The sequence below is a fragment of the Elgaria multicarinata genome, chromosome 9 (assembly GCF_023053635.1).
Source record: "Elgaria multicarinata webbii isolate HBS135686 ecotype San Diego chromosome 9, rElgMul1.1.pri, whole genome shotgun sequence".
In the NCBI taxonomy this organism is placed as follows: Eukaryota; Metazoa; Chordata; class Lepidosauria; order Squamata; family Anguidae; genus Elgaria; species Elgaria multicarinata.
The window spans coordinates 31,882,945-31,955,033 of NC_086179.1; the positions used below are offsets into that span (position 1 = coordinate 31,882,945).

General features: G+C 43.4%; 1 protein-coding gene across 1 annotated transcript; it reads left to right on the top strand.

The window, feature by feature from the left end:
• Nucleotides 1-4,933: 4,933 nt before the first annotated feature.
• Nucleotides 4,934-29,722, top strand: ISX (intestine specific homeobox). The gene is made up of 4 exons (XM_063134542.1): nt 4,934-5,141; nt 21,608-21,759; nt 26,340-26,456; nt 29,492-29,722. Exons 1-4 carry the CDS (start codon nt 4,934-4,936, stop codon nt 29,720-29,722), a joined length of 708 nt encoding a protein of 235 aa, XP_062990612.1.
• The last annotated feature ends 42,367 nt before the right edge of the window (nt 29,723-72,089 follow it).

Below are 72,089 nucleotides of genomic sequence, written 5' to 3' on the forward strand. Positions count from 1 at the left end.
CCTAAATTCCATAGAACTCAGTGGGATTTATTCCTAAAGAAACATGTGCATCAGGTGGTGGGGAACCAATGGCCCACCAGATGTCCTTGAATTCCAGCTCCCATCAGCTCCAGCCAGCATGGCCAACAGTCAAAGATGATAACTGATGTACAGGATGAGGCTGCAGGGCTTCTTCTACTCCTACTTCTAGTAAGTTTGACAGAAACAGAATAATATTCACACCCAACTCATTTAGCACATGGTCACTGCTAGTAAATGTTCAGTCTATGCTAGAAACATGTGGAATCATTCTTATTCTTATTCTTATTATTATTATTATTATTTATATAGCACCATCAATGTACATGGTGCTGTACAGAGTAAAACAGTAAATAGCAAGACTCTGCCGCATAGGCTTACAATCTAATAAAATCATAGTAAAACAATAAGGAGGGGAAGAGAATGCAAACAGGCACAGGGTAGGGTAAGCAGGCACAGGGTATTCTGAGAACATACTTTAACCTTGACAAAATCCCCACAATTTTCTTAAAAATGCTTTAGTTTCTTTTGTAGGAAGCCTCCCCACCCCATATAAAAATTCTTCGAATATGTCTTGAGGTGAACATTTCAGTGGCAAGCCTAGCCCATGTTGAATTATAGTTCCAGCAGCTGCACCCAGAAGGAGGGATATGAATTGAGGCTAAGTCTGCAATGCTAACCATTTTCAGCTTCCTATAGCTGGAGATGAGTTCCCTTGTTTCCCAAAGGACTGAGATAAAGGCAGCATGGTAGACATCAAACGAGTCACCGACACACATCAACAAAGGGGCTTAAGCTGCGTAGTCATTATCCTTGGCCTTTTGCAACAGGTCAAGAAACAGAGAGAGAGAGAGAGATGGAGAGAGGGAGGGAGGGAGGGAGAGAAAATAGGTACTACAAAGGAGAGTAAACCCAGATTACAGACCTGGGGAAGGAGGGAATATCTTCCCCATCTGTCCATACACTGAGTCTCTTCCCAGGGAAGATACAGGGGGGAGTGAGTTTAGAGAGCCTCAATTAAACAGAGAGCTGACAGTCATAAAAAGTTTGACCCTGTCAGCATTACCAGTTCCTGCACAGAAGAAGGAGACCTTTAGTCAGGACGTGAACCTACAGCTAATCCTCAACCTGAAGCTGTGTGAGGTTGCCTTGCCATTATGGTGGCCACTTAGGCCACCTTGAAAAAGAGGAAATGCATCATACACACACACATACACACACACACACACAGAGAGAGAGAGAGAGAGAGAGAGAGAGAGAGAGAGAGAGAGAGAGAGAGGGGACAAAGATTTGCATAAAATGTGCATACACTAACCCATATATCTAGATGCAAATTTACAAAGAATTACTATAATTTAAATAGAAAGGCTACCCATCACACTTGACCTTGGGGGAGCTAGGGGTGGCGACAGCCGACAACAAGCTCTGGCATGGGCTGGTCCATGAAGTCACGAAGAGTCGGAAACGACTGAACGAATAAACAACAACAACACCCATCACACCATAGTGGGGCAGGCTATGACCAGGTGACCTGTGTAACTGCTCAGTCTAACTCTCCAGGTGTTAACTACTATAGGGCAATTTCAAGATCCCTGTTGGCTCTGCCTCCTTACAAACTTTTTTTCTTGAAATTGGACTTGGGTTGAGCAATCCTTCCAATACAGGTCTGTAATCTGCAAAGTAAGACATCCTAATAGTCATTGACTAGAGATGTGTCTTGTTCAAAGACAGTAATGGCCACAGAGATGCTTCTGGAGAATTATCAGGCTGGACGTTAACACCCAGAATCTCAAGGCAGCAGCTGAGACACCAGCCTCTTCAGAGGGCCCACCACTATTGACACCTGCCCTGGGCTACCCATGCTAGGCAGCTACAAGCTACCATTTTAAATTTCCCCCAGAGCACTCAACATAGTGATGCTCTAGGACACTGTGGGAAATTTCAAATGTTGACTTCCCAGCAGTGCCATCTCCAGGCTTTGAGGCCCCTTGGGCAAGACACTTTCAAAGGCCCACCTCCCTCAGAGTACCTACCTTCTCACCACCATTGTCACTAGCTGCTGCTGCTCCTCCTCCTCTTCCACCTCCTCATTGCTAGCACTTCTCTTTCTCATTAATACCATTGGCTAGGCCAGTGAGAGGCAGGCAACCAAGCAAGTTGCAAAAGTGAAGAAGTGACACAAGTCCCCTACATTCGGAACATTGTTGGGGGCTGAGAGGGCTTTGGACCCATATCTTCTCCTTCGTGCCATCTGCTACACCCCCGAAGTGCCTCTCATTCCCCCCCTCCATGAGGCTGAGGTTCCTGGGAGGGGCCAGCCACTGTCTAGACAGGCGCTTTCCCCATGGTAGCTTCGGAGTGGCGGCAGGTGATCTCCATGATGCAGCTGCCACTCCAAAGTGATCCAGGGGCAAAGCCCCAAAGCTCCACTCTAAAAAAAGTTGGGCACTTTCCCCGACTTTTTTAGCTCGGAGTGAGGCTCTGCGCCTCTGCGGACCCTTATTTAAAAAAAATTAAGGGGGGATTGGATATTCTGTGAGGGAGAGAGAACCCCCCCTTGTTCCCCCCCATTTAGCTGTAAATGCAATCCTTCACATTTACAACTTTAAAAAAAAGAAAAAGGGGGGGAACATGTACCCAGACCATAGGATTGTTCTCTACCATTGTTGTCCCTATTGGTTTTTACCATTTATTTATGAGTTGTTTTCATTCTTTGCTTGCTTGGTTATGTTTTAATTTACTGTATTTACAATTATTTATAAGTGCCCTGGGGTTAAAATCATCATCATTATTAAATATAGTTTGTCAAGGGGCTCCCAGGAATTTTAGGCTGCAATACTATATCCGGGAGTCATTCCCAAGTAACTCCCACTGAACTCGATGGGACTTACTTTGAGTCAACATGCCTAGGCTTAAGCTGTTAATGTCACAAGGCTTTGAAGATTAGCTAAACCATAAATTTCCAAATGAAATTATCTTCAAAAGCACTGATAAGCTCTACTATGCTTATCAGTTTGAAAGATGGCCTGTCTTGCCTCCCAGGGAAGAAATTTGATAGTACGTTCAAAGTGTACCTTGGGTACATGTTTATGCAGAAGTAATGTTCCTGTGTTCAATGGGGCTTCATCTCTGGAAAGATGTGTAGATGACTGCAGCCTTCTGGGGAAAGGGCTGTAGCTCAGTGTTAAAGCACCTGCTTTACCTACCAAAGGTTTTCGGGACTATCTCCAAGTTTATCTGGGAAAGACCCCTGCTTAAAACCCCAAAGAGCTGCTGCCCACCAGTGTAGACAATACTGAGCTAGATAGGCCACTGGTCTGACTCAGTATAAGGCAGCTTCCTATTTTCCTATAAGCCAGGGGTGGGGAACCTGTGGCCGTCCAGTTGTTGTTGGACTCCAATTCCCATCAGCCCCAGCCAGCATGATTAGGGGTGATGGGGTCTGTAGTCCAGCAACATCTATAGGGCCACAGGGTCTCCACCACTTGTAGAAATAAACATGGATAGGTTGGTACTATTAGGTTACAATCTTGTGCACACCTATGGAAAGCCCTACTGTACATAGCGAGAATTACCTCTGAGAAAACATACATAGGACTGTACAGTTAGATAATTACAAACACCCTGATATGCCTACTGTAATATGTTGAAGCTCCACCAACTTTTCATTCCCAGAACAGCTGCTTCACCAGTCCTTGGAAAAAGCCAAGCATCTTTCAGCTTATCAGGTGCGTTTTATTGCCATCTGGTTACACAGTAATTTCAGCCTGAGCTTTTCAAAGGATCATATGATGGTATATCAGCTTAACAATTGTCAGGTAATTGGACAAATACGGAACAGTCTGTGAGTACAACTGCAGGATAAAGGTAGCAAAAGGCACCGAAGTGGGGAAATAAGCCAAAAAATTCAATCAGGAAGGTAACATTGAAAAAGGAAGTGAAAACTTAGGAGAATTTATAGATTTTTTTAACATATTCTTTTTACAGTGCAGTATTTATTAAGTTTAAATTAAGTATCAACAGAAATCAAAAGGAGAGAGAGAAAAAGATGGATCCCTGACATTCTTCTTGGTGGAGCCGACATGGTGCAGAAGACCTAATAGTTGGGATGTTTATCAACCGGATCTGTTCTATTACTGAAAAGAGGATTGAGAAAACAGAAATGTGTTTCTTGATTTCTTTTTCTTTTTGTAATTTCCATTTTGTCAAATGCTGGTTGTAATGCAACAATCTGGGAGCTTTTCACTGCATTCTAAAATTTACAGAAGATAAAATCCTTAAATAGTTGCAGAAAAGATAACTATGGTGGCTCCAAGAAGTTTATTATTATTATTATTTATGCTCAAGTCTCTCAAATATTTTCCAAATAACCATAAAGAATAGAATTTAGCCAGATTTTCTCCTTCAAAGTCCTGGAGCTCCTATTGATCCAACAAGAAAATGCTGGTGGTTGTATGCTGATCTCTTGGGAAAGACAACAAAGGAAAGTATTGATTGGGATTTCCTTTCCTACCCATATCATATCAAGCTACTCTTTATTGGGCCTTTCTAGCAAGATCTTGGATCTGCTGAGAAGAATACATCTCTTTTGGGGATTGTAATGCGAGTGGATATATGAAGATCCTTAAAACTTCAAACAGCAGTGAGCAGGGGGGTATTGTTTTGGTAGAGATGCTATTTCTGTTTCGTAGTCACACTGTTGCTTACAACACAAGACTTTTTCTAAACCTTGTAGTGGATTTCAGGGATCAGAAAGAGAACATGGGCTTCATTCTTCCTTCTGCCTTTTGAATGAATCTGAGTTGGTGTCAGCAAGGAGAGGAAATCCTACTTGTCTTTCCCTTGCATACAATGAACAGCAGAAAGAGTGTGAAATATACCGCCTATATTTTACTTACCATCATACATACATTTGATGCTGAGTTTCCACCCTCATCATGGAATAAAGATGAGCAGTTCAAAGGAAGCTCAGAACCAGGAGAGGCCCATTTTGTCTTTCTCTGTAGAAGAGATCTTAAAAAAACCATCCACCGAGCCTTGCCTACACAGTACAATGATCTGCAGTAACCAAGCTGGGGCTGTTCAACTCCTCAGCTCGGAGCCACTTTTGGAAATGTCTAAGGGTAAGTACCACATCTTCTAGTTTATGGAACTTATATGAGCCATGATCCTTTTATGCCCCTGATCTGTTAAGATGGCCACCAGTTGCAATTTACATGACTGGTATCTCAATGTGATCCTTAATATTTGAGCATTCAAAGCTACTTTATTTACAGTGCAATCCTATACATGTCTACTCAAAAGTAGACCCCATTCCATTCAAGGGGACTTACTCCCAGGTAAGTGTGTTTTGGATTGCAGACTTACAGTATCAATATTGAATGCTTTGGACAGGGTGGGTCGAGGTGGAATTAAAATGCATTATCCATGCAACAAAGCACTAAAATAAGTTGACCAGGCTAGCTTTTTTTTTTTTTTTTAATAGACACAGATCTTGTACTTTTAAGTGAAGTACAATGGACAGAAGTTTGGCAGGTACATCTTTTTCAACATGCAAATCCATTTATGTCATCCCTTCTATTAATCCTTCATTTTTTAAAAAAAGAGAGACATTGAAACTTGTGATGTTCCACTCACCCTTCTTTTTTGAGGTCAATTTGCAATCCATCATACCTCTTCTATCCTGGATTTACAAATTAAGTTTGTGATGTCTTTTATTTTAAGGGACATACTTTTTCATCAAGGATTGTCCTAGCTCCTTGCATAAATCCACACCCAGAAAGGCGGTCTGCATGCATCAAAAATGACAAAGAATCTTATGGCACCTTTGTTAGGTTTATTGTGGCATAAATCTTTGTGGTCTAGAGACAGCTTCATCAGATACATGGCATTATTATTATTATTATTATTATTATTATTATTATTATTATTATTATTATTATTTATATAGCACCATCAGTGTACATGGTGCTGTACAGAGTAAAACAATAAAATCATCATCTACAGGGGCCCTTCTCTGTGAGCCTTAAGATCATCTACAGGGGCCCTTCTCCGTGAACTCCTGCCAAAGGAAGTGAGGCAGGTGGCTACTAGGAGGAGGGCTTTCTCCGCTGTGGCACCCTGGTTGTGGAATGAGCTCCCCAGAGAGGTCCGCCTGGCGCCTACACTGTACTCCTTTCGTCGCCAGCTGAAGACCTTTTTATTCTCTCAGTATTTTAACACTTAATTTTAACTTAAATTTTACTGTTTTAACTCTGTATTTTAATTTTATATCAATTTTGCTGCGTGGTTCTTATCCTGGTTGTGCTTTTTATACTGTATTTTGTATTTGTGCTTTTAACCTGTTGGTTGTTTTATTATGGTTTTAATTTTTGTGAACTGCCTGGAGAGCTTCGGCTATTGGGCAGTATAAAAATGCAATAAATAAATAAATAAATAAATAAAATAGCAAAATTCTGCCACATAGGCTTATATTCTAATAATGTAAGCCTATACATTAGTATACATTATAATGTATACTAATAATATTATACATTATATAGTATACATTAGTATATATTACAATAGTGTTGTCCAGAATAGAGAGAGAGAGAGAGAGAGAGAGAGAGAGAGAGAGAGAGAGAGAGAGAGAGAGAGAGCAGCCTTCCCTAACCTGCCATGCTCCAGATGTTTTGGAGTATGACAACTATGAGTCCCAGGTAGCAAGACCAATAATCTGGAATGATAGGAGTTCTAGTCAAAAGCATGTGGATTGCACCAGGTTGGAGAATGCTGGTATAGAGGAGGGAAGTGTAAGCATAGGGCAAGGGATGCTCTAGGCATTTGATCTTGCAAATTTCAATACTAAGTGACCTGATGGGCACCTCCGGTATGTACCCATCAGATTTTGCACTTCTCTGAATGTTGCAACACAGTTCATGGCTAAAAAAAGCATCAAGATATATTTTTAAAAATGCATAAGTTGAGAAAAAAAACACATTTAGAAATGTACGGTTTGAGAAAAAAAATGTTTAACCCTTTTATTTAAATATGTATTTAAATATGAGTTTTCCTTTGGATTTTTTTTAAGGTAACAGATTAATGCAGAAATGGGATGGAACACCTTTATGAGTGATCACATGTGAAAATGACATGGAACAGAAATAGAGTCATCTGTTCATCCCTACATAGGGGACCAATGATCATAAAATGCAAGGAGTACAATATAATCTATGCATTTCTGTGTAAAGATTATATAGACAATGAGGACTCTCAACAGCAATGTTAGATTATAACACAAGCTTCCTAGCTTTGCTATAGTAAATTATCATCAGCAGTGTGAGATACAAGATCACAGAACACCATACAAATAACCCTATCATTTTACAGTGCCTTTCATGAAATATTTGATCTTGCAACTGAACAATATGCATACAAATGCTGTACTACTGGGCAGATGGAATGACAAGGTACAGGTAGAAGTGGGGGATCTGACAGCCTATCCCCACACCACAGAATGGAAATGATTTGAAATCTGAAACCATTTCGTGCCATATGGAAAACACAAATGGTCAGTCTAGGAGTTCAAAGAGAAGAGGTGACAGGAACTGAAGGGCTCTATGCTGACACATATTATTTATTTATTTATTTATTTATTACATTTCTATACCGCCCAATAGCCGAAGCTCTCTGGGCGGTTCACATACCAAGAAAAGAAGCTGAATGTTCTTTATAAACTGGAAGGCTTAGGGCGCAACCCTGTGCATGTTCAGTCAGAAAAAAGTGCTACAACTCCCAGCATCCCCCAGCCAGCAATGTGCATGTACTGACCTCCACGTATTACTTAGAACAAGCCCATAGTGGCTTGCACAGGACTCGTACATCATAACTACCATCATAAGAGGTTTAGGATAGACCACAGGCATGCAGAAGTCCTAAGGCTGCAATCTTATACCCACTTACCTGGGAATAAGACACCATGGATTCAATGGCACTTGCTTCTGAGTAGACATATGCAGAACTGCACTGTAGAGGAATCTTTTAAAGTCTCTTTCTCCTACTCTTTCACCGTGCTTTCACCATCTCTAAAAAACCTTCCTTTTTTTTTTTTAAAAAAAAAAAAGGAAATTGAAATGTTAATTGGTTCTGTGTTTATTGGCTATATTTGTATGCCACTTTTCTGTTGAAGTACTCAGGGAGGTTTACCATTTAAAATAATGGCTTGTTCGCTAAGAAACAGGATATAAAAGGGACATGGAGGGAAAAGAAATTAAATCAATTTAAATTTTCTGCGGGGCTATTTTGTTTAACATAATATCCAACCTGTAGAAGAGTACTACAAAACTTGTTGACTATTTTGTAACTTTTGGGTTGGCAGCAGCACTGGCTCTCACAGTGCCTGGGATTAATGTTCTCAATCCTTATGATGCTTTTTCCTTTCTGCCAGCCGTGTCTCTCCCTGGGATAGTAGTTTTGTTTGTTTGTTTTGAGAACATATCAAATAGGGAAACACATTTTCTCTATCTCTCATACTACAGGTAGTATCCAACTTTAGTCCTACATAGAGTAGATCCATTAACTTAAGTTAGTCATGACTGACTTGTGTCCCATTCATTTCAATGGGTCTACTCCACATAAGAGCAATATTGGATTCTATTCCACAAGCCATAGTTTACCTACACAAGCACACTGTTCTAGAAAAGGGCCTGAGTGAGCAACTCGTTCCTCAGGATGTGTCTTGTCCTTCTGGAACACTGCTTCTGATTGACTCCAGAAAATTTCACAAGAACTGGAGAATAGATACATAGATACTGAAAAATAAGTTTCCACAAATATTCTCAAACATGATCTGCCATTTAGCCTTAATTTTCTCTCTTTTGTGGTAATGGGCTTGCAGTTCGGTCTGGGTTCCTTTGGATCTCTGAGCCCCAGATAAATCGACCCTTCTCCCTTGCAATGCTTGACCCTTAAGGGGATGAGACAAATAGCAGTTGGTCCAAGGTGATGGAGGAGGCCTTGCTATGGAATGCTGCCATTGCTTCCATTCAACTTTGAACAGTCATGGGTTGTGACACACCCATTAAAGAGCAGTGGATTAGCCAATCCTGGGTGAGGTGGATCACAGAGACAATACAATTCTAGTAGGCCTGGATAATTTGTGATCCATCAAGCAAGTCCTCCAGCCATAAACTGGAGCTTGCTTGTTGCTTGACATCTCTGTTGCCACCAAATATACATTTAGCTGCAGCCAATCACAGCTCACTGTATGTGTACATGTACAACTTATGCTTGTGGGAGTCACAGTATTAGGTATGCATTCAAAACCTATTGGATGTATAGCTAAAAATGGAATGCATGAAGCAGTCTTTAGATTTCTATCTGGGTTTGTGTCTTGTATCTTCAAACAGTATTCCAATAAATCTGTTATTTTTCTACACTAAGCAGTCCTTACAGCTTCCAATTTTGCATTTGGCTACCACACACTAGTTCTTCAATTTGAACTAATGTTTCCAGAAGTGAGTTCAGCCATTCTATCTACATTTTCCCCCTGATCTTGCTGCAAATGCCGAAGCCAAGGCAATTTGAAACAAACCTCAAAGCCATTTCTCAACTGATTACTAACATTTCTCTCAGCCCGCGCCAGACTAAAATGTCACAATTTCTGGAAGTCAAATGCTACATTTACCAAAGAAAATGTCATCCTGGCTCCAAAGTCCTCCTCTCCCCAATCCATAATTCCTAGCATTCTGTGTTCTGCTGCTCTCCTTTCCCCTTTATAGCAAAGAGAATATTCTATGGCCTGCAACAGAAGTTAACATTTTCTTATTCATGTTTTAAAACTCGTGGGAAAGAAATGGCCACCAAAAAGAAGAAGAAGAGAGACTGAAGAAACTTGTATCTTGGTAATGTCAGGAAAGATGGATGGGAAAAAGTTGGACGTGTTGCAGAAGCTTTGCAGGTTTAATATTGAACTCCAACTTTTTTTCCTGAGTTGTGGGCCTACAGACATGGTCGCACATACGGTGCAATCTTTCCCTGCTTTTGGAGGGGGAAGAATTGCACAAATTAGGTCATCATATATATGTGCCTATTGCATGGAATGCTCGTGTCACACATTGCATTATGCTCAATGTAAAGGGGAGAAAGTGCATCCCACCATGCTCCATGCGAACTGGAGCACTATCCCTATAAATGTCTAAACCAAGCCAGACCCATGAAGAATAATACTGTGATCTTCCTTTAGTTCCTCTTGCCAACCAGCTTCCTCTGTCTCACATTGACAGGTGGAGTCATTGTTATGAATGCAATTAGCATATCTTTTTTGGGTAGCAGAGGAAGAGTCTGAGGCAGCATGCTGTGTCTTACTGTCGTTATGCTACAATAAATGGGACCATTTGATGATGCTTTCAGGTTTATGATCAAGAGGTAAGGAATAGGGCTGCTTGAAGATTTTATTTAGTCCCATTTTGATGCAAATTGATCCAATCCACAGCTCCTAGACTCGTGTGTATCAGAATGCAGTTATCTTTTGGATTGCACATTTCTCCCAATTGTGCAATGCACCTTCAAAATTCACATTAAAGATGCATATTTTGGGGTAAAATACATGTAAGAGTTGGCCCTACAATGCTGGGAGAGCCCGTCAGTACCCTAGCTACAGGATTGCTCTCTGTGGTCCTGAAACCACTCCAAGTTCTGGGCTGGTACTTGTGGTGCTGGCACTAAAATTGCTCCTGATGCAGTCATCTATCCTACATTGTGCCTCCTCACCTGAGCCATCACCCAAAGCAGATGACGGAAACTCATACAGAGCAGGGCATTGCCCACTTGGCTGTTGCTTTAAGTGACAGGAGGCCCATTTAGGTGGACTTTATTTATTTATTGCATTTATATCCCGCCTTTTTTCCTCCAAGAAACCCATGGCAGCATACATAATCCTCCTCCTCCTCTCTATTTTATCCTCACAACAACCCTGTGAGGTAGGTTGGGCTGAGAGTCTGTGACTGGCCCAGAGTCACCCAGTGGATTTCCATAGCTGAGTGGAGACTAGAACCCAGATCTCCTGGCTCCCAGTCCAACACTTTAGCCACTACACCACACCAGCTAAGTCTTGTTGCTGATCCTTTACATGATATTTAATACCATCAGTCTTTATTAATCTAAGAACAGTCTCATTCTTAATTCCTGACTGAGTAGAACATGTTTCCTGCCTCAGCATCCTGGTTGGTGGCAGATCACGGGGCATGAGTGCAATTGCTGCCAACAGTAAAGACACCACTGATTTTTTGATCCCTTTTTTATTTCTACCCCAAATCATCCAAATGCCAGCTCCCCCTATCTACAACTTTGTTGTCTGAGAATGGGGTACATTTCCATTTTTCCTCAGCCATTAGAAAAAAGAATTCTAAATAAATAAAAAAGCATACATTTGTTTATTGATATACATGTTTTATATATATATGTTTCATGGAGCATTGGACTGGGCCAAAAGAGATGCAAAATGGCAAATGCATGATCTTCTTTTGGCATGACACTTGTCATCAGCTTACATAGATGATTAAAAATGAAAATTCCATGATCACTAATGGCTGTCAGAAGGAAAAGACACAATTAGCTTCCCCATCCAAACAAGTGAAACATCAGTCCAGTTAATAACTAACATTACTCTTTCTTTTCCTACTCATTTTGGAGTTAGACTTGGTCCAAGCCTCAAAAGGTCAACACACATGGGTTGTAATCAATTGTGTTAAGAATCTCACGGATTTGTAATCAGGTGAAAGAGTAAAATGTGAACAAAGGTTAATGGCCTTGTGTAATTCCCAAGGTTATTTTCTTTTTACTTGGAATTGCTTTGGATTGCCTGTAAAGTCCAGAGCAGAACTTAAATTACAGGGAGGAAGGCAGAGGGGGCCTGCCCCTTACCATATCAGAGAATCTCTTTGGATGAGCCCATGAGAGCCACCATCTTGTTTTACCTGTACATGGAATGTCATATCCAGGGACTTTCTTCTGGACCCACTTAGAAAGTGTGAGATAGGTTCTATGCTTTCTAGAGTCTTGATGCAGATTTTACCTATACAGAAGGATTCTTTTTAATAGAAGAAATGATGGAGAAAAATCCCTTGGACCACCTCGTAACTGTAGGTTTAGTATGTACAGTGCACACATGAAATTCAGTGTTGTGCCCACCACCACAGGATGTCACCAGTTCTTCCACTTTATCTTTATTGGAAACCAAGGTCTGATGAAAGGGGCAGTGGGGGAGAAAGATTTATGCACAGCCACGAATTGGCCCATGTAATCTAAACTGCAATGTTCCACAGCCACAGAGCAGGCTGACTGCAAAAGTGTATGTATCCGAGCAAATAGTCCCAGCTTCCTATACAGGTTCATTCCTCTTTTCTTACATTTCCTAGGATTTGAGATACACAGGTCACATTTTATAAGGCTGCCAGACAAAGTTATTATCAGGGCTGTGTAAAGCTCCTGATAATAGACCCTGGGTTATGGGGATGTTTTATAAATTAATAACATCGTTGACCATTTCCTCTCTAACATCTTTTGTAGTTTTATTGGCTTTTCCCAAACCGATCGAAGAACTTGTCATTACAGTCTAAGGATTTGATCTCAATCTCTCTCTTTCTCTTCTCTTCCCCTTTATTGTTATTCTTTGACTAAGAATTGGGGTCCTGCCTTTTATCTTTTGTTTTAACAAGAGTTTTATCTTATATCAGTTAGAGAGCAAAGGCCAGGTATACAGAGGTAATGACAAAATTATATTGCAGGAGCGGAACAGGAGCAGGAAGCCTGACTGAGACGGAGCTATTAAAAGGCAACCGCTTCAGTATGATGCATAGAGTTTTGTAGGTACAAATAATAACAGATAACAAGAGACAGTTTGTAAATGGTCTGCTAGAGAAACCCATGAGAAATCGAAGCACCCTCCATAGTTCAAAAACACAAGTATCCCAAAACAAAAGAAGATCCCAACTGCATTGGATCAAAGAAGATCCCAATTGGTCCAACGACCGGTATCCCATATGGGCCAACCAGATGCCTCTTGGAAGTCCACAAGGAAGACATGAGGCTCGAACACAGGAGGAGGGAGTGGATTCTGCCTGGTAGCTGCATTCCTTGGTCACTAGCACACCCATGGGGTTTGGCAGCGGTCTGAAAGGAGCAGGTAGGAGCCTGGGGCACAGAGCTCTTCCAAGAGAGTGAGACTCCTGGACAACCAAAATCTCCACTCATGTGAAGGAGCCCGACACATATACATGTGTACGCCTCATTTCTGACTGCTACCAAATATGCAGATGGATGGGTGGGCATGGCTATCAGAGAAGTGTTCAGCTGGCATGGCTATGAGGCATGCTGGGAGTTGTAGTCCAACACATCTGGAGGGCGCAAGACTAGGGAAGGCAGTGCTGCTTGCTATACCAGTTTGTAAACGCAAATCTCATTCGTGCTTCAATCTGCAGGTTTGTACACTTGAAAGATCTTAAGCATTCACCCAGCAGTGTGATGTGAGAAGAGGACTTGTACCATGAGCACCACATCTATACGGGGTTTCCATAGGACCATGTATGGGAGGGAACAAAACAATGGTTCATCAATTTCTAAAGCTGTTAGCAGAGTTCCAGCGTGACAAAAAGCCACATTCTCCGCCCTGAAAGTGCAGCCTGAGAATACATGGCAGCCAACTATGAAAATACTGCCTTGTTGACCACCCTGTCTACAGATGTAGCCTTACCAGGTTGCTGTAGTTTTGCCAGAAGCCAATAAATCCCCACTTTACCCATTGCCATCAAATGGCCTCCTCTTTTTGGCCTCCTAAGATCTTTCCTTCCACACTGCATTTACTTTTGTGACACAGGCAGCTCAAAAAGGACCGCCTCAAAATATGGTTAGCAGTTAATAGTTTTTCATAAGGAAGTAGTATTTCCTACCTTCAAAACTCTCTCTCTCACACACACACACACACACACTCACACACACACACACACACACACACTCACATACACCAAAAGCCAACCCTTGTTGTTATCCTTGTTGAAATATATTTTTCAACCTCTCTTTAAAAAAAAAAGCATTCATTTTGTTTAAAGCTTTCCCACTCACCATGCCTGGGATCTTCCACTTTCCCTTCATCCCAGACATGCTCTCTAATAATTAAGCAACTGTGATTGGTGAATGAGGCTTTTGTCTGAAAGTTCTGGACTGAGAGAAATGAAATGGAGCCTTTAAACAGCCCAGCGTCCTGCTGCTCTCTTTCTGCAATGCCTCAACAGATAGCAGCAGGATGCTAAATGCTATGCTTCAGTTGCAGAAGGCTCTACCCTGAGCAATTTGTATGTACCCAATTAGAACCATTCTCCCTGACTACGCGAGTCCCTTTTAATAAGGGGTGAGAAGCTCCTCTAATAAAAATTAGCCATGGCACTGTACTCCCACCTCAAAGTCTCTCCACAAGCTTTTTTAAATTGGTAAGCGGGCCCCAGAGTAGACAAGTCTCCTTATGTATACAAGCAAATTTGGTTTGCTTCAATGAAGCATAACAAGCTGACATGCTTGCTTCTTTATTTTCCTTTTCAAACAAACTGGTCGAAGTACACTTTCATGGGAGGGCCAGCCCTTGAGATAGACTTGCCGTATCATTCAGACACCAGTGGGTATGACTTGGAGCACCTGTCCAAGCAAGTAAAAGTGGCCTAATCATCATAATCCCAGTCCACATCTACTAAATGCAATTTCAATTGCCCAAGTACTGCTTCTTATGCAGCTAAAACTGTACCACCCATTCACAGAAGGATGGTATCAGCAGGCTGGGGGAACTCCATGGTCTATAGAGGTTAAAAAGAAAACTTAGGGGAGAAATGCTCTGGAGGAGGGAATGGTCCAAAACAGCCCAATGAGGTTTGAGCATACTCTGTTGCTACAGAACACTTTGGCTTGCATTGGCAGAGGTGAGCATCCTGTGCTTGCCTTCCCATGGCAGCTCCTCCAGCCTGCTGAAAATACTGCTCAGAGAGTCAGGAGACTCTGATGGATGGGGTGTTGTATGGCAGGGGATGGGAGGGAAATCGACCAGAAGGACCTTCTGTGAGTGGAGCCCTTCATCTCGTGAAAGGCAGATCCTGTATCCACACTGAATATCTGTTGGGGAGAAGAATGGAAAACCAGGGGAGATGGGAATGGAATGGCATATCCTGGAAAAAGCCATGGCTGATTGGCTGGGACCTTGAACAGGAGCACTTCAGGCAGCACATTTCTCCTGGACCTCTTGGTGATTATCAGCCATGGCATCCTGCTGGATCAAATTGTGGGTCAGGGGCACAGTGAAATTGTGGTTCCATTCCTATGTGCAAGATCATTTCCAGAAAGTGGCATTGGAAGACTTTGGCTTAACCCCATGGCAATTGTGCAACTGGGTTCCATTCTGCCCTCCATGCTTTTTATTTAATATCTATATGAAATCCCTGGGAGAGACCATCAAGGAATGTGGGGTGAGGCTTCAGCAGTATGCTGATGTTATGCAGCTCTATTTCTCCTTGTCATCTGAGTCAGGGGAGGCTATGCAAGTATTGGATCAGGGCCTTGGGAGCAGTAATGGTTTAAATGACTGCCAATAAACCTAGATTGACTTGAAGAACATGCATGCGTGTTGTTTCTTGGGTCCAGGAACTTGGGAAATGGTCTGATCTAGATGGGGTTGCACTTCCCTTGAAAGAGCAGATGTGTAGCCTAGTTCCAACCTTGGCCCTGGAGGCCTAAATGGCCTGAATGGCATGGAGTGCCTTTCCCCAAGTTCAACAGGTGTTCCAGCTACAACCTTTCCTGGACAGAGATGGCTTAGCCACAGTGAACCATGCTGTGGGCACTTTGCATTTTGATGATTGCAGTGTGCTTTAGGTGGGGCTACCCTCTAAGTTGATATGGAAGTTACAGGTAGTACAGAATGCAACAGCCAGGATGCTACCAGGCAAAGCTGTTAGAAATCATAAACTACTAATCCTGATGGAGCTTCATTAGTTGCCTATCTGTTCCTGGGCTGAATTCAAGGTGCTGGAGTTGACTTACAATGTCCTAAATGAGTTGGAACCAATGTATCTGAAGGAATGCCTCTCCCTGTGCCAAGCTGTCCATAGTCTTAGATTTGTGGGGGAGATCTAAGACAGGTTGGTAATGTGTCTCATTGTTCCACACTGGGAGAAGCCCATCAGGTGTTGACATGAAATAGGGCCTTCTCTGTGATGGTGCCCTGACTTTGGAACACCACCCCGAAGAGGTATGCCTGGCACCAACTTTACTATTACTTTGGCACCAGCCTGCTTGTTCACCCAGGCCATTAAGAGTGGTTCACTCTTACACAGTCTCTTATACAGCTCCTTGATCTAAAACACATGTTCAGAAAGGGGATAATCCTCATTACGATCACTGATAATCCATGTCAACTAAAGGGATTAGCACAGGGTAGAGGTAGCTCAAAAGCCCCATGCGGAGCAATGTGACATATGTGACAATGGTACAGGCTTAAAGATCCCTGGCAGAGCATCCACATCCACAACCACTGCTGTGGCCAGGGCAGGAGATGACACTGAAGGGTAGAAAATAACCACACTAGCACCATGGGTAGTATAGTATTGGGCACTCTTTCTGGGCATGTCACAGAAATGAAGGGACTGTAGATCCTGCAGATCCATACTTAACACTGACACACCCAATTTCCCCCCCAATGCTGGCAGGACTCTAACAGTGGAACCAAGACGCATGCATGTCATCCCACCAGTGGATTTCTCTCTCTCTCTCTCTCTCTCTTTGAGCAAGTGGAGTGATATTTCCAAAGGCCATAGTAATATATGTAGCTGCCATACTGAGCCATTGCTCCATCTAAACCCATTATTGTCAACTGGCAGCAACTTTCCAGGGTTTCAGGCAGGACGTTTTCCAGTCTTACCTGGAGATGCTGGGAACTGAACCTGGGACCTTCTGCGTGCAAAGTGTGCACTCTGCCACTGAGCTATGACCCCTCCTGGGTAGCTTAGAATTGCTCCCATGAAAGGTTCTAAAGGATTTGCTCTTCTGGGGTTGGTCTTCACCTTGGAGAGCTCTTTTAGGGTTCTGGTTGATTATGACTGAAACCCAGAATGCATTTAAAGCCCCTCTGAAATCGGTGCCAACATCCTCCGCTGGGTTCTGCCATAGCATGCTTTCTTCCCATTGCTCTTAAAGATCATGGGATGCTCTCCAATTCCAGAGCCAAAAATCCAACCGCATGATAAAGTTGCTTTTTATTCAATGCATTGAATGGGACTTTTGAAAGAGACCTGCGGTTCACATTTAGGAAAAGGACCTGCACTCTGAAATCACTTAAGCTTTTATTCTGAATGTCTTCCCTGCAGATATATATGTTTTCAAATATCCTGAGCTTTTGCATATGGGGGGAAAATGTAGGCTTATTTCCTCAGGGACCCTGAAGCCAAATTTGTAAATCCAGCATTAGGCGTAACATTTTCTCGCCTTCTATCTTCCTCCCACATCCTTTATTAGACTGTAATTTTGAGTGCTGTTGTTTGCTATGGGGTTGCTTAAGTCGAGGTCCCAAAGGCACTTGCAAATATTCGGAGCTAGAGTCAAAGAATTTTTCACCTTCTGGGGGTGAATGGTAATGAACACTTGCCACTTTTTTTTCTTTCTCACCTCCCACACCCCATCTTGCTCCTTTTTTGGTGGTGGGGGGAACATAAACAGAATAACTGATTAAGTTTAATCAAAAATGCACCATCGCCCTTTCCTACCGGCGAGTTCTTGATTAGCTCACTGTAACTATATCAGCAGCAATTTCACATGGAGCTGAAATCAAAGCCTGGCCACTCCATCTCTCTTGGCCCACAGCTGACCTCAGGTTATTTTATTCTTCTAATTTGATGAGTTCCAGCTTTGAAGAACTGCTCTCAGCAGGACTGGCACTAAAAATAAAAAACACCTCTGTGTTGTTCTTGTTGTTGTTTTCTCCCTCTGCAACACACATTGCAGAAAACCCTTTGCCAGGCTAAATATAAGAAGCAGCAAGTTTGAAGTTACTTTAACATCAAAAATGTTGTTTTAGAAACTGCAGTGGGAAACCACATAGCACAGAGGGCTGACTTGTATTCTCAGATGACAATCCTTCTCCAGACAATAAGTTGAAGGGAGCATTGAACAATTTGATAACTTCCCCCCCCCCTTACACATACACCCACCCCCTCAGGTTCTATAATAAAGTTGTCAGCCCCTAGCTATATAATAAAGTAAAGTTTGTTTGTTTGTAATCTATCTATCTATTCTGCTTTTCTGTGAGCATGCTCAAGGCAGCTAGGGATGTCTGTGGCTGAGAAATCCAGCTCTTTTTTTGGCTTGAGGGAGTTCTGTGGTGTGTATGACTCAGTTTGCATCTGCAAGCCAAGCTGTGGGCTGTTCCCCAATCTCTGGAAACATTTGAACATCTTTTTTAGAATGTTCTCCCATTTGCACTAATTTCTGATCAATTTGTGCAAGTTGTACCCCGCCTTGATCCAGAGGGAGAGGCAGGTAACAAATAAATACATTATTATTATTATTATTATTATTATTACTGCTGATTCGGTGCAAATTACACAAATGCAGCCAAAATTTACATTATTTTCATAGATATAGCCATAATCTGTGCCTGAAATTGGCACAAATTGCAGAACCTTCTCCCCACCCCACCCAAAATGTGCAAAATTACCAGAAAATCCACCCACAGGCCCAACTCACTGCAAATCAATCTGGGCATTGCAGGAGGAACTGAAGTGAATCCAGTGGAATGTGTCAAACTCCACCCCCAAATGGATTTCACCGACATCCCTAAAGGCAGCTAATAAAATACCTGGGCAGCATCCAGACTGGACTCAATATTTATAAGCCAGGAGTGGACCCAAATGGAGAGGTTCTCCTTCTGGTCCACTTCTCAGACTCTGCCCCCTCTGGCTACCTCAGTAACTGATTGGCCTAGGCCATAGGGGACCCACAGCAGGCTAAGGCACACATACAAGGTGCCACCAGCAGCTATGCCCAATGCATTCAGGCGACCACTCCCAACATCTGCCTCCCTCTTGCATTTGGCTCACTTAAAATGCCCAGCCAAGTCAGGGAGTTGGGCGTCCATTATTACGTTCAAGACAACTCATTGAATCAAAGTTGCATACAGCTAAGGCTGGACCTTGGGGCCAAAGTTCAGGTCTTCACATGCACACACCCATGACCACCTAGAGGGTGGTGTAGTGGTTAGAGTGTTGGACTGAGACTTGGGAGATCCAGGTTCTAGTCCCCACTCACTCATGAAGCTCTCTGGGTGAGCTTGGGCTAGTCCACTGAAACTCAGCCTACCTCACAGTGTTGTTGTGATGATAAAATGGAGAGGAAGAAGACTATGTAAGCCACCTTGGGTCCCTTGTAAGAGGAAAGAAAGGTGGGATATAAATATAACAACAACAACAACAACAACAGAATATAGTGGCTGGTGATGAAGGCAGCAGGGCAGAAGAAGCAAACTATTTTCTGTCTCTCATCACAATGGTGCTAAGATTTAAGGATTTTTTAAATACAAAACTGCACATCCTTAGCATATTACTTTTTTAAAAAAACCAGGCTTGGCAAACAGTTTTGTTGTTGTTCTAACATAGCAGGAACGTTGAAGCCATTGTAAAGCGTGGGGTGGCATTTGGCGGCAGGGAGAGAAGAGAAATTTTTGTTGTCTGCTTCACAACTAAAATAATACACAAGCCCCACCACTTACAAAGGTCATTAAGTCCAGGGTCTAAAATGTCTTTGCTGCACCACTGGTTGCGTTAACTACAGCACTACAATTTGAAATTTGAGGGCAGGCCCTTCCTCCTGATGTTGGAAATGGATGATATTGAATGACTGCAGCAGGCAAAGGGAGGCCATTGTCAGACCCACCCTTTGCCTCTGACAGTTGATGTACTCTGTGGTGACAATAGAAATGGCAGATGGAGACAGTTTTTGGCCCCTGCTGCTGATACTGGCAATTTGGCATTCTCTGTACCAGCATGCACTTGGATGCAGTGGAAGCTGGTGGCTCCAATGTTAATGGAGCTGTGAATCCACTCTGGGTTTTGGGCAGAACTCTCAAAGATCTATCCAAGGTGCTGAGATTGGGTGCAACACCTTGGATAGCTCCTTTGGAGTTCTGACTGGTTCTGACTGAAACCTGGAGTGGATTCCCAGCCCCACTGATAGTGGAGTCACCAGCAGCCTCCACTACTGAGATGGCATGAAGCCATTCATTTGAAGTGAAGCAAAGGGACACATGCACTTCCTGACAGATTACCCCTTCAAGGAAGCAGCCCTGCTAAATGGCTAGTTTTAGCTCCTGCCACCCCATTTTGGACTGGGCCCACCTTCATGATGTATATTTGCTACACTAGGATTGTTACTTTTTCTCACAGGGGAGCCTCCTAGCCACTACACATGAATAGTCCCTTCTACTGGGGAAAAAAGTGCTTAAATGGGATTGCAGTTTCCACGACTCCTGCCTTAATGTGCAAAAGAGATTTTGCTCATTTCTGATCACTGCCCTAGTAGTGTCATCAAGACTCAGGCTGACTGACATGCACTCCCTGAGGCTACTGTGAGAGATACAGCTAATGAGTTATACTTTGATGTGCTAGTTAAAGGTCCAAGGGTTTGAGACGAAACTTCCGGGTACCTAAGCTTTACTCATTCAGTCAATCTGACCCTTCCTTCTGAGATCAGCTTCTGATGACAGCATATATCCTGACACAGATGCTCACATTTCTGCCTTAACTAGATCCATTTTAAAACTGTTTTGGGAAGGCTCAGCATCATCAAACATCCTCTGTTCAGCACTGCCAACAATAACTATATGCGGCCTGCTATTATTTTGTAACCAGAGTGATGGACCACTTCCAATACTAGGAAAAGCTGCAAGTAGCTTACCAGCTGCTAGCCTGGTCTCTGCACATTTCAGCCCCACTGCTCTGGAGAGCTAGATAGCAGCCCACCAAAGAACTCAGACTCCTTATCAACCTGCTGACCAACTTGATGACCCATCTGATTCTCAAGTAGATGATCTGCCAGGTTGGTACTTGATCTCCTCCAGACTCCTGTGCCAATGCTAGCATTCAAACCTCTGATCAGTCATCAATGTCACTAGGTGACCCTAGTCACAAATTGCTTCCATGCAGTTGCTATACAGGTGGATGCTAGAGCAAGACCAAGCCTGAGAGCACTACCCACAGTCACTCAAGCACTCAAAGCTGAATGTATGAACAGCTTCCATTGAATAGTATCCTGGAGATCTGAGCATCATCATTCATTCATTCATTCACACACACACCATATCCCCATCTATAACAGTCATGTGTTATCTGCAAAGTATCGGCAGGTATCTGCAAAGGGCATCTATGCATGTACAGTTGCTCATAGTCAGTCAGAGCAATCAGGACTTTTGAGCAAGGGCCCCAACCATATGGGCTGCTTATGTCCATGCATGGACATGTATCCCTTCAAATACTTCACTGTCCTACAGTCGTCCTCTCTTAAAATATGATTTCCCCTCTTTCTACAGATGAGAAGAAAGGGAAGCGGCGGATCAGGACAACGTTCACAGCAGAGCAGCTCCAGGAACTAGAGAGGATCTTCCAAGTTACTCACTACCCAGATGTCAGCATGCGCAATCAACTGGCAGCAAAGATAAATCTTCCAGAAGCCCGGGTCCAGGTAAATTCTGTTTCTCTCTGATGTACGCTCTTAGTTGCTCAGATATTGCTACCCATAGGCTTGCAAAGACTAGCAACTTGATAACTGCCAGATTACAGCATTCTTTATAGTGCCATATATTTCCCTTTTCCATCTATAGAAAGTAACGGTGGTTCTTGGTTTATGAAAAATTCTGATGATAGTTGTATGCAATCATGTCAACTCAGTTATGATGTATCACAGAGATACCTATTATTATTTTAGTATCCTTGTTGTATTGAAAAGTAAATTTACTGTGACAAAAATTGATTTCCAGATAAACAATTGCCACTGCCATGCATTTGTAATTGAACTCATTTTCTTGGAGTGAGGAGGTTTTATTTCGTTGCAAAGCTATATCCTTGATAAACAGTAATGTTTTGAAGGGAGTAGCTCAAACTTCTCTACTTCCAGGTAGAGATGGGCAAATACAGATAGGCAAACTCAAGCTAGCTCATATAGGATTGGTTTAGAGAACTGGTAAATTGCCAAATCAATTCTAATTTTTCCAGAATTCTTCAAAGCAGTCCCAGCAAACAATAGAGAAACATATCTCTGTGGCAACTGAATCATAATTCCTTGGATCAGATGAAATGTTTCAGTCTTGTTTAAACAATCAATTTAAAGAAGACCCATTTCACTGATGAGTGGGGGGGGGGTTCACCTACACAGGTGCATATACGAGTATAGAAAAAAAATGTACGTAGACTGGTATACACCTTCAGTGGTGAAGATCATGCGTAAAATGTTTAACCACCATGACGTAGCATGTCATCTGAACAGGGTCAATGCATGTGTCAGATTACATGGACAAAAACACATTATGTACATGTAAACCAAGCGCATGTATGACAGTTGCTGAGCTCTGTGGGCACTGAGGAAAACCTAACGGCACAAAAAGGGAATGAAGCCAGGGACACAGACAAGGTCCTTGAAAGCAATTATTTGATTATTAAAGAAGAATTAAAATGGATTTTAATCACACATCAGGGGAATTAGAATCATATATCCAAAAAGACATTAACAGTGAGGAGGTTAAAAGATAACAAGCATTTAAAAATCAGTGCTGCTGCTAGATACAGTGAGAGGCATAGGCAAAGAGGAATTGTAAAACAGCATTTAACATTTCAGTGGAAACTAGCCCCTAAAGGGGAAGGCAAATGCAAGCCCAAAATACCATAGACAAAAATATAGGTCTGGGAATTTAGCGGTGCCTTCCTAGTATAGAGTGTGTATGCTTAACTATGGAGGACAGGGAGGGGGAGGGAGAAGAAAAAAAGATTTCTGAGGGGTGATTTTGGATCCTGGGGGTGATTTGACTGCAGAAGAAACCGTTTTTGTTTGGTTGGTTGGTTGGTTGGTTTTAGAATCATGAGAGTTTTTTTGCAGAGAGTGTTAGTGAAGCAGATGAAGGGGTCTGGAAAAAAAGATCCGGGAGCTCTAAAGCCCAGGATGGCTTTAGCTTTGGAGAGGTGATGGGGAGTAGAGGTTATAGAGAGGCAGAAGATAATCTGGAAGGCTCAGGCAGGAACAACCGGAGAACAAAGAAAGTACTGGGGAAGGGACATAAAGAGGAAGCGCTTAAAAAGATACCAAAAAGGGAATAACGGTTGGGAAGCGAAAGAAGGTAAGCCATGGGGAGAACTTCTCTTTTGGGCAGAGAAGCTCAGGTGTTGGTGACAGGTTGGAATATTAGAAAAACCAGAGAGAAAAAGAGCTAATTGGTTTATGAACGACTTAGGAAACGTATGAGTTGGCGTAAAGATGTACATTTCATTTTCTGTTGACTTTTCTGCTTGTGAGTGCTGGAAATTCCGCTGAGCTTCTTCGGGATCCACAAGGGGGGATATCAAGAAAAGAAGTGGTGTGGTTGCTCTCCTGAGCAGAAAATGAATGCCTTCCTTGGACCAAAAGGATCTTAAAATGCATGGATGTGGGCTGCTCCTTTGATCACTCCTCTCAGGATTCAGTAACTAAAACAAAACAAAACTTTGTTCCCACTTCACCAGATTTGGAAAGTTTATTTGATGGTGTCAGTCAGAGGAAGAAGAAAGGAGAAAGAAAATGACATCGACATCATCATCACCCACTTCTTACCCACCTCTCCCATATAAATCAAATGCATAAAACTGATTAAAAACATATAAAACTGATATACTATAATAATTGGACATCTTAAAATTCATATGGGTAGGCCTGCCAGGAAAAAAAACACCTAGTCTTTATAGCTGCCTTAAACTCAGAGAGAGTATTAAGTTGACGGATCTCTTCCAGCAGGCCATTCCACAGTCTGGGAGCGGCAGAAGAGAAGGTCCTCTGGGTAACAGATCTCAGCCTAGTTTTGGCTGACTGAAGTGGATTCTTCCCAGAGGACCTGAGAGTGTGGGGAGGGTTGTATGGGGGAAGACAATCCCGCAGGTAACCTGGACCCAAACCATGTAGGGCTTTAAAGGTAATAACCAACACTTTATATTTTGCCTGGAAACTAATTGGCAGCCAGTGGAGAAGTTTTAATATTGGTGTAATATGATCACCCCTAGAAGACCAACCTGGCTGCCATATTTTGAACTAATTGAAGTTTCCAGACTAGGTACAAAGGTAGCTCTATGTACAGTGCATTGCAGAAGTCGAGCCTCGAAGTTACCAGTGTGTGCACTACTGTCTTTAGGTCTTCTAATTATAAGAAGGGCACAGCTGGTGTATCAGCCAAAGCTGATAGTAGGCACTCCTGGCCATCGCATGTATCTGGGCTGTCATTTGGAGCAATGGATCGAGAAGTGCCCCCAAGCTGGGAGCACAGTCTTTTAGGGGGAGTGTAACCCCATCCAGAACTGTCTGCCACACCTCCAAACTCAGGTTAGGGCCCTTGACAGTAAGTACCTATGTCTTGTCTGGATTCAGCTTCAGTTTGTTTTTCCTCATCCAGCCCATTACCGCCTCCAAGCATTCATTCAGAGGAGACACACTATCCTTAGCTGGCGCTGTTGTTGACTGCATAGAGAAATATATTTGGGTGTCATCAGCATACTGATTGCCTCTGGATGATCTCTCTCAGCAGCTTCATGTAGATGTTGAACAGCACTGGGGATAGGATGGCATCCTGGGGTATGCCATACAACAGCTCCTTCTTTGAGGAGCAGCTATCCCCAAGCATCACCATCTGGAACCTACCCAAGAGGTAGGATCAGAACCATTGGAGTGCAGTGCAGCCCCCCATTCCCAATCACCTCAGGCATTCCAGAAGGATACCATGGTCGATGGTATCGAAAGGCACAGAGAGGTCCAAAAGTACGTCCTCCTTCCTAGTGTGAGGAAAGGGGAAAGGAAGTGAGTCTTGCATTTCTGGACCTATCCAGGGACAGATTTCCAACTTTACACAGCAGGTCTATATGAGAGTTAGACAGGACAGGAAGATCTCCATGACAGGGTTTGAGAACCTGTGGGGTTAATATTGCCCACAGTGATTCTGCATCTGCCATGCAGAAACTTCTTCTTCTTCTTCTTCTTCTTCTTCTTCTTCTTCTTCTTATTATTATTATTATTATTATTATTATTATTATTATTATTATTATTATTATCTCTTTTCTCACTCATGGCAGTTGTTTTTCTAGACAGATATGATGGGCTTTGCCTTGTCATGCTGTCTTTTACTGATTTAGGAATTTCCTGACAATTCAGCATGTTCTAAGTGTGACTGATTTCTGGATGTTGGTGTGGATGTATTTTGGTAGGCCCAGTTTCTGAAGGTTTCCTACATAGTTTTTTGATGTGATGCTAGAGACTGATGTGACTAACAGAGTAATTATGAGTTTTTCCTGTTGCCATAGTTCTAACTTACATAGCCATATTTTTTAGGGATGTGCATGGACCCCCCGCTCCGCCCCACCCATACTCCTCTCCTCTTCGCCGCAGAGCCCCGGCTCCGAATTGGAGCTCCGCAGTGGAGGGGAGTGGCGCCAGGTAAGGCCGGGAGAGGAGGGCGGGGGGGTTACCAGGCCCTGCCGCCATCGCCGCCTGTGCGGCGATGGCGGCAGAACCCGGTAAGGGACCAAGGGGGAGGGGGGCCTTACCTGTCTCCGTCCGCGGTCCGTCGGCTTCTTCAATTGAGCCCGTGGTTCAACCAGGAAGTCTGGGCCGCAAGTGCGGCCTAGACTTCCTGGTTGAACCGCGGGCTCAATTGAAGAAGCCGACGCACCGCGGATGGACGCAGGTAAGGGAGAGGAGGGGGGGGTTTACTGGGCCCTGCCGCTGTTGCTGCACGGGCGACAGCGGCAGGGCCCGGTAAACCCCACTTACCTTTCCGGTGGAGCTCCAGATCGAAGCGAAGGATTATGCCTTCACCTCGATCCTCTTCGCCACGCTCCGCCGGCCCTCCAATCCTCTTCGCCTCCGCCTTAAGGGCAGGTGAAGCCCCCCGCTCTGCTTCTAATTCGCGGGTCGGATTAGAAGCGGAGCACATCCCTAATATTTTTCTCTCTTTTCCTCTTCCTTTTCTACAACATTTATTAGTAGTATTAGTATTTCAATTTGCTACCTCATTTCCCTTCTCTTCGTGCACATAGATCTGGTTCCAGAATCAGCGGGCAAAGTGGAGGAAACATGAACGGTTTGGCCATTTTGGGGGGCTTCAGCATCTAACTGAAGCTGATTTTATACCCGCCCCGAAGGCAGATATAACAGTGAGTATTACTGGTCAACTGTAAAGGCAAAAACCTGTTAAACTGAAACCTTTCATATAAGTCCTAATAAAGAACAAACACCTCTTAAAAGCTGGTGTCCCATGGATGTAATAAAAAACCCTAACATGTTTCTGAGGGATGGTTTTTAGGCTAGACACTATGAACCATAATTTTACAATGTGGGAAAGTGAGCAAGGCATAAAACCGCAGGCACAGGGAGAGAGAGAGACACTTTTTCCCCTCTCTCAAAATACTAGAACCTGGGGTCATCCCATGAAGTTGACTGGTGGGAAATTCAGGACAAATAAAAGGAAGGACTTCTTTACACAGCATATAGTTAAACTATGGAATTTGCTACTGTAAATCCAAGTGATGGCCACCAATTTGGACGGCTTTAAAAGGGAGGTGGATAAATTTGTGGAGGCAAAGGCTATCAATGGCTCCTAGCCCTGATGGTTATGTGCTAACTCCAGTATACGAGGCATTAAGCCTGTGTGCACCAGTTGCTGGGGAGCATGGGTGGGAGGGTGCTGTTGCACCATGTCCTGCCTTGTTGGTCCCTGGCCAATGGCTGGTTGGCCACTGTGTGAATAGAGTGCTGGATTAGATGGACCCTCGGTCTGATCCAGCAAGACTCTTCTTATGTTCTTATGTTCCTGGGGTCCTAGTACGGTCCTCTGTAGTTCCCCAGAAGGCCATGCCCCCTTTACCTGGCCCCACCCACTTCCTCCCAATCACCAATTGTTTAGCAGTGAACCGCCCAGAGACCTTCGGCTATTGGGTGGTATAAAAATGTAATAAATAAATAAATAAATAAGCAGTTCCATGACTGTTGTGCAGTTTCTTCTCCATTTTAAACAGTTGAAGGGCTTAGTTCTTGGCAGTGTGAGTATTAAGCTAGAATGTGCTGGCATTTTCTGGTATTTTTGCCCCTACTCCTTTTGTCTTTGGACTGCCCCCGCCTTGCCTTCAGCCCCGCCCACTACTGACATGTGTCCCCCCCACTTCACCCACTGGTAGGGTGACCATATTTTGGAAACTAAAAAGGAGGACAAAATGGCCGCCATCAGGAGGCGTGGCCACCCCAACATGCCCACCCCCAAAGCAGTGCCAACTCAACATGTCCGGCCTCCAAGGGGGCGTGGCCTCGGTCACATTTATTTATTTATTACATTTTTATACTGCCCAACAGTCGAAGTTCTCTGGGCGGTTCACAAAAAGTAAATGATAGCAACCAATGAGTAGCAAAGGCACACAACTACTATAATAATATACTAAATATTAAAAAAGGAACTTACACTTATATAAAACCATTTCTTTATTTTTTATAACATAATAAACAACCACAACAGTCATAGTACTAGGGTGACCATATTTGGGAAACCAAAAAAGAGGACACCTAGTGTGTGTGGGGGGGAGCAGCTTTCTGAGTCCTGCAGAAAGTATTTTATTCCCCCGCCACCTTAAAGAACCTGATTGGAGTGGAGGAGGGGAAAGGATTTCATTCTGCACCACCACCATCCACTCCAATTGGGGCCTTTTCTATAATGTCCACGAATCACCCACTTTCCCCTTAAAGACCTCAATTGGAGCTCGGGGTGGGGGAATGATGTGCCTCAAGAAAGCATGTCATTCCCTCCTGCCATGCTAATGGCAGCCTCAAAGGGGAAGGTGTGTCATTCCAGGACATTATTGAAAATTATAGAAAATCCCCCCTGACACCATGGAAAGAACAAAAACCAGGACAAATCCGGGGAAATCCTGACAGTTGGTCACCCTACCCACTGGCAGCTTTTCCAAAAAAGCAACTTGGTCCTCAGGCTGAAAGTGATTCTACATCCCTGGTTTAAAGATAGTCCATTTGGTGTCCACCACACATTCTAGCCAGTAACACCAGAGCAACCTTCCCCAACCTGGTACCTTACACAACTGGAGGGCACCAGGTGTGGGGTGGAAGGCTGTACAAGAGCATCAGAAACTCTGCCTCTGGTATCCATTCAGGCCTGGTGCTGCTGGCATAACAGTAGCTACATATACCTCAGGAACACACATCCTTTCCCTCAGCCTCGGTCCTCACCTCTGCACAGCAATTTTCTTCTTTGCCCTTCCCAATGTTACACCATGGTTTCATGTTAAATGTTGCACCAGTGCAAACCATGGTTCACTCAAATTGGAAACTGAAACGGTGACTTGAAATGTGGTTGCAAACCATGGTTATGACTGCAGCAGCCTTGAAATGAACTGTTTTTGAGTGATGTGAGAATCAGCAAAACCTGAGCTCGCTGAAGTTCTCCAAATTCCATCTCAAAGCTTGGGTCCATATCAGACTGAAAGCTTGGGGATTTTTTTTTCTTTTTGCATGAAAATCCTTCCACATTTCCGTGCATAATGTACGCATTGTTTGTGTGTGTCTTTGAAATATACACATTCTTCTCCTTTTGATTAAAGCGTATTTGTGCACATTTTTCAAATGTACACACATGGTTGAACACAATTGTTCTGGTCCACAAATCACATTGCAAACTCAGAAAGGTACAGACTTTGACTGCAAATTGAATCCAAATCTATGTTCAGTATGGAAGGTGTAAACTGGGTAAATCCTGATCAAAAACAAACTGAACTGTTTTCCTATTTCCATTCTAATCCCAACCTTCTTTTAAACTTGCATTTACATCCCCACCACCACCTGTAAAGTCTGGAAGTGAAAGAGTTATTTGCTTGGCAAACAAGATTTCTTCCCCCACCCCCACCCCCACCCCCGTCCCTGCCAGAACCCTTCCAATCATCAGAACTAAAAGATTTCTTTTCTCCCTTACTGATTGCCTGTCACTATATTTTAAGGACTCCATTTAGAGGTATTCTCTGAAACTTTGTTGCTTTTTCACTGCTAAGCACTGAGGGAAATTGATAAGGCAAGTCCTGTGTTAGTCATAAGTTGCACCCAGCTAAAGGCCTGCATGAGAATTTCTATAATATCTCTCTCTCTCTCACTCTCTCTCTCTCTCTCTCTGTGTCTCTCTCTCATCTTATGACAGAGTCCCTTCCTGACGCCCAGCAGCCTTGGTCTCCTCACATGGCCCTACTCACTGATCCAAGGGCATTCCACAGCTGCCTGGCTACCAAACATGTTGCCCTGTGCCCCCTCGCACATGGACCCTGTGATGTTCTCAAAGCCTTACCTGCTCTTTGACTACCTCCCTCCGTACAGTCTGCCCCCTCTGCCCCTGAAACCAGCATGGAGGCATAATGGTTATAATTTCACATAGCAGAGATATGCGAAGAGTCCTGAGGCGATGCTACATTGTTGTATTGTCGCTGAGCCAGTTCAATGCAGCAGGTGGAATATCAGGCTTACCACATGCAAATCTGCTGGATTCAGATCCCCCAACTGTTAAATGGAACTCACTAGGGGGCTTTGAGCTCATCACCATCTCTCAGCCTAACTTCCTTGAGTTGTTGTGAGGAGAAAAGAGAAGGGGACGCTGTACATCACCTGAAACACCTTGAAGGATGGATGAGATACAAATGTAATGACAATAGTAATGACTGTGGGGAATTCTGTTTAAGACAGAGCTAAGGAGCTGCTGGTTGACCCTGAAGGATGAATGCAACATGGCCAAAATGAAGAGCAATCATACAAGAAAGCCAATGCTTCCTCCACTTAAAAAAAAATCCATCCAGGACTAGCCCAAGATAGTTTGCTGCCTGAGGCAAAGAAAGGACAAGATGGCACCCCTCTCTCCATCCCATGTACAGAAGCTAAACTGGCAATTGTGATTTCAACATGAGTGTTATTTCAATACTTGTGATGGGAAAGAGTCTTCCACCACAATTGTGGAAGCATGCTAATTTAGGAGGCCCAGGGCAGGTTGTATGACATACACAGCTCTGACCTCCAACAGAAGGGAACAGCTGGACAGTTCAGGAGGAGCAGCCAGGAAGCTGCTACAGCTGCCCCACCAGTATCTGCTGCCTGAGGCAATACTGCCTAGTGGTAGGGCTGGTCCTGAGTCAATCAACTCTGTAACTAAATAATACTTTGCCTGAAACAACATAACATTCCAGGCATGGGAAAGTGGATTTCTAAACCAAAGGGATATTGCATTGAACTGTCTGTTGAAGAGCCTAGGCTTTACATGATCCTAAAACTGACAGATTATGTTGTTGCAAAGATGGTGTCAAGTGATGAGATTTTACTGGCCAGAGAGTTGCTGGCATGGGACCGCACAAGCTACTGTTCCCTGCAGTAAAAGCGCTGTTATTCCATTGATCAAACTGGCCAATCCAAATTCCTTTGGACTATTCACTCAGATTATTTTGTGCCAACTGTGATTTGTAAAACAAAATAAAAAGTACATTTCAGGAAAGGGCTGGAAACACCCAATATAGCTTTTGAATAACCTTTCTTTGTGGTAAAGTGATGGGTGAGGGTATTTGCTTTATTGTGTTTTAAACTTGAAATAATGGCTTATAGATTAATGTAATAAATGGTGGTGGGAAAGGGAGTTATATTAGATGAAATATTGGCTTGTTGTGTTAAGGGATTTCTTTAAATGATTAAAACATTTATGAGGGAGAGACACTTTTTGTTGTTTGGGGGGTGTTTTTGTTTAATGCTGGGAAATAGAAGCAGTAATCCTCAAGGGGAGAGAGAAGCCATAGTGGTAGAAAAGCTATTTGAATTCATTCCCTGCTCACCATGTACCAGTTCAAAATGCCAGTGTAGTTTTGCAGGAATACAGGTAGCAATCTAATGCCAAGCCATGCCACTGCCACGTTTAGCTCAGAATTGTTTACACCAGGAGTGACAATAACACACAGTACTGTCTACACCAGGGTTGGGGAACCTCTCACTCACCAGATGTTGGACTACAGCTCCCAGCAGCCCTAGTCAACTTGGGCAATGGTCAGGTGTGATCGAAGTTCTCCCCTGGTCTACAATGACTGGCAGTGGTCCTCCGAAAGGCTCCATTGAGTTTTCCTCACAATGCAAATAAGCAGACCATGGACTGCAGTGGAAAACAAAGGGTAAAGACCTCTAGTTTCTGCTGTCAGGGGCCCAACCCATCCAAGTCAGCCTTCCACACTTGATACTAAGTCTAAAACACACACAATTTACATGAATGCTAATTTCATGAATGGTCTCATGTCATGTTTGGCCTTTTTATTTTTTTAGTCCAACCATCAACTGCAATTAGTGTGTTGTTGTTGTTGTTGTTCCATTATTACAACACAGAAGGGGACAGACGGGTCTTCAAAACCATGGACAATTTCATTATATGAAAGCAGGGGAACCTCCAGCTTGTGGGCCAGATGCATCCTGTGGAATCCCCTCTGCTCACTGAACAGTAATTGAGTTGTTGGGGCGGGGCTCCAATGGAGGCTTTTAAACAAAGGGCATGCAGAGGGCAATTTTGGAGGGGTCACTTTCAGGGAGAGAAGAGCTGATCTTCCCCTCTCTGAGCACTATGACTGCCCTTTGGAGGGGAGGGGAAGCCCTTGCTACAACTGGACCTTTTTAAAAAAAGTATGATTGTCACATTGTGGGGTGGGGGGAGTGTGTGTGTGTGTGTGTGTGTGTGTGTGTGTGAAAATGCATGTGTGTATATGAATAAATGGGTGTATGTTATGTGTGAGGATGTTTGCTTGTATATATGTATGGAAACAGTGTGGGATGGCCCTGCCCTCTTTTACCGTACCCTCTGCCCCCCCCACACACACACATTTTCATGGGGGCTGTCCATCTCTGCCAGGGGACCTGTCCAAAACGGTTTGCAGCCATCAGGTAAAATGGTTCCCCATCTATTCATTAAAGATACACCTCAGATTACCCACTGTCATTCCACCTCTAAACCTAAGCACATCTTGGCTGGGTTCACACATCACACTAACCCATGTTGGCTGGCAAACTATGCTGGGTAGGTGGTTATGCAATCAACCTACTATGCTCCCATCAGCTGATCAGGCAAACAAGCTATACGGAGTAGTTCATTTCACACACATTTGCCCCTCCTCCTCCTGTAGTCCTCCTGCCCAATTGGGCAAGTATCCCAGCTTCCTTTGTGGCAGGAATAGAGATCGCTTGAGAGGAGCAGAGCAGCGGCAGTGTTTTTGGCTGCTCTTGCCGAGCAGCTCTGTAGTCAATCTCCATAAGCCACACTGGCAACACACTACCCCCACCCCCATAGGTAAAATAACCCTTACTGCAGACCATGGCTTCTCAGGGTGGCTTATTTGAGGGGAAACATCCCACAGGCAACATGCTAACCCATCATGGGATACTCCAGTAAATAAACCATCATGGGTTAGCATGTTGTGTGAACCCAGTACTTATTTTTGATAAACAGATAGGAGGTTGCTTAGGAACCCCCCTGAACACTTCTCCAAGTTTCTTGGAGAACAGGTGGGATATAACAAATTATAGTACATTTTTGAAACTGGAACTCATGAGTCACATGGACATCTGAAGAGTTCGGACTTATGCCCCAAATTGGGGGCACAATATATTTCATCTTCAATTTGCCTCTCTGAAAGCAAGGCCGGTGCTACCATACAGGCCACTCAGGCAGCCGCCTAGAGCGCCAAGCTAAGAGGGGCGCCAGGCACTGTGCAGCACTCATGCACATTGTTGGCTGTGAGCCAGCCCAGCCCAAAGATTCAGCTGGGCCTGGGCAGGCGAGATGACGCCCTGCGCCCGCCCAGCCAAAGCGAAGCCAGGGATGCTGGGGTGGGGTGGGGCGGCTCCACGTTCGGACTTCCGCCTGGAAGCCACCCTCCCAGAGCCGCTCTAGCTGCCCGGAAGCTGCTCTCCCAGAGCCAGGAGGCCACTGCCGCCAGAAGAACAAAAAGCATGTGGCAAGCTCGACCCTGGCCCAAGCCAGCCTCTGCCTTACTCCCAAGGAAAGGGCACCGGGTCGCCTCGCCTCTCTCCTCAAACAGGCCGCGATGTCCAGGCAGGCGGGCAAGCGGGACTCCCTCTCCCTTCCCCCAGGAAAGCTAGGTACTTGTGGACTCCTCGCAAGGCAAATTCTCCTGCTTCCCGATCCTGCGCGTGTAAAATCCAGTGATTTTAACATTAAGATGCTATGTAGAACAGGTTTGTCTTAAATGTGTGCTATAAAATCAGACATGTGACCAAGGCAATATTCGGGTGGGCACGCCCCCTTGGTGCTGGACACGCCCCCTTGGGGGCTGACCATGTTGTCCTCCTTTTTGGTTTCCAAAATATGGTCACCCTAGCCACTACCCTATGGCCCATGTCCTCAAATTGTCTTCAGTGCAGAATGGCCACAATGTCTCCCAACATTAAACAGGCTGAAGCACATTAATTTCAGTGTTGGTTTATAGTAAGATTGTCCCTCACAGGGAAGTCCATCCATTTGGGGCCTCATGGATCTCTGTGACAGACTCAGCTCAGCTTGCATTTGCGAGCCAAGCTGCACAGTAATTCCCGAAACCTGGGAATTTTACGGGGGGGGGGGGGGGTATGCAATATCACAGACTGATTTGCATGAAATCACGACTGTAAGTAGGGCAAATTGTGCAAAATTGTGGTCGTAAATGGTCTAGTTTGCAAATTGCACTCTCTGCAGAGGCCACCAGTGAGGGAGGAAGCAGCAGCCAGGCCCCTCTCCACCGTGCCTGGGTCCAGCTCCAGCTGAGAGCCCCCTCCCTCCTGCTACCAACTGTCTCTGCAGAGGCAACCAGTGAGGGAGGAAGCAGCAGCCAGGCCCCTCTCCATCGTGCCTGGGTCCAGCTCCAGCTGAGAGCTCCCTCCCTCCTGCTACCAACTGTCTCTGCAGAGGCCACCAGTGAGGGAGGAAGCAGCAGCCAGGCCCCTCTCCACCGTGCCTGGGTCCAGCTCCAGCTGAGAGCCCCCTCCCTCCTGCTACCAACTGTCTCTGCAGAGGCCACCAGTGAGGGAGGAAGCAGCAGCCAGGCACCTCTCCATCGTGCCTGGGTCCAGCTCCAGCTGAGAGCTCCCTCCCTCCTGCTACCAACTGTCTCTGCAGAGGCCACCAGTGAGGGAGGAAGCAGCAGCCAGGCCCCTCTCCACCGTGCCTGGGTCCAGCTCCAGCTGAGAGCCCCCTCCCTCCTGCTGTCAACTGACACTGCAGAGGCCACCAGTGAGGGAGGAAGCAGCAGCCAGGCACTTCTCCACCGTGCCTGGGTCCAGCTCCAGCTGAGAGCCCCCTCCCTCCTGCTGTCAACTGACACTGCAGAGGCCACCAGTGAGGGAGGAAGCAGCAGCCAGGCCCCTCTCCACCGTGCCTGGGTCCAGCTCCAGCTGAGAGCCCCTCCCTCCTGCTGTCAACTGTCTCTGCAGAGGCCACCAGTGAGGGAGGAAGCAGCAGCCAGGCCCCTCTCCACCGTGCCTGGGTCCAGCTCCAGCTGAGAGCCCCCTCCCTCCTGCTACCATCTGTCTCTGGAGAGGCCACCAGTGAGGGAGGAAGCAGCAGCCAGGCCCCTCTCCACCGTGCCTGGGTCCAGCTCCAGCTGAGAGCCCCCTCCCTCCTGCTGTCACCTGTAACTGCTGAACTTTCCAACTAAGATTGTAGTGCCTGAGTTTGCTTTCCTTTTCCCCCTCCTCCTCCTCCCTCCCAATCCCCTTTCCTTTTGTGTCATGTCTTTTAGATTGTAAGCCTGTGGGCAGGGACTGTCAAGAAATACTTTTGTAAGCCGCCATGAGAGCCTTTTTTGGCTGAATGGCGGCATAAAAATCCTTAAATAAATAAATAAATAAATAAATAAATCCAACTTGCAATCTGCAAGTTGGCCCAAGTCATTGTGCCCCGAGTCTGGCAAGCACACGAATGATCAAGACGGAGTCCAGTGGGCCAAGCTGGTGAAAACTCCAGCATATAGCATCATCTCCAAAAAATCACCAAGAACTTAGATAGATGCCCCCTTGAAGCATTCCCAAGCGGAAGGGACAGAAAAAGACTTTCAGTAGTTTTCAATCCAACTCTTCAAGTGTTACTTTCATTCTGAAGGGGTGGGAGGGAAGGGAAGCAATGTGCAGGCTCTTTTCATTTATACAATCAAATATGAGCCTAGTGTTGAATCTTCAGGGGATTTTAGATTAAACACTTTAAAGGAAAACTCAAATAGATTTTTTATCAGCTCCAATAAAAATCTTCCACATCTGAAAAGTTGCAAAGAATTTATCGCTCTGATTCTTGTTTTCATAAAAATTTCAAGGAGAAAATGCCCCCCGCGGAATAGCAACAACAGCAATGAAACGCCGGCTAGGAGCCTTGGGCATGGTCCTCAGGAATAGCATTTTAAAGTGGTTTATGTTGTGATCTTTCAAACTACACAGCAATCTATTAAAAGAATCAAAGCCTGTTCATTGGACAGGGCCCTTCGCTCAGAATCTTCAGCAACTGTGCCTCATCTCTGCTTTGCCAAGCCTTCTATCATCTCATTCCTCCTCATCGTTCCCAGTGCCTCTGCCATGTCATCAATGTCAAGTTCATTCATTCATTAAATCCAGGCACTGCTACTTCCATCCCCTTAAGCCTAAAGCTTTGTTATTCTTCAAAGGTTTTTAAAAACTTTCAGTAGCTGAAATGGCCTGGCTGTTTTAATGGCTCCTGGTATGATAAGGGGCAATTGAACAATCCTGCATCTGCCCTCTTGTTTCTCACCAGGAAACGTATTCCCAGCTGTTGAGTCTTTTTTTCTGCTTTATTTATGCCCACTGCTGAAACATATCATTTGGGACTCTCGTGATTGTTTCCTTGTTGATCAGTCTGGACTGGGAACAGCTCTCCTGACCTCTCACCCATCCCTCAGTTGCTGCTTGTGTTAAGTGAATAACTGTGGTCAATCTGGGGTTTGTCTATGTGCCCAGTTTAGCCTGTTCTGGCTGTGCAGCAGTGCTGTGTTGTTTATATGATTGCAGCCACCAACTCGCAGCCACAATGGGCTTTTCCCCCAAAACAGCATTTTCTTAAAGTGTTGACTTCCCCGTGATTTTTTCCTTTGCTAAGAAGTCACCATGTTCTTTTCTCCATCTATTGGTGGTGACCTTACTTTGGATTGAGCCAGTGGGCATTCCTGGAGGCATATTGAAGCCCAGGATACAGCTAGGTAAGCATGGGAAGGCATGGCAGAGGGCAGAGGATGGACTCAATGAGGCAAATGGCTGCCGGAGCTGCGGCTTTTCCAGCGAGACAGCCCGCACTCCCTCCTACCATCGGGATTTATTGTTCCTCCCCTGCAGCTGTTGGAGGCGGAGTCATAAAGAACTCCCCAGGTGTATGGAGGGGTTCCATTCTGTTTTATTTGCCTGGCTTCTATTTGCTCCTTTCAAATAGAGGGCAGCATTATGCCTCATCCTATAAGCCAGCAAATGAGCATCACATGATCTAATGTAATATAAAAATGACCTCTAATCCCAGGGGGTTAGCAGATATATGAGTGCAGGGCAGGATCTAGACTACTGCTTTATAGTGGTTTATAATGGTACTGACAACTGTTGGGGCACTTGCTAAAGATGGGTCCTGGGGTTCCAGCAGCTCTCTAGGGACTTAAGTAGTGAGAGTCTTCACCATCACTTGCTACCTTTAAGCACAGCAGGGGAAGGACTGGTAATGGACTGGTAATGGGGGCGGGGGTTCAAAAGAGAGAGAGGAAGAAAGGTGTTCTTGATCTCTTCCCACCTCCTAAAATTCCTCCAGGCCAATAAGGCCTGAACAGGACTACAAGGAGACAGGTTAAAGGCCTGATCTGGAACACCCCTCTTAGGAGTTGTAGATACGCTGAAACATTTTGTTGTAGGTCTCAGTTGTCCTAATCATAATACCTTGCTAGTTTCTTATATGGTCCCTTTTGTTGCTACATGTGCATTTTTGTCATGCCTGCAGAACAGCTGCCACTGGAGCATAAGCAGGGAGAAGGGATAAAGGCACATAAAATAAAACAGATTAGGGCCGCTTAATTAAAAGATAAACACAAGCCAGATCAAAGCAATCAATGGCAGTTCAACTCTGATTCAATTTTGTCTTGAACCTGGGCTGCTGCTCTTCTCCCACCTTCTTCAAGCTGATAGCTCCAGAGGGAAAATTTCCGTGAACAAATTTCACATTTAGTTGAATTAGTTTGGGGGTGTTGCTTTTAAAAATAGTGGGCAGGGGAAAGAAAAACAAAGAAAAGCATAGAGAAGGATAGGGTAGCCATGGTCTTAAGTTCACAGACGACATTCCTTTATTTGAAGGCATCCTTATTTGAAGGGCTGTCTGGTCCAAGTCCAGTTTAAAGATCAAGAACGATCAGAAGGAAGAGCCAGCATGTGCCTTAAAGTTCCCCACCAGTCGTGAGCACTTGGACAGCGGACTGTGCAAGCACACAGCTCACCCCATCACAGTTTCCCCCACAATGGTGACATGTACAGTATTACTATTGAAACTGGGGTACTTCCAGCCCTTTTCATGCATTCTCCTGTGTGAATTTCTGAGGATCCTCAGACGGGGGGGGGGGGGGGAATCGCATTTCCCTGCCGTTGCTTTGCCTCCTGCTTCTGTCCCACAATAGGGAGGAGCAGCTTCCTCTTTCTTCACACAGGGAAGAAAGAGGAAGCAAGCAACGACCATGTGGCCCATTCAGTGGGCGTTTTAATCATGCTGCTTCTCCTGCAAACAGCAGGAAATGGCAGCAAGTTTCATTTCAGCTCAAAAAAATTGATTTTCCAGGTCTTTTTTGTGACAGAAAAACAAGCAGGAGGAGGTGGACGGTGTCATCAAAAGGACCCACGAACATCCATGAGTGGCCAGTAATGAGCGTGCGCTAAAATGCACATCTCATGATGCTCTGAAATAGAGGGTGAGGCTTTGCATTCTACCATTCTGCCCTCCCCCCCGCCCCCCGTGCTATTCCCCAACCTTGCCATGATGAACAGCAAGGACTGAACAGGAGTTCTACTCACCTCTGCTTGAATGCGGGTAAAACTATTCCCCCAATTGGCCATCCTGCCAATTTAGGGTTCCTGACTGCACTGAGTGTCCTACTCCACGTTGAAGTAGGTGCAAGGATGGATGCTGGAGAAATTTGGACAGACTAAAATTTGTTCAGATTTCTAAGAATCCAACCTGTGGAATCGGCTGTGGACCAGCCTTCCCAGACCATGTGGAGCCCATGAACTTCCAGATTTTTTTTTTTTTTTTAAAAAAAAACTTTCTCAAAATTTACACAAATTCATTTACAGAAAAATACGCAAGTTCCTGCTGAGTCATATGCCATGCTGGAAAATATATGCAGGGAAGAGTCAAATGGAATGGGAGAGATTGCACTAAATGTTACATACTAACATAAATTGTGTAAATTGTTGCAAACTTTCTTACGGGGGGGCGGGGAATCAAATCCATCTGTGAATGGATGCCAGAAAGAACAACACTCTACAAAACATACACAGGGCAGCTTTCAGAAAATCCAGACATCCCTAGGTGCAAGTAGAACTCCCCTACATACCTTGCTGTTTGACATGGCAAAGTTGGGGAATAGAGGAAACTGGGGTGTCGCACACAAGAATTAAGCAGTGCATGGCCCCAGCCATTGCTTAAGTCCTCACACATTCAGAAGAATGGATGAAGACGGATTCTTTCTAAATGTGTAGCAATTTATGTAAATTATACTATGCAAATTTCATGCAAATCTGAAAGCTCTTTTGCCCTCTCTCTTGGTGATGCTTAACAATTATGTACAACACTGGCTGGTCACTAAAAACATGGTGCATTTTCTCTGTAGCTGGAGAACGAGGGGAGTAAAGTTAGATCTCAGATGGATGGGGAAGAATCTCACAGTTGAGGCCAAAGGCACCTCAAAAGCTGGACAAGAAAGTTCTGTGTAAAATTATTGTTTTGATAAAAACCAAAACAAAACACCTAGGGGTGATCTGAACATTCTCTTGGTTTGATTTTTGGTTCTAACATGGGTTGAGTTTGTTTTTAACTGACTCCAGAATAGCTGTTTTCACAAGGATACTGTGAAAAAGACATAAGCTCTGGCCTGGGCTGGTCCATGAAGTCACGAAGAGTCGGAAGCGACTGAATGAATAAACAACAAATTGTTGTTTTTATGCTTCTTATGTTTTTTAATTTTAATTTATTTGTTTTAAATATTTACTGTTTTTTAACTTTTCAGTGGCTGTACCCCATTGTGGAATGCCCTCTGCAAACATGCCTACAACTCCTTTTGGCTGGATGCAGAATGCTAGAAATTGTAAGCCTCTTTTCTGCCTAAGCATGCATAGGATTGCACCCTTACTGTCTTTAGCTCACTTGTATTAATGTTTTGCCAGTGGTGGTTTTATTTTTAACTGACATTGTGTATTTTTAAATTATTCTGTTTTGATTTCTCACTTGATTTAAGTTGTATGGTTTTAAATTTTATTATTAAGCCCCAATGTTACATTATTAACTGTAATGTAACATCAGAGCTACTTTATTATTGCACGAGGTGAAGAAAAGTTACATTATTTTGGCACCAAGAGAAGTGCATGTTTAGAAAGTTGGCTGGTTGGGGAATGCTGGGATTCGCAGGACATTTGTTTAAACATGCGTAGGATTGTGCCCTTAATGGGGAAGAAATCCAATTGAATTTAGTGGGACACACTTCTGGGTAAACATGCTTTGGATGGCTCTGCATATTTTCTCTAGGCCTTGCTATGAGAACTCTCAAAGCAAAGTATGATGTGATGGAATTATTCTCTAGCATTGGCTCTACTTTCGGAGGACTGAAGCCCAATAGTAGCAACGACATACTGATAACCAGTGTCATCTTATTACCAATGGTACTGGAGGTTGCTGCTCAAATCAGTTTCAATGGAGATGTTTCTTTCAATGTTAAATCTTCATATGATCAGATAAGAATCATGCCAGCATCATTACAGAGTCCTATAGATACAACGGAATATGTTGTTGAGTCCCTGTAGCAGAGTTAAAAGAAGAGCACCTTGCCAGGAGGCAAACTTCTTCACTTCCCTTATACAGAGTTAATCCTGTAGAAGCAAGCCCAGCTGAGACTAATCCAGATAAGGGATGAGATGTGCTATGTGCTCACTTAACCCAGAAGTGTAGACAAAGTGTTTGCCTGAGGAAACTCTAGAACTTTGTATCATCCTTTGCTGAAGTTAAGACAGAAGAAGGACCTTGAAGAGATGTTTAGGAATGTTATTTTGTTACATTGGTGTGCTGTGTATGTGAGGAGCGACACTGAAAAACCTTGAGGCAAAGGAGAAGGGCAGGAAAGGAAGCAGTTGAGCAGGGCCGGCGCTGCCATAGAGGCAGCTCAGGCAGCGGCCTAGAGCGCCAAGCAAAGGAGGGCGCTGAACGGCGCACCTGGAAGCTGCTCTCCTAGAGCGGCTTCCGGGCATGCTGTTCCAAAGCCACCGCCCCGGCCGCCCCCCAACCCCAGCATCCTTGTTTCGAAGCCAGGAGTGTGGGCGCGGGGGGTGGGGTGGAGACTTCAGTACGGTGCGCCTGCCTAGGGCGCAAAATAGTCTGGCGCCGGCCCTGCAGTTGAGCCTCTAATGGGGTGGCAATGCAGAGGCCTTAGGACCATTAGGAGATGGAAACAGGAGGTAAGTCAGCTCTGGGCCTAGCAGGGAATTTGAATGGCTACCAGTGAAAGAATAAGAAGCACAGGAAGAGGGGAGATTCTGAGGGAGAAGAAGGTTGTGAACAAGGTCAAGGGTGCTGTAGACCCAATCAATGGGGTGGCATCTTCGGTTCCTCTGACACATGGTACAATGAGACACTGTCAGCCATCTTGTGCCACACCTCAAAGTAGAGCTCTAACCTCACAAAAGCTCTGTGACATATGTTAAGCTAAGCGATTGCGGCTTGTACAAGGCCATCCAGTAAGGTTCATGTCCGAGTAGGGATTTCAGCCTTGCTTCACACTTGCCTATATGCTATTGGGCCAGGTTTAATGTGGTGACACTTGTTTGCAAAGCCCTAAAGAACACAGGACAGGACTATTAAGAGATCACCTGACATCCTATCCACCTGTTCCAAAGTGCTCATGAAAGATACCCCCCCTTGTGGTGCTAGAGATTTTGGAGATCTGATCCATGATGTCCTGAAACAGTGCCTAGTGTCATAGCACCCACTCTCTTGAACTCCCTAGCACCACAAATTAAACTTGCACCAACCCACCTGGGTTTTCAGTGCCTACTGAAAACACACTTTTCCCCAACAAGCATTCCCAGGAAGATATTGTTATCTTCTATATACAGTAATCATATATGTAGTATCTCTCAGGCATAGGGACCATACGGTGAGCTTACCTGCTCAGCCTGCCGCTTACCCCTAGACTACCAGGCAATAACTTCAGAGCCTTTTCTTTGCTGGATTCCTTTATTACTGAAACCTCCTAGAACAGTGACACACCAAACTCCCTGCAGCAAGGCCCACACCACCAAGTGGATGAAACAGAGGTCCCGCCCAGGCCTTCGATGAGGACCTGGAGACTAGCAGCTACAGGCCTCTTAAAGGTACATACATCCACATATCACATCCCCCTTCTCCATAAAAACAATAACTTTTGTTCAATTAAATCTTAACTCGTCAATCTCAGCTCTTCACCACTATCCCATAACATAGTCCTTAAACTTTGCTGGTAGTCTCACTTCTCGCCCACTCCGTGTCCGTTCGATTCCATCTGCTGTTCCATCTGACGAAAGCTCCAGCTCACCTTGAGGTCCTTCTGGCAAGACCACTGCCTCGGGGGATGCCAGCTCCTCTGCAACCCCTAGATCCACATTGGTTGCACCCACAGGGGAAAAGCAATCCCTCCTGAGGTGCCCCCTGTTCCTTCTATAAGTTTGACCTTGGGGAGTCTCAACTACATATGAGCGTGGCTCTCTTCTTTTCTGAGCTACTGATGCTGGCATCCAACCTAAAGCTGTTTTCAACCTGACCCTATCTCCTACTTGCAAAGGTGGAAGAGGTGCTGTGTGCTTGTCATAATATGCTTTCTGCTGCCTCTGTCGATCTTGTAATCTAGGGTGCGCTCCACGTGGCACCCTGGGCTTCAGGGCAGATGTAATAGCTGGCAGTGTGCTCCGTAGTAAACGTCCCATGAGCAATTGGGCAGGAGCAAAACCTAAACCTGTTACTGGAGTATTACGCAGGTTCAGCAGAGCCAGATATGGATCAGCGCCATCTTGTAGAGCTTTCGATAGCATGTGCTTGATGGTTTGTATAGTACGTTCTGCTTGCCCATTGGACTGGGGGTAAGCTGGGCTGCTTTTACTGACATAAATAACATTAAGTGCATATGTACATACATACATAAACACATACATCACAGTGACTCAAGATGTGTTTAAAGATGCTCTTGTTTATGCAGAGCACTGCTACAGAGTTGTAGCTAAGAGACTGAGCTACAGACCTTGATTGAGGGCCAAAGCAGACATTGCTTTAATTGTCTGTCTAGCAGGACATCTTATTCTTTTCCCATTCACCATCGATGGTATGTGCAGGAGCCTCAATGTGGGTCAAGACCTAGCCTTTTAAGATCAAGATCAGGGCCCCTTTTCCTTCTCTAGAGTAAAGTTGAAAATCTGACACGGCTGCTAGGCACAGGTTTAAAGGAATACCTGTTCAGGCCCTAAACTACTAGTTTCAAGGAAACAACCTTCAACTATTGGGCGGTATAAAAATGTAAAAAATAAATAAAAAATAAATAAATAAATAAATAAACATGATTCACCAGGAAGGTATCCTGTTTGACAAACCCCACTGAAATGAATGGGAATTGCACAAGAGCACAACATTTCAGTGGAGGCTGGTGGCTCTGTTGTCAGTTGGGTTATGGATCTGGGAGAGCATTTTGGATAGATCCTTTGGAGTTCTGACTGAAACCCGGGACGGATTCGCCACCACCCTGAGATTGGAGCCACCAGCCTCCACTGCAGAATTTCATTTCAATGAGGCTTGTACAGTATGTCCTGACAGACTTTGCCCCTGGTATAAATCACTGTAATTTCCATCCCCTTCAAAAGACTTTTCCAATATGCTCAGAAGATTTGGTGTATGTAATAACTGGGAAGTGCTGTCCAATGAATTCTTGGTTTTCATTTAAATCACAGCTCTTTCCCCAATGCTGTAAAGCTGCAGCATTTTATAAATGCCCTAAAATCACAGCAGATTTTACAAAAGCTATAAATGTGGCTATGCAAGGAGAGAAAAACATCCAAAGAGCCGCTCCACATCTAATAAATTACTAAATTACTGTGACAGCACTGCTAGGACCACAATACAAAAGAGAAGTCAACAAGCTATATCCATGCATAGATGGATGTAAAGCATCAGGAATAACAACGACAAATGCTCAATGGTGGTGGTTAAAAGAGTGGCTCTAAAGGTTTAGAAAAAGCATGGTGGGCTAAAAAGCCCCGGTCTTGGCTTATAGCTGGACACAAAAATATACAGACATGTTCAGTTAAAAAGTAACACAAAAATAAAAGAGACAGAGACAGAGAAAGAGAGAGGATGAAAATCTAACTTGTCCAACTCATGCTTTTAATCATTGCGAATTCTCTGTCTGGGCATATGGATAGGAGAACCAGAGGTTTTCAAGTTTGCCTAAACTTTCCAAAAATCTCTTTGAAGCTCATTTTGGTTCACTTTTTAAACCAGTTTTTCAGCTTATTCAAATGAGAAAATGCACGTTTTGAATGGGAAAAGCGTATATGTGTGTGTGTTTTTAAGTGTGCACTTTTCCCCCATTGACTGATGCATAAAAATGTGTTGTCATTGTTGTTGCTTTATTTTTCTCTTTTTTTAAAAGGCACTTTTTAAAAATGATCACAAATTGAGGAATTTGCAAACATTTCCAGCCAGCAGATTCCCAGATTGCAACTCCCATAATTCCCACCCGAATAACCATGGTGTCAGGCATGGCAATTGGGCATCCATGCACTGATGGGGATATCTGCACCAGACATCTGCAGCTCCTCTTTCATACGCTTCCATGCAATTAGGATATTTGCATAATGGTGGAGGGGGGATCCTGATAATGTGGAAACCAACATGCAACAGCTTCCCTACTGCAGGCATCAGTATCAGCACAGCAATGTCCACGGCACGGTGCCATTGATGCACCTAGTGCCAGAGGTGGTGGAAGGCATATGAGGAGTATAGGGCATAAACAGATATCCTTCAAGAATATTTTCAGAGTGGGGGGCACTCTGAAAAAGGCCCTGCTCTATGTCGTAAGGGACCTCAATGATGTAAATGGGGGGGGATTGTGTGCATAGCCTCTTGGGCTGCAATCCTGTACCTACCTACCTGGGAGTAAGCTCCACTGAAAACAATGAAACTTACTTTGGGATAGATTTTATAGGATTGCACTGTCAATGCCTGGGAATGTACATATGGACATGGTACTACAGATGGACATATGAGTCTGTTTTTAGTTCATATCAGTTTTCTATGTATTTTATTCATAAGTCCCATTGCTGCATTAATGGGTATTTTTTTTAAAAAAATCCACATGGAAATTGGATTAATTTACATATCTATGTATTTCTTTAAGTACATATTCTTGAACACATTTTCTCACAAAATTGACATTTATAATTGCATTTTATCTAAATGTATGCATTTCAAAATGCTTTTTATCCTAAAATAAATGCATTTTGCTACATTGATTTGAACCAAGAACCGCAGCACAAAATTTGGAAAGGTGCAAAATCCAAACAATATTTATGTCCCGAACTGCACTTTTGTCCAAGAAATACAAATCAGGTCCATTCACTTCCAAATGCCCCAAAATCAAATCCCTCAAGCATCCCCTATGTAGTGCTGCCTTTGGGGTATGTATGACCCCAAATGTATGTCAGAGATTTAGAAGCTATGAAATGCCATGTATGTAAGTAGTTGTTCGAAGCACAGACATTGATGGGTTTTAAGAAATCAAATTTAACACGCTTTCTTTGAACTCCCTTGCCAAATAGGTCTCTAGCAACATCAAGCTTTGGGGCTTAGCATTGATTCAGCAACTAGCCTACCATGCATTTCAGAAAGGCTATTTTCAACTGCTTGTTGACTGCTACAGGGCAAAATGCCAATGCTTAATTTAACCACGTAGTAATGATTTATTTTATTTATTTTTATTTTATTTTTGCATTTATATCCCGCCTTTTTTCCTCCAAGGAACCCAAGGCAGCATACATAATCCTCCTCCTCTCCATTTTATCCTCACAACAACAACAACCCTGTGAGGTGGGTTGAGCTGAGAGTCTGTGACTGGCCCAAAGTCACCCAGTGGGTTTCCATGGCCGAGTGGGAACTAGAACCTGGATCTCCTGACTCCCAGTCTAACACCTTAGCCACTACACCACACTGGCCCCCAGTTTATACTTTACAGCTAGATAATGTCCAGAATAAGGCTGAATGGCTCCATTCTTAACCACCATTGTTGCACAACTAATAGAAAAGACAAGTCTTTACTTGGGCAAAGTCCACCAACTTTGTATACACTTTGTATACACTTCGTATACACTTTGTTCAGTGGAGAGAAAGAGTCCAAATACAAACATACAATAGCAATTTTCATTCTTTCATATAAGCAGGTCACAGTCTGCTTCCTGCAATCCATTATTGCATGTGTTCTAGCATTCTTGCTTTTCTTCTGTGGGTTTTACACAGATGCAATTACAGCTACCGCTCAGCCCTAAAAAACTATTTATCTCAAGGTTTCATACTTTACTGTTCCTCCACCAGCCAACCTCTTGACTTGGATTTAGAGATGGACAAACCAAATCAGAATGTGTAATTCAATCTCCAAGTTATGAATCCAGTGGTTTAAGTGTAGATGGAAGTTCTTTTTAAATCTAAACTTGATGTTACTTGATCATGCAATGCCATGTGCTTCAGCATGGAAACAAACATGCATCTAACCATTTTCCGAGTTGATTTGGAAAATCTTCAAATTCATGTGTCGGTTTCCTTACGAATACATAAGTATGTGATTCCTCTGGTTTAGTATGCACAGAAAACCAGTGTCATGCCCCTTCCTCAGGCAGTTTGTACAATGTTTAAGAGGTTAAATGTTTCTCTCTCTCTCTCTCTCTTTCTCTCTCTCTCTCTCTCTCTCTCTCTCTCTCTCTCTCTCTCTCACACACACACACACACACACTACTTTCCACAACCTGGTGCCCTCCATATGTTTTGGGCTACATATTACAAGGGCATTATCAAAATGCTGTTGTGGGAAGGTGCTGCTGCACTCATGTCCTGCTTGTGTGTTTCCCACGGGCAGCTGGTTGGCCACTGTGTGAAGAGAATGCTGCAATGTGAAACTAATGCTGTGTGAAACTAATGCTGCTCTTGGTCTGATCCAGCATGGCTCTTCTTATGTAAGCACAGGAGTTTGGGAACAACTCCTGTACACACCTTATCAAACACTTGTACTGTAACCACTGCATCACACACACCCTCCAACCTCAGTGGGACAATCAAGTCTTTGGGCAGTAATTGGAATCCTAACACATTTAAGTGATTTACTACTCTCAGATAGTTAAATGATTACTCTTATCAGTGCTCAGCATTCCAATATGTTCGGAATACGAGGGACATAAAGTATAAATGGCACCAATAGGATATGACAGTGGAGTTGTGAAATTAGTAATGGTTTACTTAAGAAAAGCACAAGTCAACAACTAAAAGGCCCGCTGAGAACTCTTAGTCTGGGAAAGTTACCTGCACAACTATTAAGGATGCAAAAGAAATCCATTACCTAACTTTGTACTTTTGAACCACTATGCCAGGAATGGGGGATCTCTTTCAGTCCAGAGAATTAAATTTTGGGAAGCACTCGAGGGGCACATTCCAGTGGTGAGCTGGGCTGAAGGTAAAGTGGGAGGGCCAAAGGCAAAAACCCTGGGGACTAAATACTAATCATACTAGCATATTGTAGCTCGCTTGGTAACAGACATCCTTATGCTCACAGACTGGGATTGTAGCCATCTTGTATTTTGCATCCTGTTTAACGTGTCAATGGGTGTTCTTAATATAATCCTAACAGATTCTAATAGGATTTGCCAGTCAGCTTTTGCAAAAAGATGCATTTTCATTAGTTTTGAAGGTGCAATTATTTTGAAACCCATTAGCATTTATATTCTCAATGGAATATAATATTATTTCAAGGCAAGCATAATATTGTATTAATAAGGATGGAATAATGTTTCTTGGATAGTTGGTTTTTTTGTGGGGGATACATTAGGAGAGAGTCAGGGTGAATCTCTTGTAGTATTGTATCATTGTAGAAATGAAACACAAGGAAAGCCCTCAGTATAACCCCACTGAAACTTATTTTTATTGGCCCTCAGGAAGGAGAGAAATGCAATCAGTTCACATTTAAATGCAAACATACCAAATTTTGAATATTCGAACCAATACATGAACCAAACCTCAGACAACTTTTGAAATTCGCATTTTCCAAATTTTGCAGTAGAGCTCCAATCAAACATTGCATACAAAAATGCTTATTTAAGGGGAAAGTGCCCACTAAAATGCTTATATTTTTGCAAAAATAAAGTTAAAATTCATTATATTAGGAAAGTGTTTGCAAAAATATGTATATTAGGCAAAACTGTGATACATGTTGTGAAAACATGTATTAGGACAGAAACGTGTATGAATTCTCATGCAAACAAAAAAATCAGTTTGGGATTAACTGATTAAGTTTGGGATTAAGCTCAGGACAAACTGAATTCAAGATTCGAAAAAAATGAAAACCAAAGTTGGCAGATTTGTCCATTCCTAATTGGTCCTAGAGGTCATTTTAGGCTACAATCCTATAACCACTTTCCTAGGAACGAGTCCTACTAAACTCAATGGGATCTGCTTTTCAGTAGACATGCATAGCACTGTGCTATTAAGTTGCTTTCTCAAATGCAGCTGTTGGTGACATCTTCTATCTCCAAGGAAAATCTATTGTCTTTACATATGTTCTTGCTCCAGTTAAAATTAATATTACTTTCAAAGAAACCTATGTGTTATTCATACTATAGTAGACTGCCCTATTTCATTTAAGGATTAAAGAGGTATAAAGAGGCTATAGAAACCAGACACCATTTATAAAATATGGTATAAGGGGCATACTCTCAGAAGGTATATGGAAAGAGGTAGACACTTAGGATGTAATCCTATGCATGTTTAGACAGGAAAAAGTCCTATAATTCCCTGCATTCCCCAGCCAGCTATGTGGGGAACTATAGGAGCTTTTCTGTCTAAACATGCATAGGATTTCACCCATAGAGTTTTATTGTTTGAAGCAACTCCGCGCCTTGTAGCAGTATAAAAAGAGTTGTGTGTATCATCAGGTTCACCCAGTGCCTGGCAAGTTTGACAGAACCATCCAGCTATGCCCTGGTGGTGAGGAATATACTTTACTACTATGTATCAGGCTGTTCCTGTTTGCCAAGTCTTATTGGGGGCAAAGGACTCTTAGCGGATATTTATGCTTCAGACTTACATCAGCTTTATCACTCCCTATAACAGCAAAAAAACCTTTTTCAAAAAAAAAGTGTGCATTTTCAAAGGGTGTGTTATTTAACTTAATTAATGCTTTAAAAATGCATAATTTATAAATTTCACATTTTCATGCTTTAGTCAATGGAAGAGAAGTGCACACTTTTGAAAAATGCACACAGAAATGCACACTCCTCCTGTTGAAAGCAGATTGCAAACAAGAATGGGAGAAAGGTGAACCAAGCTTTGAAGTGACATTTGGAGAATTTCAACAAGCTCAGGCATCCTTGGTTCTCCCATCCCTAGCCATCTACCATGCAATCAGAAGAAATGCAAATTCCCAGTGCAGGTAGCAGATGTGTGTGTGTGGGGGGGGAATTGGCTGCAGTGGTAGTGGCGATGAAAGACTGGATGGTAGCAGGGCTGGGCCAGGCATTAGCTGAAGGATCATGCATACAGGGCCATTCCAAGACATTTTCCTGCCTGAGGTGAAGGACAATATGGTGTCCCATCCCATCCCATTCCATATACAAAAGCTGACTGGACTGGCAGATGAATCTGTCTTCTACACAAATGATGGGAACTTGAAGGCAGTAGTGCAACAATGCAACCAATAACCTAGGGAGGTGGTGGGCTCTCCCACACTAGAGACATTCAAGAGGCAGCTGGATGACCATCTGTCAGGTCTGCTTTAGGTTGAATTCCTGCATTGAGCAGGGGGTTCGACTGGATGGCCTTGTAGGCCCCTTCCAACCCCACTATTCTATGATTCTAAGATTCTATGAACTATGGGGATACAGAGTAGGCTGCAAGGCACACGGTTCTCTCCATTTATTTATTTATTTATTTATTTATTACATTTCCATGAACACCTTGCTACTGCTTCCCAGCATCTGCCACCTGAAGCGACCTCCACACCTTGCCTAATGGTAGGGCTGCCCCTGCATGCATATGAGACAGGTTTCAAGTTTTCTCAATAGCACATGGTGTTGTTGTTTCATATGGGCTTTGTACCTGATTCCAGGACCTTTTTAGAAATCCAGAGAGTCATGCCCTGCAGCAGGTGTAGAGAAGCACCAAAGTAGCTTCACAGAGATAATTGTCATGTTCCTCTGATCTTCTTGAGAGAATTCAATTCCATAAAAACTCTCTTACATTTGACGGTTCTAGTTGTTTGGGTGGAGGGAATCCTTGACATTGAGAATTATTGCTGCACCTTCATAGCCCAGCTAGTATATCCTCCTGTCCTCCTTCCCTATGAATCAAGAAGAAAAGAGAGACAGAGAAAGAGAGAACGTGTCAACCACTCTTTCCACCCTGATATTAATTAGCTCCCAGTGGTAGCAAAGATGATCTGCCAAAGCAAGTTTTGACTGAAAACACTGGGAGATTTCATGGATCCAGCATGAATATCATACCCATGTTTTGTATGAATTTCTGGATAAGTTGGACGGAAAGGCGGAGAATGTTTTTTTAAAAAAATGCAAGCAAGGCATAAGAACATAAGAAGGGCCATCCTAGTTCAAACCAGGGGTCCATTTCATCCAGCACTCTGCTTACACAATGGCCAACCAGTGGTCAACCAGGAACCCACACGTAGTAGACATGAGTGCAACAGCACCCTCCCACCCATGTTCCTTAGCAACTAGCGTATAGGCCTACTGCCTCTGGTATTGGAGGTAGCACATAGCCGTCAGGACTACTAGCCATTGATAGCTTTCTCCTCCAGGAATTTATCCAATCTCCTTTTAAAGCCATCCAAATTGGTGGACATCACTACATCTTGTGGTAGCAAATTTTATAGTTTAACTATGTGTTGTGTGAAGTACTTCCTCTTTTCTGTTCTGAAGTTCCCACCAATCAGCTTCATGGGATGACCTTGGATTCTAATATTATGAGAGGGAGAAAAATGTCTCTCTATCCACATTCTCCACACCATGCAAAATTTTGTACACCTCTATCAGGTCTCCTTTTACTCTCCTTTTTTCCAAACTAAACAATCCCAGCTGTTGCAACCTTCCCTTATAGGGGAGATGCTCCAGCCCATTGATCATTTTAGTTCCCCTTTTCTGCCCTTTTTCCAGCTCTACAATATCTTTTTAAGGTGCGGTGACCATAACTGTACACAGTATCACCATAGTCTCACCATAGATTTATATATATATAAAAAAAGGCAATATGATACTGGCAGCGTATTCTCAATCCCTTTTCTAATAATGCTGAACATGGAGTTTGCCTTCTTTACAGTGGCTGCATACTGAGTGAGACATTTTTGTCTAAGCCCCAAGAATATTCCAGGGCTGCCAGCACTTTTATCAAAGCAATATGGAACTTGCCATTCAGATGGGGCAATTCTTGGGAAATGAATTCCAAGGCTGAACTTATGCACTTCTCCTTTCACCTTCATCTGAACCCTGCTAAATGGTTTTATGACTGTTATTGCTTTATAACCCCCGGACTGTAAATTCTTCCATTACATTTTATAAGATGAGGATAAAAATGTGTGCCGAACATTTGTTATTTAAAAATAAAGTATTGTATGCATTTTAAACACAAAGTGATTGGTAGATTAGATAAAGGAAATGCAAACCATTCCCAGCTTGAGCTCTTGGGACACACTGTGAATATGTGGAGGGAACTGCAGTGGCTCGAATTAGTTAGCCTTTCTCTGTGAACTAGGAACAACAGAGCACTGAAAGCTCTCAGACATATGGTAGCTAAGGAAATAAAATCTCTAGTATTCCAATGGGGAAATGACAATCTCATATCAGTCTCAAGAGTCAGTGATATCAAGGAATCCAGCAAGCTGAATGAATTGAGGATTTCAGCCTAGCTGAAATCATGGAACAATGATCTCCATAGGGATGGACAATTCAGTCTATTTCCAGTCCAGGATGTGTGTGTGTGTGTGTGTGTGTGTGTGTGTGTGTGTGTGTGTGTGTGCTTTTGCCTTTGTTTGCCAGTAAGCCCATTCTATCATGTTTCCATTTCCATTTGCAATTTAAGAAAAGAAACACAAAAATGTGCCTTTAAATATGTATTTACTTGAATCACCCATTCCATTTTCCCAGCAATCTCTAGATCAGCCTTTCCAAACCTGATACTTTTCAAAGGTGTTGGAGTACAACAGCCACCATTCCCAGTGAGTGCTGCCGATGGTCATGCTCACTGGAGATGATTGGAATTGCAGTAGTTTAGTGATAGAGCACCTGCTTTGCATGCAGAAAGTCCCTGGTTCAATCTCCATTATCCCCAGGTGGGGATAGAAAAACTCTTGGTTGAAACCTTGGAGAGGCGCTGCCAGTCAGTGTCAACAATACGGGGCTAGATGGATCTATGATCTGATTCCATATAAGACAGATTCCCATGTTTCTTCCTATCTGACTATCACCAGGTTGGTGATAGCTGAAATAGACCCACCTCCATGCATGGCTTTCTTTCCAATGTGCCTGCCATCTCTGCTTTTCTAGCTTTTGGTTCCTCACCTTTTGGTACCCCTGTCTGGATGGCCTTCCCCAATCTGATACCCTCCAGTTGTTTTGGTGGCCACTTTAAGCAGGCTTTATGAAAAGCATGCTCATCATAATGAGTGATTTGGTCTTGAGTGAAAGAGGCAGCCAACAACAGCATTTATTGCTATGCTTATAGACTTAAAGGGGCATTTATAAGATCACTGTGATGTCAAAATGGGTTTCAAAGGCAATGGTGCCATTTCTAATATTAATGGTGGGTGGCGGATGTTGGGGGGGCTGAGATACCCTTTTTACAGCAAAGTGTAGAGACCTACTCCGTTGGATATTGTCCATATGAAATCACAAACAAACGACAAGTAGTGTATATGAAGAGCATTTGTTGTAGGTATATTATTTATGATGCTTCATAATAAATAGAAAGATAATATTGTTGTTTTATTCCTTTGCAAAAATGACAGCAGTGTTATCAGCACAGGCCAGTCACCCTTTTTATTTTAGGCTTTAATTTACTTCTCAAGCTTTTTGTGTCTTTGGCATGCATAACAACAAGCATATTTCATGGCCATTTCATGGTTTATAGCAGGGATAGGAAACCTGTAGCCCTCCAGATGTTGTTGGACTTCAACTCTAATCATCCTTAACTATTGATCATGCTGGCTAGGGCTGATGGCACCTGGAGTCCAACATCTAGAGGTCCACAGGTTTCCCACCTCAATTCCAATTGTAGATCTAGTGAGTTGGCTGAAGATATAGGATCTCCCATGTGGACATATATGTTCTACTTATATGATTCCCCTCTTGAAAGACAAACATGGGTTGGGATATCATGGAACAAACAGCTCTTTATTCTCCATTAAAGCCTCCTCCTTGGATGATCAACATAGAAGGAATAACTCAGCTGCATACCCATATGCACAGTGCTGTCCATTATTATTATTATTATTATTATTATTATTATTTATATAGCACCATCAGTGTACATGGTGCTATACAGAGTAAAACAATAAAATAGCAAAACCCTGCCACATAGGCTTACATTCTAATCGAATCATAATAAAACAATAAGGGGAAGAGAATGCACCAAACAGGCACAGGGTAGAAACTAACAGTATAAAAGTCAGATCAAAATCAAGTTTTAAAAGCTTTAGAAAAAAGAAAAGTTTTTAGCTGAGCTTTAAAAACTGTGATTGAACTTGTGGTTCGCAAATGTTCTGGAAGAGCCTTCCAGGCATAAGGGGCAGTGGAAGAAAATGGACGAAGCCAAGCAAGGGAAGGAGAGACCCTTGGGCAGGTGAGAAATATGGCATCAGAGGAGCGAAGAGCACGAGTGGGGCAATAGTGTGAGATGAGAGAGGAAAGATAGGAAGGAGCTAGACTGTGAAAAGCTTTGTAGGTCAACAGGAGAAGTTTATATTGGATTCTGAGGTGAATTGCCAAAATTCACCATTGCCAAAACAATTGAGTTCAAGTCAACTCTTCTGAAGCAATGCACATGCATCATCGTGGTTTCCTCTACAAATCTAAGGTAGATGTTAAAGGCACACAATATTAGCAAGCAGTTGCAGCAGTAATAAATGGACTATTCAACACACTACCCCAAAGTAATAGGGAGGAAGATAAGCAAGACTTATTCAGAATCCCATTAAGGTACAGAGATGTTCCTCAACTTTGCAAAGCCCTCAAAATATGTCCCATGAAATTGAGGGGGGAAAGCCTGTTGCAGATCTTTGATATCCTTATTCTACACAAATCCTAAACACATTTGTGAAACCAAATTCATTGGCAGGCTCAATACATTCAGGGCCAGCCCTACTGTTAGGTAAGGTGAGATAGCCTGTTTCATATGGCACAGTCAAGGATACCATTAAATGGCAGCATTTGCCAAATATTGAATTAAGTACACTGTTTCCGCCTTGGTATGGTGTTCTTGTTTAGATTTGTTTTGCTGTTGTTGTTTTTTGTCTCAGGTCCCATTGAAGAATTGGAAGAAGAAGGTGGCAGTCCTGAATAGCAAGCCCCAAGGGTCACTATGGGACTTGTAGTCCCTAGCAGCTAGGGTAAGTTCTATGGTGGATGCTTGCTCTGCTCTCATGCTAGCTACAGTGAAAGGGGCTTCTCTTTTTGCCAGCACAGAAACAGAGTGAGCTGTCAGAGTGATTCCCAAGCTCTCTCAGCTCCGTCCATGGCCAGCACAGATGGATGAAAGGAGGAAGAGAGGCAGGGCTGTCAGTGTGTGTGTGTGTGTGTGAAAGACAGCTAAATCCAGATGTGCTACAGGCCAAATTTGGCCAATGGGCCACTGTTCCCTGCCTTTAATCTACAATTTTAAGTGTAATAAGTGTATGCCACCCTACTTATTTATTTATTACACTTACATACCGCCCCCATAGCCAGAGGTCTCTGGGCAGTTTACAGAAATTCTAAAATTGAGATAAAAACAAGTATAGAGATCTTAATAATATAGGGTGGGATACAAATGTTTTAAATAAATAAATACTGTATTTCTTCAATTGTAAGACGCCATCGATTGTAAGACGCACACTAATTTCAGTACGACCAACATAAAAAAAAAAACCTAAGACTCACCCACGATTCTAAAACGCACCCCGTTTTTAGAGATGTTTATATGGGAAAAAAAGTGCATCTTAGAATCGAAGAAATAGGGTAATATCAATCAACAAGTGGACAGGAAGATCTGCAAACTAGGGATCCATTTAAGCCAAACATCATTTTATACAGGACTTTAGGTCCCCCTTCCCTTTGTTATCACATGGCCAAGAAAAATAAATCCAACTGACCGCAGCTTTAACAGTATCTTCATGTGCAGAAATGAGCAGAGAAAGCATTTCATGGCCTGGAGAGACACGCTAATTAAACTGCTGCTGATTCAGCTGCTGTTAAAGGCAGAGCTACAGGGATCAGTTCAAAATATGGCAACCCTTTTTCCTTTATACACACACATAGTGGCAGGGGGGACAATACATCTCTAAAACATAATGACTGACATTTGGATTACAAAACACTAGCTAGCAATGATTTTGCACAATGCACATGTGATGAAAAGGATAAAGCATCTCAGATAAAATTACAACAGACTTTCCTTCAAAATTTTCAATATACTAGGAAGATACAAATAGATAAGTGTCATGTTGAAAAAGCCAGCGCCATTATCGTTCCAGTATAACATCGTTTCAAACTATTAACAACATCATTTCTCATATGTTTGACTGCTGGCATAAACCCATCTTACAATCTTTAGGAAACTGATCTCTGTTATTCTGCCATGGGGGAATGTCATAGTCATTAAAGCACTGTTAATTAATTAATCCCCACCATTTGATTGGAATGGCTGTTCTATCCTAGCTTTGCAGTGCTATTACGTCCTCCTTTTAATTTCATGGGGACTGAAATTTTCTAAGGTGCTTTTGAGACAAAAAGGAAAGTCTCTTCATGCAGGTAGAATTAAGGTGTTTGAGCATTGGGACAGAGAGAGCAATTCTCACCAAAACAATATGCAGTCTATCAAGGCCACATTGGATGACCATGAGAATTATACTGCTTTTAATTTCTCCACTCCACAAATATAATTTAATTGCTAGCATTTGGGCTTTCCCATCCTGGTACAGCCCAGACATGTTGGACTACAACTCCCATCACCTCCAGCCAGCATCTCAACTTTCAGTAGGAGAATAGTCAAGGCAGCTATGGCATATAAGAAATGCCAACTCTTAGGGTGGCCATATGGAAAGGAGGACAGGACTTCTGTATCTTTAACAGTTGTATAGAAAAGGGAATTTCAGCAGGTGTCATTTGTATGCATGCAGCACCTAGTGAAATCCCCTCTTCATCACAACAGTTAAAACTGCAGGAGCCTTGCCCTCTTTTGTATCTGGTCACTATAGCTCCTGCAGCTTTAACTGTTGTGATGAAGAGGGAATTTCACCAGGTGATGCATGCATACAAATGTCACCTGCTGAAATTTCCTTTTCTCTACAACTGTTAAAGATACAGGAGCACAGTCCTCATTTTATATGGTCACCCTACCAACTGTCAATCAGAACTTCACTGTAAACATCAGAGATTTTGCTAAAGAATGTAAAGCTGCACAGAATTGTTCCCAGAGCTGGCAGTACCAATTGACAAATATATCAGTTTCTGTCACTTTCACATTTTTCCATCCCTAAATTGGTTCCAGCTTGTTTCCTCCTTGCAAGTTTTTTTTAATGCATTTCTCCTACCATAAGTGCTTTTGTATGCAATTTTGCCTAATATACACCTGTTTGCAAGCAATTTCCCCAAACACAGTACATTTTGACATGTAATTTTCATTATACATGCATTGTTGTGCACATGTTTTCGATCAGAGAACTGTATTGCAAAATTTAACAAAGTGCGGATCCCAAAGGAGAAGTGGATTCCGATTCGTGTTTGGTTCAGGGAGTGCAAGTTCATGTTAAGATGCAAGCCAATAGGTGAGTTCATGTTAAAATGCAAGCCAAATAAAGTTCTCACCGTCCCTAGGTAGTCAATTATTCTACTAGCACATCAGCACGTCCCACCCTTCTAGAAATCCATGTAACCATTTCTACAGTTTGCCTTGATGGAATGAGAAGATTAATGCCTGCTGTTTGAGTCAACCAAGGCAGGATCTACACTATTGCTTTATAACAGTTTATAATGGTTTTAACAACTGTTCAGGCCCAGGACACATTACATATAATGTTTTCAAACTGTTATATCCTTCTTGGTGTAGATCTGGAGACTAGGAACATAAGAAGAGCCATGCTGGATCAGACAGTGACCAACCAGATGCTTGTGAGAAGCCCACAAATAAGGATGCTAGAGATATTCAAGATGGACTAAAATGAGTTCGAATTTCTAATAGTCCAACCTGAGGAATCTACTGCAGACCCACCTCCCCAGGCTGTGCAGAGTCCACAGACTTCTAGATTTGATTTGACTTTTTTTTTTTACTTTCCCAAAAATACATAATTTTTTTCTGAAAGTAAAAAATACATAAGTTGCTGCTCAGACATATGCCATGCTGGAAAATATATATGGGGGGAAGTCGAATGGAAATTGGGGACTATACACTAAATGTTATGTACTAACATCAATGATGTAAATTGTTGAGAAATTTCTTATGGAATTATTTGCGTATTTTTCCACATAACGGGGGGGTAGTCGAATCTGTCTGTGAAAGGATGACTCAACAAAAGACACAACACAATTCACATGCTGGACTAGCCCATGATACCTTATGCATTATTTCAGTGGGGGTGCGTGGGTAGAGAGGGGGTTGCATGGAACTTCCTAGAGGGAAGGCAGGTCTTGTTCTCTCTGGTCCTGTCATTAAAGAAACAGTACTCCATGGATTCATTGTGCCTTCTTCTCAGTAACAGTGACCGAACGTTTGTGGCCTTCAATGGGAGCTGAAAACAACATCGCCACTAGACTAATTAGCTTTTAACATTTGGCTGTTGCAATGAATGGCTGCTGTTTCTCCTCCAATCTTCACTCCCCTCATTGTTCCCACTGCGATAGTGCTTCATGTTCACTGAGAACTTATCTCAAGTGCACAGACACTTGTCTTCTGCCAAGTATTGATGGTGTGTATATATTGATTCTGAATATATGCCATGGCTTTTCCTTTTTGTTCCTTTCATACACCAGTGGAAGATTTAAATATTTTGGCTGCTTCCTCCACCCTCTCTAGCAACAGTCAGATTTCTCTTGCTTATTCTGCTTGACTCATAAAACCAGCCTTTCCTAAGCTGGTGCCCTCTAGATGTGTTGGACTACAACTCCTACCACGGCTGGGAATTACGGGAGTTGCAGTCCAACACATCTGGAGGACAGCCACTTGGGGAAGACTGCATAAAACCACAGTAATAGGCTATGCAGACTATGTCCTTTTCTAAAAGGCAGCTCTTTCGTCTGCCATCTACCAGGCCATATCTTCCAGCTGCCTTCGTAATAGCATTACAAAAGCAATAGCAACTACAATGCAAAAAATAAAATAAAATATCTCAGCCCACATCAGATGCACAGATGGTGCTCAGAGGTAGTGTACTCCTGGCAATCATCTCCTCCAGCCATTTTACAAATTGTTTTGGAGAAAAGCTGGAATGCATGTACTACCGCCAGCAGTGCTGTTAAAATTCCAATCACCTGCAAATCCAATAGTGAATTGGGAACTGAGTGAGGATATCTCTCTCTCTCTCATTTTATTTTATTACATTTTCAGTAATACTTTCCCAAAATGTCAATACATTTCAAAGTTGTACTTTAAAAATTTCCGGATAACCAAGCCTGTGGTCTCACCAAAAAACCTCTGATAAGGAGAAGCCACCATGAGGTGATTTCTTCCCTATGTTGCCTGTTGAACCTTGACTCCTGGTTGAATCTGTACAGAGATTGGTGTATGAAACACAGTTATATACATCTGCCAAGTAGGGCTCTGAACACGGCCTGCAACAAGGTTTCTACTAGGGTCAAGCTAAATTGTAGCATGTAGCTGACAATAATCTGTTTTTACTCTATAGTAAGTGCACATGGTTCCAATTCAGATCTGGACCATGTGGGAGAGGAGAATTAAACGTTCCCCTCACACAGTGTTTTCCCTCATACACACACACAGGGTGGTGGGGTGTTTGAAAAAGGGAAAAAAAAGGAGTCCTCCATTGACACAATTGATTTTTTATTTTTAACCCTGCAGTGCTCCGGATCTGAACTGGAACCACATGTACTTACTCCAGAATAAAAACAAACAAAACAAATACACACTACACAATTAATGTAACATGTCATTTTGATCACTAGTCCAAATGAAGAGAAGGAGAAAGGAGTCGGTATGCTGAGCTGTACAAAGGAGCACATTGTTTTCACAAGGTGAAGCTCTGTTCAGAATGTACCCACATCTGGTGATATATAGAGCCTTAGTCACTCATTTCCCCTCCACATATATAAGATATACATGGAGGGGGGGGAGTGCGATCAGCTTCACTGATCTGCCCCCAAAGTTGCTGTGCCCACCAACACTAATATCCATGCATTCAGAATAAGCTTGCCACCTGTTCATTATTTCAAGAGACAGTTCCTTATTTAGTCATACTAAATTTGCATACTAAATAAGGAACTATTCCTTCAAATAAGGAACAGGTGCAAATCCTTGTTTAGAAATACATTTTTGTATTTCTAAACAAGTCCTGCTTCCCCTCACGTATATAATAAACGTAGAGAGTTGGGAGGAATATTGGAACAGCCTTTCTATTTATGCTCCTCCTGAAAAGCTACATTCCAAGTTGAGGTGAACATTTTTTATCACTTGGAGATATTGAAGGGAGTCTCCCTGCAAGAATAATTGGGGAAAGACATGACCTTTGTGTTGTGTAGGCTCTTGGTATGTGCATTTCTACACAGCTGGCAGCATGAACATGGGAGTACCTGTAAGGTAATAAGCAAACACTTGAAGATATATTTTTGGAGCTGTGGGAAATTTTAAAAGGAGCCTGGAAGATAAGCTCATTCTCTTCACAGAGGCTCTCTCAAATAATTTCCTCTAGCAGCAAAATCAGGTAGTGAGTGCTGACAGGATCATAGCCAAAATGGGGCCACTAAAGAACAAGAGGGAGAAATTAGCATACGCTGGAGAACCCGAAGTAGGCCTGGCTTCAGGAATTGGCATGGGCAGGTAGCGTGGTTGGGGGCACTAGGAGGGCAGGGGGCAAGCACCTCCCCAAACAAGAAGTTTACCACTCCACTCGTCCCGCCCTCCCGCAATTGCTGGACTCCTGTCATTACTTGAAAGAAAGGCACTTACCATACAGACAAGTGCCTTCATATATTATCACCTCTGCAGCTCTGATACAGTTCAAATGCAGCTCCTGAGCCAACAAAGGCTATGCATTTTTCAGCTTCTGACATACTCAAGTTGCCAACAGACCAGTGGAAATCCACTGGGGAAAAGGGAAACATCTGACATTATTTATATACAGGGTGCTTAATAGAGATAGAGAAGGAGGAGAAATTCAAACTACAAATTAATATTTTTCAAAATTAAAATGATTTCCCCCTTCTGTGGTCTAGGCCTAAAGTAACCTTCTTCTGACTTATTACAGAAATAATATGCTTAGGATGGAAGTCTTAACGTGAAATATACCATTATTTTTCTTTCAAAGACTTTAACATATGAGACACATCTCACCCACCTAGAAATATACTTTCCCCCTTCTGTTCCCCCCCTAGAATTTTTTTCCTGGTGCTGCAGGTAGAAGCTGAGGGCCCACAGGCTCCCAGCCCCATCAACTTGAGGTCTGTAGGGTGATAACAGCTCTTTGTCTCTCCTCCTTTTCACCCATCTAGCCAGCATTGCTGGCAAAATGAAGTGTTGCAGCAGCCAGGCGGTACTCCTGTGCTCTCATTGGCTGTGTGCCCCCTTGTTTCAGATCACTGCTACTCAAAATGTGGGGGTTTTTTGTGTGTTTTTAAGTTTTCTTTTGAAAATGTGCAGCACAGGGCAAGCAGGCTTAGCAGGCCAGCTGCAACAATGCTTCCTCTTGCCAGTGAGGCCAGCCAGGTGAGGAGGAGGAAGAGCCACCACCACCAAATTAAAAGGGGTGCTAGATGGAAAAGAGGTGCCACTAGGGGGCCCATGAACACCACTATGTTGATGGCGCACTGGAATCTGGCACAGGCCCTGACTCAGAGATTTACAAGGGGGAATCTAGGGGACGGGGGGAGAAAAAACTCCCAACAACAGCCATTGAGGACTGTGTATGGTCAGCAGCCACAGAACACTGACTGACAATTAGAAAAGTAGAAGAAAAACAGGAAAGGGGGGATGGAATGGAGGGCCTTGAAGGAGAACATGGCTGCCTGGCAAGCAAGCAGGCAGGTTCCCTGAACAAGAGGAGGTGAAGATACATTGCAACATCATGTTACTCTACCATACCTGGTTTATTAACAGTTACATTTAAAGCCAGCCCCACAACAACCCAATCAGAATGCACACTAACCTCCAATTATTGTTTTGCTTTAAAAAAAAAAAGAGTCATGTGGGTGCTCCCTCACCCCTTGTAGAGAGCCAAACTTTCTTTGGTAAGTTATCTTTCCCACATCTCTTGAAGGGCAACCCATTACTTACTCTCTCTTTACCTTTTCACCTCTGCCTGCCCTGGTTATAATGTGGAGTTTATGATGTAATTATATCAGACGCTGCTGAAATCGCCCCCCTTATCACCAAGCTGATTACACTTAACAAGGCATAAACTCCCTCTCTCACTCTCTGCCAGGAGTCCAATTTTAAGCTCTAATTGTTTTATAGGCCCTTTGCACTCAGAGGAAGCGGGGCGGGGGGAAGGGAGAATAGAAAAATAGTTGCCATTTACATACGTTGCGCAAGGCACATTTGTCAACTGCCTCTCTAAGCAACCTCCGCCCCCACAAGAGCCACTTAAATGGCTGGGAATAATACAAAATGGAGGTTGTGGATCATTAACTTATGGGAGTATCTATGCTGAAGGATAGAATTGTTACCAATGACTGCTGTGCATGACGAGGTGCTTTCCTTTTCTTGCCTTTGGAGGGGGGGCGTGTATTTTATCTTCTCTGGCAGGTCTATGCTGATTGGATTTGGGTTTGGCTATTCATATACCACAACGCAACGAGAATTGGCCAGCCCTGTGCATTGCCAATAGGCAATAGCTATTTTTAAGGATTCAGTTTACAACAAACACACTAATGGGTGAAGAAAATGTTTTTTTATCAAGCAAGCACACGCTAACAAAATAATTAAAGCACAACACTGCGAAGCAATATTTGCAGCAAGCAACTGCAAAGCAAGATCATAAGCTTACGACCTTTCCATGGCTGGGAACCCCCTTAGAATCAACAATGAGTGCACCGCCTATAGTTCTGGTGTGCAGCACTTTCCGGCTCAGCCTTCATCAAGGTTCTGAATGGGAAGGGTCTCGGGGACTTGTAAGAACATTGGAAGAGCCATGCTTGTTCAGACCAAAGGTCCATCTGATCCAGCATTTTGTTAACACAGTGGCCAACTCACTGTCGTGTGCTATTATGACCCTACCTCTGTTCTGGATATACTCAGACAGCTTTGAGAGTCTTTATCCATCCATTCTATCCTAGTACAGTGAGAGGATCCATCGAACACATGGCTGGAAGCCAGCATATCCCAGCTACTCTTATAACAGTGTCTAACCATGAGTTTTCGCCAGAGGTGCTAGTCTCCCAAATCATTCAGTCCCAAACAGATAATTGGCCCTGGGAAGAAGAAGCATAGCTAACCACTAAAAGCAACAAGCCCCAGCTGGAAGTCCAGACACGAGACAGAGCTATTTGTTGTGCAGCACTAACTCCTCGAAATGGCAATGGTCTTCTCCACTTAAACCATATCTTCGCTGACCTGGTGTTCAATTGCAACTCCCACCATCCCCATGGCTAATGCTCATACTAGCTGTGGGTGATGGAGGTTGCACATCTGGAGTGTGCCAGGTTGAAGAAGGCTGTAATAGACCCACTTTGTTCATGGCTGCCTATCGAATTCACATGCCCTCTCTGCCTCTCCAGCCTTTGGTTCCTTCCCTTTCGGTGCCCCTTGTGATGTCCTGCCTTCACCTGTGCCACCCACAGGCTACATAACAGGACTATCTACGCCACTCGCACTCGGGACTTCACTCAACGCCCCCTGTGCTGATGACGCTTGTGAGGGTTTAGGCTTACTGCTGCTGCTCCTGTCTCGCCTTTACTCTTTTAGGCCCCACAACTCCACCTCGACACAACAGAAGCACGAAAGGGGCTTCTACACATGTGTGTAGTTTCATAGCATCACTGAATGCATTCAGTGGGTAGGAGGGATAGAGGACAATGGAACAGAGATGGAGTGTTCAGTAGATTATGAGACTTTAAAGGGAGGAAGAACATTTGCTGGAAGATAGTAAGAGAGGGATTATAGTGTAGGTATACAATTTTTTGCGAACCTACTTATTTGGGGCAATGCAGTACAGTGTACATACAATCACCATGTACATCATACAGTAAGGAAGTTATAATCCAACTTTTTATGGCTTCTTCAGCCACACCTAGAATACTATGTTCTGTTATGGGCATGGCAGTAATTAAAATATGTGAACAACAAGTAATATAAACTGATAAATTTAAACTGATTTACAGGAAAAGGTTTAAAGCTGAAGTATGAGTTGGGAAAGCAAAAAACAAAAGAATATCAGATAGGGGAAGGAAAAATGAGTGTAGGTGAGGCAGGGCAGCTTCTCTGGTATTTTAAAGAGGAAGGAGAAGATTTACATAGAGAAATAGAGGGTGAGGATTAAAAGAAAATAAACTTCTAAAGTTAGCACTCCAAACAAAACAAATGACCACTAGTAGCACATTCAGCACCTGGTGAAATTCCCTCTTCATCACAGCAGTTAAAGCTGCAGGAGCTACACTAGTGTGACCAGATATAAAAGAGGGCAGGGCTCCTGCAGTTTTAACTGTTGTGATGAAGAGGGAACTTCACCAGGTGCTGGGTGCATACAAATGACACCTGCTGGAATTCCCTTTTCAATACAATTGTTAAAGATACAGGAGCCCTGTCCTCCTTTTCATTTTGTCACCCTAGTAGCACATCCAATTTAAACATTTTTCTAGATTTAAACATTAAAAAATTCTAAACTTTATAAATTTAATTTTTTTTACAGATTTATATTTTTTAAACATACATACATAAACAGCTTTTAAATCTGTGAAACGTTTGGGTATAAAAAAATCACCTTCCGTCACCTACAAAAGTATGCTGCAATATCACTTATAAAATGAGCCAGAACCAATCAGGAATAGGGCAAACCTCAATGAGAGAACATGGATGAACAACCAACACTTGTCTTCAACAGCCAATCAAACCACATGAATAAACATCTTGGCTTATTTCAGCTTATCGATAAACATCGCCTCCTTAATCTTTCTCTTTTGGAGGATCCATTCCACTGCTAGCACAGAGATCTTCACTAACATTGCTCTACTAAAGTTTGAATGACTATCATGTGCAAAAGCAATGAGTCTCTGTGACATAGGACTATTAAATATATTGTTGTGTGGCTATATTTGGAACTGGCCTCCAATTGCTTGGAAGAACGGATTCTAGAAGCACTAAATAAGTCTTACTGATCTCTGCTTTTGTGTAGTGCTGGGGTTTTAATAGCTGGGAGTGTTGCAGGCTAAGATCAAGGTGAGCATTAGCAGACCCGGGAACAGGAGGAAGAACTTCAGATGCCACTGAGTTGCATTTAGTGAGATGAAGGAGTGAGAGAGGAGGAACGAGAGAGCTTACACGACGCCTCCCAGCAGTTGCCTGGCTCTGGCTAATGTTATTAGTCTCTCTTGCATCCACAAAGCAATATGCAAGCTTTGCACATACGAGTAATGAAACTGTAGGCAATTATCTCTCCCTACGGCACTGTTAGTAAGAGTCTGTTCTGCTCCTGAAATGTTTAGCCCCAACCAAACTGTGCATTAAGTACAGTCTGCTCTGTCTCTCCTTTTTACACTCCAGCCCTAAACAAGATTATGCGGAACTAGGCCCCACTGATATCAAGTGAATTTACTTCCGCATAATCTGTTTAGGGTCAGGGAAGATTTGTTGAAATGTTTGCTCTTTGGAGTGTATATCTGCTCTGGATTTAGAAGTGGCTGTTGCTATGGATCTGGATCATAATTAGGTTTACAGGCCTCTTGAGTCAGGCTGATGGGTCCATCCTGCACTTATATTTTAGTTCACACAACAGTCATCCCTGGAGGTCTGAAGCAGCGTGTAACAGGACAGGTACTCACAAGGTGTATCTGTATCTACACTGCAAGCTTATATAGTGAGGATGGGCACGCTCCATATGGCTTGCATTGGATTGGGTCAGAAATAATCCTAGTTTCTTCCCCATAAATCAGGAAAGAACTCGGTTTATTTCTGAGCCTATCTGAATTAAGATCCCTACAAAGGTGGGCTCAGCCTTTCTCTGTCCTTTTATCCAATTTGATGGAATAATGCCACTCCATTGGTTTGCACAGGGAGCTTTAAAGAAGCTGCAGCTCTGATAATGCCTGATCATGATGGGGAAACAAAGCCCCTGTTGAAGATTCTTCCAGGGGTGGGTTGCTTTGTGCCTCCACCAGGTGTTTTGGGGACTGCAGCCTCTTTAAATCTCCCTATGCAATCCAATGGAGCAACATTCCAAAAGACTACATAGGACAGGGAGTGTGGAGGTCCAACTTTGGGGATTGGGGGTCCAATCCTGCCCTCTGGATTTCCCTAGATGGCCACAATCCCTTCCTCACATCATCTACTTCCTCCACTGAGCACTGATCAATTGGTTTATGCTAGGATGACCTTATGGAAAAGAGGACAGGTCTGCTGTATCTTTAACAGTTGTATAGAAAAGGGAATTTCAGCAGGCGTCATTTGTATGTATGCAGCACCTGGTGAAATTTCCTCTTCATTATAACAGGGAAAGCTGCAGGAGCTAAACTAGAGTGACCAGATACAAAAGAGGGGAGGGCTCCTGCAGCTTTCACTGTTGTGATGAAGAGGGAATTTCACTAGGTGCTGCATGCATACAAATGACACCTGCTGAAATTCCCTATTCAATACAACCGTTAAAGATACAGGAGCCCTGTCCTCCTTTTCATAGAGTCAACCCAGCTTATGCAGTTTTTCCCCATTCTAAAAGATTGAAAATGTCTCCCTTTACGCTTAATTACTGGTAGTAAGAGCTATAAACTATGGAGACGTTTTTAGTATTTCTGATATTTAGGCCCCTCCCCTCTTCTGCATGTGACCACACCCACCACTAGAATGCAAAACCAGAGAACTTCTCCAAAACTGAATTTGGTCCTCAGGCTGAAAGAGGTTCAAGACCCCTGTCACAGGGGGGGCAGAAACGGACTGTGCCCCTAAGCTAGGTTAGCTCCCTCCTTGGCAGGCAAACACCTTTTTATTTAAGCAGGCCTTTGGCAAGTAAATTGGTCTGTTGGGTTCTTATACAGTTATTGTTGTGTTTTTCATTAAGGCAATCCTATCATGAGGCCCATCAGCCTCCGAAGTGTGAAGATGGTAGGCATCCTATGCAAAGCTGGGGCAGGGCCAGGCTTAGGGGTGACTGAGCTGAAGGGGGCATGAAGGAGAGCCAAGGGGAGCACCAAGCAAAGCTGAGGGGGGTGCCAACATCACACCTGCACCAGGACCCCTAAACCTTCTGGGTGACCCTGCAAAGGTGACCACAGGAGGGGGGCACCAAAGGCACTCCTCCCATTCAGCATTTTCGCTAGATGGGCTCTTTTGCCCATCTAGCTGGGGCTCTGCAGAGGGGGGGGCAGGCAGCTGGGGAGGCCAGAGGTTTCTTCCTATGCCAGCCTCCACAGCCCCCTCCCTGCCCATAGAACTGCCACTTTCCGCTCCTCTCCGAGGTTACCCCAGAGAGGCAGCTGGTGTGGTTATCTCCATCCTGGCTGTGAGGGGTTAGGATAAGGAATGAGGAGCTCATTTTCCTGTGTCTGAGGCTGGAGCATTGTCTCCAACCTCAGATCCATGAAGTTGAACTATCCTATGGGTCCTCAGGCTCTGTCTAGGGGCCATAAGATGATGCTCTCTGGTTATTTAAAGTTTTATTTATGATTGTAAGCCACCTTGGATGACATTTTGCTTAGTAGAAAGGTGGGCTACAAATCAAATCAAATCAAATCAATCATGCTCTTTCTGCCAGTAACTAAGCCTTAGGAGAGTGCAGAGGCATTTCAAACTTTTAGAATGCGGGAGGAAAAGCTGCACAACCCCCCCCCCCAAGAAACCAGCTAACAAGTGGTGGTCTGGGAAAGAGGGTGGAGCCAAAGGAAATGGACACGAAGGGCCGGAGTCAGAGTGGGACCTCACTTCCGCCAAATTTTGCCCCACCCCTGCTGTAAAGGTTATCTTAGAAAGAAACATGCTATACCTGTGTGAAATAAAAGGAAAAAACAATAGTGAATAGGCTAGTCATTCTATTTCCCCAACAGAAACTATGGGGTTTTTTTTCCCCCAAGGCATGGTATTCTTTTTATTCCTTCCCCGCCACCGCCCCCATCTCTTAACATGATTTTCACATCGAGATGCAGACTGCTGCAACTGCTGTGCCCTTTCCCTTCACCGTGTCGTATTCCTTTCCCTCTCTGCCTTCCTGCGTCTTCTGTAGACCAAAGACAAACTACATTCAGGCACTGCTTTATTTGTCCAGTTTGCCAGAAGACCTTGGGGACCAGAAGTTGCTGAAATGTTGTTTATATTCACATTAGCTGAGGTGCAGCTGGCAGCTGAGATTTGCAGCTTAGGTAGCCTCGGAGGAAAGAACATCACATTTTGGGCTGAAGAATGAATCGCTTTGAAATTGTCTGAGAAGAGAATTTGAATAGAACCCCCGCTGAACCACTCCCCCCACCTGTTCCTCAAGCTCCTTAAAACCCCGTTATTAGCAGGCACGAGCGGTGGGGAAGATTTCCAGGAGATCTATCCATATGCAGAGCTCTTTGGATTAGAAAGCCACATGCCCAGCAATGCCAAAATGTCTGTAGAATTTCTGGCAATCCAAAAACAGGCTTTCCAAACTGGTTTGAGGCTTCCAACTACAGCAGCAAAGTCCAGGCTTTAAAGAGCTCATTGATTTCAGTGTGTGTGTGTGTGTGTGTTTTAAAAAAAAATGTGCTAAAATCAAGATCCTTAAACAACAAAGATCAGAAGATTATGAGCTCTTTTGCCTTCACAGAGCGGGACATGTTGAGATGGCAGCTTCCTTATAGGGTGTAGAGGAAGGGGAGAAATGTGTTCATTTTGCATTTTAACATGGACTCCTCAACTGAAACTCATTTATCCTTCGAAATTCACACTTCTCCCAATTTTGCAGTGGAGTTCTCCAACAAAAATACATACAAAAGTGTATATATTACCCCCAAAATTAATATCATTCAAAAACACACCATATTGGGGAAATTACTTGCAAACTATGTGCATATTTTAGGCAAAAGACATGTATTAGGAAAAATGTGCACAAAGGTGCTTATGAATTTTCATGAAAGCTTTTTTTTAAAAAAAAAAAAAAAGATTGGAATGAACCAATATTAAGATAAGAGAAATTCTTAAAGTTTGCAATGAACCAAATATAAGAGTGGAAAAACAAGAAACTGTGAATAACCAAAACTGTTTCATTCATCCCTTAAATTTGGGTGATGTATTTCACAGGATATAAGGGGCTGTCTTATACCAAATCAGAACCATCCAGTATCACTCTGACTGACTGCCTTTTGGCAGGGTCCTAGGTCTTCCCCAGTTCTGGTATCTCAGGTTCTTTATTAGATGCTGGTATCTTACACTTGCAAAACATGTGTTATACCATGGAGCTGGACCAAAAGTTGAAGTTAGTGTAATGGAAATGGAGAACACCATTGCTATTCTGAGGAGTTATTGGTGAACCAATAGCCGCTTCTCATATCTAAACTTCCTATTCTTGCTTTTAGTCATTAGCTAAGCTTGTCTGCCCATTAGTTTCCAGGGCCAATGATCTGTTTGAAAGTGTACAACTCAAGGTTCATAGATAAGCCTCTGGCGAGATCTCAAGTTCAGACCATTTTTTGTTAGCAGAGTAACTGGGTTGGGAGTTATCTATGCTGGGTTACTGCCAAACATTCTTGAAGTCATGGGACTATGTCCAGAATAGAAGGGATCAATGGGATAGTATAGGTATCCCTGGGACATCCCCACCCCCAACTCAGAACCTTGATGCAGGCTGATCCAGAATGTACCAGGTCTAGTGGGGTCTGCTCATCTCTGATTAAGGGGGTTCCCCAGTGACTGAAGGGGCATAAGCTTATGACCTTGTTCTGTCGTTGCTCACTGCAATCATTCCCTTGCAGTGGTCCACTTTAATCTTCTGCTTCGTTAATTAGCTTTAGCTTAATAAAGTCTTTCCTTCACCTATTAGCATGTTTCCTGTGTTCTGATTCCTGAAAAGAGCCATTGCCTCTTAGCAGCACAGATGGACATTCTCCTTATGACCATCTTGCCTTATGTCTTGCCTCCTTATTGGGATAGTGATTGACCCTTGGCAGATCCGCACCCCCCTGTTTCCAGGCATTGTCCTATCCATTCCCAGAGCCAGTGTTTTACTCAGGTCTCTGTTTTAAATGATGCCTGGCCTTAATGCCTAGACTGCAATGCCTCGGCAGGCGATGATATCTCTTTTACAAAGCCAAGCATTTCTAAATAGAATTGTACCAAGGCTACACCTGGGAAACCCTTAAAACAACAAACATCACATTAATTGCTTTCACAGATGGTGAGGAAGTAATAGGCATTGCAAATACCAGGGAAGATAGAGATATAACATTCAAAGGGAGCCAGTGAGAAAATAATGAATTGATATTCATCTTGGAAGCCATTCGAAGCATCAGCAATGTGGAAAAGGCACCCAGGATGCAATGAGAGTAGAAAGTGCCTTTTGACAGTGGCACTGGAGAGCAAATTAAATATGACTATGCAAAGCAATGTGAGAGAGGGTAATGGCCAATGGACTGGCATCCAAGTCATATTCACATAAGGAAAATGAGCCATTACTGACAATTGCCATTGAAATCTCCCTCAAGAGACTGCCAGGGGGTGCTGAAAGCATTCCGTAACACTTCATAGCAAAGGAAGCCTGGTGCCTACCACAGTGGACGCGGTTTATGCCAATCGACACCCTTGTGTCTCACAAACTGTGGGGGTAAAGGAGAAGTAGGTTTGGCCCTTCCTCCCTGTCCCAGTTGCCCAACTGTGCAAAGCCAAATTAGAGACACTACAATAGAGGCAGTTGAGAGGAAGACAAGGCAGCAACTGGACCACCAGAGCTGATACAGCAAGGATGCTAGAATTTGCCCAGTTCTGATCAGCAATGGAAATTTTGTAGATATTTGGAGTCAACTGAGATGAGATATAAAGGGAGGAGACACTGAGGGCAGGAACAAACTAGAGGGAAGCAGAGTTCAATGTTGGAAAATAGATCAGAGGTGACCCACAAGGTGAACCTATGCACTAGAAAAAGACCATTTTGACTGAGTCTTTTGTTAGCAGAACTCAGGCTACAGGTCACTGATCTGAGGCTAAAGGGTTAACAAACACCTACAGGGTGGGAGAGGATTGCTACAATGCTTGTCTTGCTACTTCCTGTCTCCTCCCTCCTTCTTCTTCATTCTGCTGTTTTACCCACCTGCATGGTGTGCTGACCACAATGGGGGAACCAAGCCATCCCATCGTAGAATATGTCAAATGTTGCTAAGTAAAGTTTTCTTTCAAACCACCTGGAGTGTTTCTATTGTTTGTACGCGTGGCTACTCACAGGGAGCTGATTCGGTCGACAACATCTTTGTGGCACTAGCATTGGATGTGTAATGGTTCTGAACATCCAAGAAGTTATGGAGAAAATATTTGCTCTGCTTGTCTGGGTGAGTGTGTGCATGAAATTTTCCAAATGGCATTTATTCATTTATAACATTTTGTTCCCTACCATACCTCCAGGACCTCATGGTGGTTTACAATAACAAAATTAAAAACAATAAAATACAAGATAACAACAATTTTAAAACACAGAAAACCATAAAAGTAATAGGAAAATAAAATTTAAGCCATGCATTGCCTGAACTGAGCTTCAACTTAGCCCTCCTCGAGCCCATTACTAACTGTTGGTGCCTCCACAGGGCGTGCACAGCTGGAACCGATGAAAAGGAGAGAGTGCACTGGGCGCTATCCATGTATATTGATCACAGTCAACTCTAAAGATTCAGATGACTTCTTCCAGAAGATTTGTGTAAATATTAAAAAGCAAGAGAGACATAGGGCTCATCCACACCAAGCAGGATATACCACTACGAAAGTGGTAAAAAAAAAGTGGTATATAAAAGGCAGGAGCCACACTACTGCTTTATAGCAGTATTGAAGTGCACTGACAACTGTTGGGGCCCATTGACACATACCATATACTGCTTTCATACCACTTTCATAGTGTTATATCCTGCTTGGTGTAGATGTGTCATGGGCCCCAACAGTTTTAAGTGCACTAGTGTAGTTCCTGCAGTGCACTTCATTATCACTATAAAGCAGTAGTGTGGCTCCTGCCATTTATATACTGCTTTCATAGTGGAATATCCTGCTTGATGTAGATGAGCCCATAGAACTTTGTAGAAACCTGATGGTACAAGTCCCATGGCACAAAGCTATCATTTCCTAGAACCACTTTGTGGAACTAGCCATTCGGATAGGAGCAGAACCACTGGAGCACAATGCCTCCAATGTCCATCCCAGATGGCTATCCAGAAGGATAAGAACATAAGAAGTGCCATGTTGGATCTGACCAAGGGTCCATCTAGTCCAGTACTCTGTTCACACAGTGGCCAACCAGCTGTCGACCATTAATCTACAAACAGGATATGGGTGCAATAGCACCCTCCCACCCATGTTCCCCAGCAACTGGTACACATAGGCTTACTGCCTCAGATACTGGAGGTAGCACATAGCCATCAGGACTAGTAGCCACTGATAGCCTTTTCCTTCAGGAATTTATCCAGCCCCCTTTTAAAGCCATCCAAATTGGTGGCCATCACTGTAACTTGTG

Excerpts from the sequence above, each read along its gene's own strand:
- ISX (XM_063134542.1), top strand. The coding sequence starts at position 4,934 with ATGCTGAGTTTCCACCCTCATCATGGAATAAAGATGAGCAGTTCAAAG. Across the intron at positions 5,142-21,607 it reads ACTTTTGGAAATGTCTAAGG|ATGAGAAGAAAGGGAAGCGG; the intron begins GTAAGTACCACA and ends CTCTTTCTACAG. Across the intron at positions 21,760-26,339 it reads TTCCAGAAGCCCGGGTCCAG|ATCTGGTTCCAGAATCAGCG; the intron begins GTAAATTCTGTT and ends TCGTGCACATAG.